Source organism: Helianthus annuus, chromosome 8 (assembly GCF_002127325.2).
Source record: "Helianthus annuus cultivar XRQ/B chromosome 8, HanXRQr2.0-SUNRISE, whole genome shotgun sequence".
NCBI classification, from domain to species: Eukaryota; Viridiplantae; Streptophyta; class Magnoliopsida; order Asterales; family Asteraceae; genus Helianthus; species Helianthus annuus.
The window spans coordinates 22,879,419-22,951,507 of record NC_035440.2 but is presented as its reverse complement, the minus strand read 5'-3'; the positions used below and the strand labels follow the sequence as shown (position 1 = coordinate 22,951,507).

Genomic DNA, 72,089 nt, shown 5'->3' with positions numbered 1-72,089 from the left:
GTTCTTTTGTCATGTAATCGTTGCGCTATTGCGCTAGTTTAATATAATCTTTATGTTTGCTTTTCCTTTGTCCGGTTACAATTATTGCACTGTTGTTAGAAACTTTGGTTAAGTTAGCGCGAATAAATGTAAGTGTGGCTCTTGTGCGAGTGTAACTGCCCGGTCTCGTGCTATGTTCGCGGAGGACCTTGGAGGCATAACTCAAGAGCTCGTAATTTACTGAAGTGTTTCCATGCTAATCAAAAGTTTAACATGCATTTGTAACTTAGAAGTCATCATGATAAAAGAAAACATAAGGCATATGCTTCCATTAATTACGAAACTGGCGCTTAGGCCAATATACAACGCATTTAAGTAACATAAAGGGCGTTTAGCGAACATAGGAAATTAAAAAGGCACATGGCCAACATGAGTGAGTAAAGGCGCAAGGCCGAGAGTAGTTACATATAGCACTTGCGCAGTTGTTGCGCGTTCCACGTGCGCGGGATGATGTATCCATCCAGGGTGCGCAACTTGTATGCCCCTTTCCCTAGCACCTCGTGTATTAAGTATGGGCCCTCCCATTTAGGTGCTAGCTTTCCTGGGCGCTCAGCATTTGAAGCTTCATTATCTCTGAAGACATACTCTCCTGGGGTGAAGGTACAAATGCGCACTCTTGCATTGTAATACCTTTCCAGCTGTGTCTTGTACTTGGCTTCTTTAATTCGCGCAATTTCGCGTCTTTCTTCCAGTAAGTCCAAGTCGAGACGGCGCTCTGCCTCGTTATCAACCGTGCTGACTGCTGTCAAGCGCGGCGAGGGGAGTCTAACTTCAGCTGGGATAACTGCCTCCGAGCCATAGACTAGGCTAAAAGGAGTTTTGCCAGTACTTGTTTTCGGCATGGTTCGATGAGCCCATAGGATGCTTGGGAGCTCATCTACCCAACCTCTTCTCTTCGTGCCCAGTCGGGCTTTTATGCCGTCGACAATACTTTTGTTTCCACTTTCAACCTACCCGTTGCCTTGAGGGTGCGCAACGGAGGAGAAAGTGTGTTCGATTTTCATCTCTTTCATCCATTTCTGGAGGTCATCAGACGCAAAGTAGGTGCCATTGTCGGTTACAATCTTGAGTGGGAGGCCAAACCTGCAGATGATGTGTTCCCAAATGAACTTGCGCACCATCATTGCAGTAGTTGAGGCGAGTGCTTTGGCCTCCACCCACTTGGTGAAATAATCGACGGCCACCATTATGAACTTCACAGCTCCCGGAGCTTCAGGGAAAGGTCCCACCATATCAATTCCCCACTGCTGGAAAGGCCATGCAGTGAACACAAGAATGAGATCATTTTTCGGGCGCAGGGTTTTCGGGGCGTGTCTTTGACAGGAGTCGCATTTGCGCAGTTCCTTTAGAGCGTCAACGTGCATCCCTGGCCAGTAGTATCCAGCGTTCATAATCTTCGTAACAACCATGCGCAGGCATGTATGGATGCCGCAGATTCCTTCGTGAATCTCCCTAATCAAGTAATTCGCATCTTGGGGGTCCACGCAGTGCAATAGTGGCCCCAAGAAGGATTTTCAGTACAGGATACCGCCATTCATCTCATAATGCAAGGCCTTGTTCTGAATCTTCCTTGCCTCTGCTTTGCTCTCAGGGAGTATTCCTTCTTGAAAATACTGGATTATAGGGGTCATCCAAGATGGCTGCCCTATCTCGATCACATTTACTTGACGCAGCAGAACCGACGGGTTACTTCGATTCTTACATCTTTGGCGAGATGCTGAAAAGAAGTTGACGCGAGCTTGCTCAAGGCGTCTGCTGGTTTGTTCTCTGAGCGATTAATATGCACTACCTTGTAGGACTTGAATTGTTGAAGCAACTCTTTTGCTTGATCTAAGTACAAAGCCATAACTTCGCCCTTCGCATCGTATAGTCCGTTGATTTGGCTGGCGATCAAGAGTGAATAACATGCACTCACAGATTTTGAGCTCCCATTTTTATGGCGAGGCGTAAGCCTGCCAAGAATGCCTCGTATTCCGCCTCGTTGTTGGTATTCTTGAAATCCAACTTGATGGCGTATGTAAATACATACTTCTCAAGGCTCACAAGGCGCAATCCAGCTCCTGCGCCATCTTCGTTTGAGGCCCCATCAGTGTACAGCAGCCAAAACTCATTGGACGTGTCTTTCACGGGAGTCTCAACAATCTCACAATCCTTGATTTTATCCGTTGGGACTTCTGTGACGAAATCCGCTAGAACTTGACCCTTGATGGCTGGACGCGGCCTGTACAAGATGTTGTGGCCCCCTAGCTCGATCGCCCACTTTGCTAACCGCCCAGACGTCTCTGGTTTTTGCAATATCGTGCCGATGTGAAAGTTGGTTAGTAATGTGATCACGTGCCCTGTAAAGTATCTGCGCAGCCTTCTAGAGGCGTGTAGCAGTGCAAGTACCAATTTTTCCATTGTGGAATATCTCGTTTCTGGATCAGTAAGCACCCTACTGACGTAATAAATTGGAGTCTGCACTCCGTTTCTCTCCACAAGCAATACCGACCCTACTGCCTTATCCGAAGAAGATAAGTACAGGATGAGTGGTTCTTTTTCAAACGGCGCGGTCAGAGTAGGGAGCTTTATCAAACATTCTTTCATCTGCTGAAATGCGGTTTCTACCTCTGGCGTCCATTTGAATTCTTGCTTTTTTACGCAATTGCGCAGAGTGCTAATAAAAGGGTATGATTTTGCCGCATGGTTTGATAGAAATCGATTAAGCGCGGCTAGACGGCCGGCCAATCGTTGTATTTCTTTAATTGTTCGAGGTGACGACATTCGCTCTATGGCTTGAACTTTTTCTAGGTTAACTTTAAAGCCGCCATTTGTGACCACGAAACCCAAGAACTTTCCCTCTTCCATACCAAAAGAACATTTGGCTGGATTTGATTTCATATTCACGCTTCGTTGGGAGTGAAAAGTCTTTTCTATATCCTTTAACATCTGATCTTCCTCAGGACTTTTGATTACAAGATCATCAATGTAAACCTCGATGTGTTTCCCAATATCTTCGGCAAAGATTTTATCCATCAGACGCTGGTATGTTGCGCTAGCGTTTTTTAGGCCGAACGGCATCTTTGTATAACAGAAAATCCCGAGATCGGTCCGAAAAGCTATCTTGTCTTCGTCCTCAAGCTTCATTTGAACCTGATGATACCCCTTGTAACAATCTAAGAAGCATTTCCATCTGTATGGTGCGAGAGAGTCTATCTTTTTGTCGATCTCAGGCAAAGAGTAGCAGTCTTTAGGGCATGCCTTGTTGAGATCGGTATAATGGACGCACATTCTCCATCCTCCGTTTGACTTCTCCACCATTATGGGGTTTGCCACCCAACTCTGATAGCGCACCTCTCTTAAGATTCCTGCTTTTAACAGCTCACAGACTTGCTCGTTCATTGCTTTGTTCTTATCCGCCCCTAAGCTGCGCCTTCTTTGTACTTTTGGTTCAACGGAGGGATAAGCGTTCAGACAGTGCTCAGTAACGTCGCGCGAGACACCGGTCATGTCTGCCGGAGTCCAGGCGAAAATGTCCATATTCCTGAACAAAAGCTGTTTGAGATGCGTTCTGATGTTCGGTGAGATCGCGTGGCCTGTCGTCACCGTTTGCTCTGGGTATTTGCGATTTAAAACCCACTTTTCTGGCTCAGTCGCTGAAACCTTTGCCGCTTTGGTCGGCGCACATCATCTGCTGACATTACTTCCTTCTTTGCATATATAATTGCCACCCCCGTCTCGGTTGGGAACCCGATCGCTGAGTGGGGCGTGGAATTTGCCATGCTTAGCTCTCCTTAGGTTTCTCTCCCGATCAAAACATCATGCCTGGATTTGACAGGCATCACCATGAAGTTGATAGTTGTGGTTCTTGAATGCTTCCCGTCAGATAGCGTAATGGGGAAGCTGATTTGGCCTAGTGGGAAGACCATTTCGTTGCAGAATCTTGACAGAGGGTAATCGACTGGCTCGAGCCTTGCTTCATCTTCATCGTCAAATTGATTAAAGAATTGCTCATAGATGATGTCCGTTGTACTTCCCGGATCAATGAATACGTATTCTGTTTCGTAATGACCAATAATACCGGTAATGACGACGGAGCGTGTGGCGCACGGACCCCCTCGCACTACTGGGAAGATGACTTGTTGCTCTTGCCATGCCGGTTCAAAAGGTCGCTTGCCTTTATCTCTTGCGCTATATCTTGGTCCGTTGACCATGTGTGTTTCCAAGCGTCTAACCTTTTTCACCCTTCCATCATTGTTGCGCTGAATCTGACACGTCTCTTTGCGCACGTTCTTTACTAGATGGCTTAGGTTTTTGCTTTTCAATGCTTTTTCGATTTCTTGCCTTAAGCTGATACAATCATCTGTCAGGTGACCTGTATCCTTGTGGAAGTCACAGTACAGGTTGGGGTCCTGCCTCTTCTTGTTCGTCATAGGCCTAGGAGCCTTAAAATCATGGCTCTCCGTCATGAGCACCTCTTTTGGTGTCTTTATGAGCGGAGTCCAGTGTTTTTCCCGATTCTCGTTCCTGACTGCCTTCCGATAACCAATGCGATCAATGGTGTCTCTCACGTCTTCTCTGTATCGAGGTCGTTCGTCATAACCGCTGGAATGGCTGGCTTTCCATCCAGGGTTTTTGCCTTTGTTGCGCCTGTTGTTATCGCGCGAGGTTCCTTTGGAAAATCTGTCTTCAGTGTTAGAGTTCTTGTGACCGGCCAATGACTCTTCAGTTTGCGCGACTATCTTCGTAGCTTCCATAAGCTTATCCCATTCCTTGGGCATTCCATCTTTTCCCGTGATAGTCCTGATGAGGCTATCACAGCGAATAGCTTTCTTGAAGTGAGCGTGCATGAGTTATTCGCTTACACCACCGATTTCCAAACACTCCTTATTAAAGCGAGTGATGAAATCCTCTAAACCTTCGTTCTCTCTTCGCCAAATGTCTGTTACTTCAGCTGTGTCGCGCAGGTAACGTCTTTACTGACTGAAGTGGTTTACAAACTGTGTTCTAAAATCAACCCACGACTTGATCTTTCCTGGTGGGAGGCTGTCAAACCAGGCGCGAGCAGCCCCTGTGAAAGTTTGGATAAACAAATGGCACCACATAGGCATATTCCATCCTCCCATGCAACCAACGCTTGTGAATACTCTAACGTGATCATCAGGATCGGTCAGCCCGTTAAACTTTCCAACTATTGGAGGTAATTTTTCTCTTGATAAAGGCGCTAAAGCAATCTTTTGGATGAACTTTGAGTGTTCTGCAGCTTTAGCTGGTCGATAGGCGAGGCGAAAGTCTCACTCTGCCTCTTCGCTGTATCCGACGTGCTGCCTTGGTTTGTAAAATTCATGGTTCCTCTGTAAGCGGTTGAAGACTGAAGACCCTTCGTCATCTTGCCAAGTTGGGTCGTTTGGGTCTGTGTCATCCCATTCATTGTTCAAATTGCGTGACCCAAGCCGGGTCTGAACTGAGCCTCTTTGGACATTTGACGGATAGTCATAATAGCTTCCTGTCTCTCCCCGTGTGTCGCGCGTGTCATGCACGCTCGGCCTTCTCGTGGGGGGAGGTCTGTTAGTTCTTCCTTGGAGGTTTTGTTGTGGGGGTATCTGGCGCGCCCCCTGACTCTGGCCCTGAGGTGTAACCAAGGAAGGTTCTGCTTGTAGAATTGCTTGCTGTGCGCTCAAAGATTGATACGCAGCATTAATGGTGGCAATTTGCTTGGCATACCAAGAGGCTGGAGTTTCGCCTTCGGGTAGCCCTAATAGCGCCGAAATGTTCTGAGGTGGAGCCGAAATGTTCTGAAGAAACACGGAACTAATTTCTGGTTAATTAGTTTGGTTTATGTTTCTACCATAAGGGTTAATCTTCTTATCACTTCCTGAGCTTCTCAATGATCTGTTAATCCTGCAAAACAGAACACCGTAAGCTCGTTAAGAGGGGAATATGGGGGTTTCCCTCTTAACCAGACTCCGGCGTGAGAATAAGCGACTGTTTTTAGGAGATAAATGTGTATTTAGAGTAAAGAGTAGAGAGAATAGAATGTTTAACCTGTGAACTAAGGTCTCTATTTATAGCCGGGGAGGTGTAAAGAGGATGTGGGCTGATGGGCCTTCGGCCGGAAGGTGACAACATAGCGAATATGCTCCTTGTCTTACTGGTGTCGACCGTTAGTGGCTTCTAGAAGTTGTTCCGGTGCTGGTGCACCGTGATTGGAGCCATGTGTCATTTTTGTCGGCCTTGTTGTCCCTCTGCCATCAACAGGTAAGTGGAGATTGTGGGTCAGGTGTCTCTGCCCTGTGATTGGTGCCACGTAGGCGTCCTTAAGTACTTTCTGTCTCCTGCACGTCAGGCGATCGTGGAGCACGATTGAGCAGAGCATGGAGGACGCGGATTGGCTCTTTTCTTCTGCCACTTGTACCTTTCGTACCTTCTGAAGTGGCCCTGCGCCATAGACCCTGCGCGACCCTTGCTGAGCACGTAACTAGCCCGCGCAGGATCATAGGTGCTGAAGGCTCTTATTCAGAATGCTAAGTGTCAAATTTGATGCTCTTTCTTGTTCAGAGCTTGCGCGATGTCAATCCTTGTTGAAGCAACCCACGTGGGGCTGAGATTGGACATCTTGCTGAATAAGGAGTATGGTCCCGCGCGCGCCCTGAAGGAAGGTCTGCGCGGTTTTTTGGGACCATACCCCTTCAAGCATTGATACTGGTATGATAGCTGTTGTTGCAGGAAAATTCTATTAATGGTAAGTGATCGTCCCAATTTCCTCTGAAATCAACTACACAAGCTCTAAGTATATCTTCCATTGTCTGAATTATCCTTTCGCTTTGTCCATCCATTTGAGGATGATAAGTTGTGCTTAGATTCAACTTGGTTCCCATTGCCTTTTAGAAACTTGTCCAAAAAATGGGAAGTAAAACGGCTATCTCTATCAGAAATAATTGATAAAGGAACTTCATTAATGAAACTATTTCATTTACATACAGCTTAGCTAATTGTTCCATACTGAAAGTTTCCTTCATTGGCAAGAAATGAGCTGACTTAGTTAGCCTGTCTACAATCACCCAGATTGTATCATTACCTTTCCTTGTTTTGGGTAATTCGGTAACAAAATCCATTGTTATCAATTCCCATTTCCAAACTGGCATTTCTAACTGCTGCAATAAACATGAGGGTTTCTGATGTTCAGCTTTAACTTGTAAACAGGTTAGACACTTGGCAACATAAGCTGCTATACCCTTTTTCATTCCTATCCACCAAAAAATCTTTCTAAAGTCCTGATACATCTTATCATTTCCAGGATGCATCGTATAGTTAGACTTATGGGCTTCCTCTAATATACAGTTGCGTAGGTTTCCTAGTTTGGGTGTCCACATCCTTTTCTTATGGAATCTCCAAATTCCATCTGTTCCTTGATCTAATTCCTTAATCATTCCTTTCAATTTTTCAGTATCCTCCTTGATTACTGATTCTTGTGCTTTTCTAACCTGGTCATTTAAATCTACTTGTAGATTTAATATAAGAGAACGTACTCTTTTTGGCTTTTCGTGATACTTTCGACTTAAAGCATCGGCTACTACATTTGCCTTTCATGCATGATACTGGATATTACAATCATAATCACTAAGAATTTCCATCCAGCGTCTTTGTCTCATGTTTAACTCCTTTTGCCCGAAAACATATCTTAAACTCTTATGATCAGTGAAAATGGTAAACTTACTACCGTAAAGGTAATGTCTCCAAATTTTCAGGGCAAAAATTATAGCTCCTAATTCTAAATCATGGGTTGAATAATTTTCTTCATGATTCTTAAGTTGTCTAGACGCATAGGCTATAACCTTTTGACGTTGCATCAACATGCATCCATAACCTAACTTAGAAGCGTCACAATAGACTACAAAGTCTTCAGTTCCTTCTGGTAACGCTAATATGGGAGCGTTGGTTAATCTTTGCTTAAGAATTCTAAAGGCTTCTTCTTGTTTGGTCCCTATTCAAACTTAATAGATTTACAGGTTAGCTTAGTTAAGGGAATGGCTATTCTAGAAAAATCTCGGATAAATCTTCTATAATAACCGGCCAATCCTACGAAACTTCTAACCTCGGTTGGCAACTCAGGGGTTTTCCATTTAGTAATTGTCTCAATCTTTGTGGGATCCACATGGATTCCTTCATGATTGACTAAATGTCCAAGAAACTGTACTTTTTCTAACCAAAATTCACACTTCAAAAATTTGGCATAAAGCTTTTCTTTTCCTAATAAACTTAGGAGTGCACGTAGGTGCGCTGCATGTTCCTCTTTACTCTTAGAGTAAATGAGAATGTCATCTATAAAAACAATTATGAATTTATCCAAATATGGCTTACATATTCGGTTCATCATGTCCATAAATACGACTGGGCATTGGTTAAACTAAATGGCTTACATAACGGCCATACCTTTCTCTAAAAGCGGTCTTAGGAATGTCTTCTTCCTGTACTTTTAATTGATGATATCTTGAGCGTAAATTGATTTTTGAGAAAAATCGAGCTCCTTGCAATTGATCAAACAAATCATCGATTCTCAGTAATGGGTACCGATTTTTAATCGTGACTTTATTCAATTCATGGTAATCAATGCACATACGCATCGACCCGACTTTCTTCTTAACAAATAAGATTGGTGCTCCCAATGGTGATGAACTTGGCTGTATGAATCCTTTTTCTAAAAGTTCATCCAATTGTTTCTTTAGCTCTTGCATTTCTGCTGGTGCCAAACGGTAGGGTGCTTTGGCAATTGGTGTTGTCCCTGGTAGCAGATGAATTCTGAATTCAACTTCTCTGTCCGGCGGTAATCCTGGTAATTTTTCTGGAAACACATCTGAAAACTGAGATACTACCAAAATATCTTTCAATTCCTTTCCTTTAGTGTTAATGATTATGGAAATCATATGAACTAATGACCCTTTTCTTGCACAACTTGTTGTTTTCATCACGGAAATGAATTTTGTGGATCTAAACGGCTTATCTCCTTTAATTGTGATCTTTTCACCTTTTGGTAAATTTACTTGGATTGACTTTTGATCACATAAAATACTGGCTTTATTGGCTACTAACCAATCCATTCCTAATACAATATCAAATCCTGCCAGATTCATTGGATAAAGGTTTGCAATAAACTTTTGATTTAAAAATTCTATTCTCGCTCCCTGCAAGATTTCAGTAATCTTAATGGTTTCCCCATTTGCTATTTCTACTAGACATTCTTGTGGGAGTTTAGTTAATGGTTGATTGAGAAATTTGCAAAATGAAGTATTAATAAAACTTTGGTTTGCACCAGAGTCAAATAATACTTTAGCAAAAACATCATTAACTAAAAACGTACCGACAATCACGTCTGGGATCATCTTGGCTTCTTCTGCAGTCAGAACAAATGCTCTAGCATTCTTAGTAGTCTTGTTGTTCATGACTGGGGCTAGTTTCGGACAGTTCGGCTTGATATGCCCTTTTTCTCCACAGTTGAAGCACACTTGTAACACCTCGAATTTTCGTGTCCAATGATGTGTTAACACGTGTCATTTGTTTACACGTGGCATCTATAATAAATAAAGGACTAATTTTGACAAACCTTGAAAGTATATAAATTCGAGGGTTATAAGTGTCAACAAGGGTAAATATACTGTATAGTATCCCTAAATAATGCTTAAACCTTCAAACGAATAAATTATAGATCGTACATAAACAAAACGCGGAAGAAAGTGAGAGATTACAAACTACAGGGGTTAACTGTGTCAACATGTTTAATAATACCTCTGAGTGACCCTTTAACGTTCCAAAGACTTTGTAACGGTATTATACCCTCACTAAAATAATATATATGAATTCCGCGAAGTTTCGATATGAAACGAGAAAGTTACGATCAAATTCGTAGAAGAAGGGTTAAGAGCGTCAACAGTGAAAGTTAAGGCTTTCCAATATAATTAATAAATAAACCGGGGACTTAATAATGCGGGTAATTAACACGAGGCCCCTATCGGTAAATAACCGAGGGCCAAACCGCAAAGTTACCCCTTCAAACCCGAAAGGTCAGGTAAATCATTACGAAAGATTTCGTTATTAATGGCCAGATTCAGTAATCATTACAAAAAGATTTAAAAATCCTGAAATCTTAACCTTAGGCGACCCGCGTGAAGGTTAAGGATTAGTTGAGGCGGGCCGCGAGCCTCCTCACTAATTCGCCTGATTTCTTAACCTTTAGGCGACCCGCATTAAAATGCATGGGAACTCCCATGCGGGCCGCGTAAAGTGCCCAGATGCAGAATGGTTGTAACTACTTGGCTTTTGGAGCTTTTGAACGATCAAACAACCATTTAATTGAGCATGGGTGCCCCCTACACGACCCATACCACTTAGGGACACCTGCCCATGATCCATGATCAATTGTAGCTTGTTGTGTAATGATCTTGAAGGCTCTTAAGCACTATAAATAAGCTACATTGGCTCATATCATTCACAACATCAAAACACACAACTACTGATCATTCTAAGTGCTCCCAAGCATTCTCTTCTGCTCCATAAACAAGAACACACTTCTGTAAGTCGTTCACAATCAATTTGGTCTTGCATTTCCATAGTTATAGCTCATAAACGCAACCGTCGTAACTAACGGTTGTCATTGCAATATCTTGCAAATGGTTCAGTCTTATGACGAATCAAAAATGGTTATGAGTTGGTATTTATGTGGGTATTAAACCTCTAAAATGGTTCCCCCTGATCACCACTCTAACTATGTCAATTATCGAGTCAAACGTGCGGTTAAAAAGTCAACAGAAAGCTATGTTAGCGATTTATGCATAATCTGTAATATATATGTTATGGAACCTGTTTTGATAATCATAAAACATGATAATAAGTATATAAACATGTTTGCGCTCGTTTGAATCGATCATTTGCTATATAGAACCGGTTCGGAGCCGAAAGTCGCAAAAGTTTGACTTTTGCTTTGACTTCAGTTCTGACCCGTTTTAGTGAGGTATAAATATACCTTAGGACTCTCTTAGGACCAGGTCACATGTTGGTATACGCCTCTGTGGTCGGTTCATGAGTTATCCGAGTCTTTTACGTATTTCCGTCATTCGCCTAAAAGTTGACCGTAACGGCCTTTTAAAATTAAAACGAGTATTTCGGACACGTGAACGGACCAAAACCTTGCTTATTAAATTATAAGCATGTCCCTAAAGTTTCACGTCAATCCGAGGTCTAGAATGAGAGTTATGCTAAAAGGCGCACTTTTAAGAAAGTTTTGTAATTAACGGCGCAATTAGCATAACGCCCATCTAACCCAAGTTTTCGTCACCAAAACTTTTACCCACTGTGGTAAAATAATATTTTGAGAATTATAAAGATTTTTAATAATTTTTACCTTGCTCATAACCTGCGGTTATGGCTACGGTTCGGTAAATACCGAATATGCCCTTTTTGGCCAAAACGAGAGTTCTACAAGGTCTTTTGACCCGATTCCAATTGCCACTGGTTTTAAATAATAAATAAAGTATTTTAAGCTTTATAAGTTGTTCGGGAAACTCAGATTTCCTGTAGAACTCGAAAATCCCTTTTTAAAAGTCTTTAAAATGACCGAAAAGCCCTACGGGGCATAATATAAACTTAAACTCGTTACGGGCATTACGGAAGGTATCCTACTGATACCAAAATACTTTTAAGGCATATTGACTTCGGAAATAAGCGTAGGACACTTATGGTTAACCGTTTCGCCTATTTGCGCACACGGTACGGCCCACGGAACTAGTTTTCGTGCAATAGCCGATATGGGTCAAATTATATTATTTGAACCCCAAAATCCAGAGTATGAACTATAAACCCATATAAAACAAGTCACTGAACTTGTTGGGTCCAAATCATACTCCATTCTCGGTTTTCGCCTTTTCGTGCGAATTAACCATATCTATATATCGGAATCAACCGGTTTAAGCTACGGCTAATACAAGGACCGTTAGGATTCTAAGAGGTTAATTAAAACCTTCGTTCCAGATTAGGAGCCCCAGTAAAAGCTATCGGTGACTTGATCTAAATTAAGGATTAATACTTACAAAGGTAAATACTTTTGACTTATTTCCCCTATATGGGCTTGGGTTACGGTATATTAATACCGCTTGATTGAGCATTATATAATTCCATCGCTTAGCTGGTTAATTGATTAAATATGATCGGCTCATTTAAACAGTTTTGTTGCTTATAAGCCTTTGGGGGGTTTAATGACCGTTGTCCCGGATATCCTCGGCATCATTTTACGAAATGGCCACGACCATCGACATCCCGGTGTAGGCGTACACCCGGTATAAAGTGTCGACATTAAAACTAAAAGACGTAGCCGTTGGTTTCTGTACTACGGTTTTACGCAAACGTGGTGTGTCTATAAATCTTTAACCCGGCACGACCCGGGCTACTGAACGCATAAAAGAACATGTAAAACGTTCACAAGATCATTATGAATTTTCCCAAGTTATAAAAGAGTTTGTGCCTTGTGCATTCAAATCAATTTTAATAAACATTTTTAAATGTGTCAGTTGAATGTATTTACCAGTGTAAACTGACGTATTTTCCCCAAAAAGATTAAGTGCAGGTACCTAAACGTAATTGGCTGGTATTAGCTCCCTAGCGTCGGGATAAGCCTCGCAAGCTTGATTGCAGTATCTAATGGAACCATACTTTACTTTTATTTACGATCCACTGTGGATATTCAACTTCTGTAATACATTTTGATATTACGATCAGAGGTTGAAATTTATATATTATCTTATGCTTCCGCTGTGCATTATATAATTGTGTGGTTTGACTATATTGTTGCCAACATCGTCACGGTAATCCCCCACCGGGCCCACCGGTGAGACACGTGGAAATCGGGGTGTGACAGGTTGGTATCAGAGCCAACATTGAGTGAATTAAACACTATCCTAATGTGTTTAATCTCAGTGACACAATTGCACATACTTGAGTCTAGACAAGAACTTAGGACAAATTCGGATTTTACTCCTTTTTGTCTTTATTTTCGATTTGATTTTTAATAAGTTTTGGAGCAGGAAAATGCCACCTGTTATATTCCGAGGAAGAGGAAGGGGACGAAGAGGCCGAGGAGAAATCGTGACACATCACGACCAAGAAGCTGGACCATCTGGTACAAGACATCCTTCGATGACACGGAGCGAAGAGCCACAACGACGAAGAGATCTTTACGAACCCGCGAGGCATTCCACTTCGCACAGCTCGACGCCATCCTACCGGCACTCCTTTGGGCCAGATTCAGAAAATAATCCCAACAACCCACAACCTTCCTTCATACCTCTACAACGTTCGGTATCGCACCGAAACTACGACGACCCTAGTCCATACTACGTAGCTCAGTTTAATCCGGCTGACTACATACAGGAACCTTTAGGTTTTGTTCCACTAGGGCCACAAGACCATTTTTCTGAAGATCCCATGGAGGAAGATGAGGATCCAACTGAACCAGCTCGTGGTACGCCCACGCATCCGATAGAAGTATCTGATGGATCTTCATATCATGGTCCGCAGTATCAAGGCCCAGACAGCTTTATGGCCTTGTTTGACCGACATGAGTGGTACAACACACCATCTCATCAGACATCGCAACCGAGACATCCACAGGATCCCTCTGAGGATTCACGCTTTGAGGCAGTTACGCCACCACCTCCGCCACCGGCACAACCAGTTATACCTGACCCGCCGAGGCGTAGGAGGACCAATGCTCGTATGTCTACACGAGGAGGAGGGGGTATCCACTTCAGCACTCCTCGACATTCTAGTAGTAGCCACTATCCGCCACTACAAGAAGAAGGACCTTCAAGTCCTATACAAGAAGCGAACTCCGCACCTACTGCACGAAATTCGCCACCATTTGGGTATGACCAACCCATACCAGCTTACACAGGTCCAACGGCTTACAACCCGTTTGAACCATCACAAGCACAATACAACTATGGCTATGAACACGACCCATATGTGGTGTCGGCTAGATATAATGCGCGCTACCCTGACGGAGCACATGGAAACATGGGACCACCGGATTACTCAGCTCATGGGTATCCAATACCTCCCAGACCTCCAGTTCCGCATCAAGCGCCACAACCACGATTCTCTCCTCCTGAACAGGAAGAAATACTCCATCGACTAGATCGTGTGGAGAGAGAGTTCGAGGAAGAAAAGAAAAGCCACCGAGGATTTCTCAAAGGCTTGGCGAACCTACTAAAGGGCAAAAAGAAGAAACGTGACCACTAGCCCTTAATAGTTGTACTACTGTAATTTCTACTTTAAAATAAGTCCCTGTGTGGACAACTTATCGTATTTCAGTCCCTACGTGGACTTACCTTTAGTCCTTGCATGGACACCTATCTTATATTAGTCCCTGCGTGGACTTGTCACTTATTTTAAAACCTCTATGGAGGTATGTATTATTTGAAAGACCCGTTTAGGGCAATATGTAATTGTGTTTGAGATTTTGGAATGTATGTTATGAGTTTTGTTTTAATATATATAAAATAAATCAAAACCATTCCTTTTTATCGATCTGCCTAAATAAAGAGTCTTAAAAGGTGAAACCTAGCTTGGGGTCTTTTAAGATCTAGTCAAGATGGTACGACCTAATTGAAAAGATTCTGATTCCCTGTTAACCTCTGTACGCATGTTAACATTCATGGCAGATGTGATTCGTTAAAAATCACGCACGTCATTCTTATACAATAATCCTTTAAGGATTTCAAAACCCAACTAAATGATATATAAATCGTGGGTTAAATCACCAATGAAGGTGATCAGTATTATAAAGACATCCATTAGTGATGCAATGCCTACGGGCCAGTATTATAAAGACATCCATTAGTGATGCAATGCCTACGGGCCAGTATTATTAAAACATCCATTAGCGATGCAGTGCCTACGGGCCAGAACTATTAAAACATCCATTAGCGATGCAGTGCCTACGGGCCAGAACTATTAAAACATCCATTAGTGATGCAGTGCCTACGGGCCAGAATTATTAAAACATCCATTAGTGATGCAGTGCCTACGGGCCAGAATTATTAAAACATCCATTAGTGATGTAGTGCCTACGGGCCAACCATATTAAGACATCCATTAGAGGTGTAGTGCCTATGGGCCATAATAATTGTCTTATAAAGACAAAAGGCAGTGGTAGTCTATGACTCTCTGTCAGGAAGAGATAAAAGAACTACGGTTCAATTCTCTATGCTTTTGATTCTCTGGAATCTCAGCTAATATTATAAAACATCATCATGATTAGGCTTTATGCCGCCAATACTATTTATATAGTTGAAGTAGGATATATTCAGATCCTAATATGTAATGAACTAATAAGTTAACCGAATATGGTCTCTATACCATGGTTGACAAATTGTCATAAAAGACAATCATATAATAATCTCCTAAATTAAAATTTTGTTATCTTCTGTAACAGATTCAAGTTACAATGGCGGATCCCAATGGAGAGAACAGCCACACAAACGAAGATGACTATGACAATGCGTCAGTACATTTGACAGGCGCACAGCTAAAGGCTCTGATCAACAATGCTGTCCAGGCAGCGATTGATCGTCAAAATACTGAGTCTCAAGGCAGAACTGTGTCAAAACCACCCTCTAAACCTAAGACACACTCCAAACCACCCTCTGAACCCAAGAAAGATGACGACAAGCATTCGTCTACTGAGCACAGCGTTCATCGCGATAGAGAATATACTGATGCGTCAAGTGCTAAGGGTTGCACCTACAAATACTTTGTATCATGTAAGCCCCGTGAATTTACAGGGGAGAAAGGTGCGGTTGACTGTATCACCTGGCTAGACGAGATGGACACGATAGTGGACATCAGCGGGTGCGCTGAGAGGGACGTGGTTAAGTTTGTGTCCCAGTCATTCAAGGGCGAGGCCCTGGCGTGGTGGAGAGCTCTGGTGCAGGCTTCAGGTAAGTCTGCCTTGTACAAAATGTCATGGGGGGAGTTTATTACCCTCATAAAAGAAAACTACTGCCCTCAGCACGAGGTTGAGAAGATTGAGGCTGATTTTGTCTCACTAGTGATGACAAACCTGGATTGTTAAGCTTATCTGACAAGCTTTAACACTATGTCACGCCTAGTGCCATATCTTGTGACACCAGAACCTAGAAGGATTGCCCGTTTCATTGGGGGCTTGGAGCCGGCAATCAAGGCCAGCGTAAAGGCCTCTAGGCCAACGACCTTCAGGTCAGTTACTGACCTCTCCTTGTCTCTTACACTTGATGCTGTCCGTCTGAGGGCACAAAGGAGCAAGGAGGCTGAAAAGCGAAAACGTGAGGATGATACCTCACGAAAGTCTGGGAAAAAGCACCGTGGAAACGGTGAAGGAAAGAAAGGGTCGGAGGCAAGGAAGGAGGGGCAAGCTGATGGAAGACCTCACTGCAAGGTCTGCAAGAAACCTCACTCCGGGAAGTGTAGGTTTGCGTCTGGTTCGCAGTCGCAACAAAGGACTCCACCCTGTGGGCTATGCAAGTCCAAGGATCACAAGACAGTGGAGTGCAAAAAGATAAAGGACGCAACCTGCTTTAATTGTAATGAAAAGGGGCACATAAAGAGTAATTGCCCGAAGTATGCCAAGAAGGCAGAAGAGACTAAGAAGACAAATGCGAGAGTTTTTCGCTTGGATGCAAAGGAAGCGGTCAAGGACGACAATGTGCTTACAGGTACTTTTCTCGTAAATAATATATTTGCAAGAGTACTGTTCGATTCTGGCGCTGACAAGTCCTTTGTAGACCAGAAATTTTGCCAACTACTAAATATGCCAATCAAAACCCTAGACGTAAAATACGAAGTAGAGTTGGCAGACGGCACGATAGAAACCGTCTCTACCGTTCTAGAAGGATGTGAAATATCCATTAGGAACCATTCTTTTCCTTTATCTCTACTTCCTTTCAAACTTGCGGGTTTTGACATCGTGCTAGGCATGGACTGGTTATCCCATAACCAGGCCCAAATCATTTGCGGCAAGAGGCAAATAGTTTTAAAGACTCCGAGTGGTGAATCTCTTACCATTCGAGGGGATACGCATTACGGATTGCCCGAAGACGTATCTATGCTGAAAGCTTCAAGGTGTTTGAACAGAGGCTGTGTAATTTACATGGCTCAGGTGATAATTGAAGAACCAAAGCCGAAGATCGAGGATCTTCCAGTCATTTCTGAATACCCCGAGGTTTTTCCAGAAGAACTACCTGGTTTGCCACCAGATAGACAAGTGGAGTTCAGAATTGACATCATTCCTAGAGCAGCTCCGATAGCCAGAGCACCTTACAGATTGGCTCCGACGGAAATGAAAGAACTGAGGACCCAGTTGGATGAACTGCTGGCGAAAGGTTTTATCAGACCTAGTTCATCTCCCTGGGGAGCTCCTGTCCTATTTGTAAAGAAGAAGGACGGATCGATGCGGTTGTGTATCGACTATAGAGAGCTGAATAAAGTTACCATAAAGAACAGATATCCTTTACCAAGGATCGATGATCTGTTCGACCAGCTGCAAGGAGCAAGCTACTTCTCCAAGATCGACTTAAGGTCGGGTTATCATCAACTAAGGGTCAGAGATGAAGATGTACACAAGACTGCATTTAGGACTCGCTATGGTCATTACGAGTTCCTAGTGATGCCTTTTGGGCTCACAAATGCGCCGGCTGCGTTTATGGATCTCATGAATCGCGTATGCAAGCCGTATCTAGATAAATTCGTCATAGTCTTCATAGACGATATCCTTATCTATTCCAAGAATCAAGCTGACCACGAGAAGCATCTCCGTTGCATTCTCGAATTACTACAGCGTGAGAAACTCTACGCCAAATTCTCGAAATGTGAATTCTGGCTACGAGAGGTTCAGTTTTTAGGACACGTTGTGAGTGAGCGTGGTATCCAAGTGGATCCCGCTAAGGTAGAGGCAGTCATGAACTGGCAAGAGCCAAAGACGCCTACCGAAATCCGTAGCTTCCTGGGGTTAGCAGGATACTACCGGAGATTTATTGAAAACTTTTCAAGGATTGCTGCGCCTTTGACTTCCTTGACCAAGAAGAAAGAAAAGTACATTTGGGGCCCGAAGCAGCAAGAGTCCTTTGAAATACTGAAGCAGAAGCTAAGCAACGCACCTGTGTTGACATTACCGGAAGGTACAGATGAATTCGTAGTTTACTGCGATGCATCACATACAGGCATGGGGTGTGTGCTTATGCAGAAGGGCAAGGTGATTGCCTATGCTTCAAGGCAATTAAAGGTGCATGAAAAGAATTACACCACCCATGATTTGGAGTTGGGTGCCGTTGTATTTGCACTGAAGTTATGGAGGCACTACCTTTATGGTATTAAATTTGTGATTTATTCTGATCACAAAAGTCTCCAGCACTTGTTCAACCAGAAGGAGTTGAACATGAGGCAACGCCTTTGGATGGAAACCCTGAATGATTATGACTGTGAAATCAGGTACCATCCTGGCAAGGCGAATGTGGTCGCCGATGCATTGAGCAGGAAAGAAAGGGTAAAACCCATTCGAATCAATGCCAAGAGCATTGAAGTTAAAAATAATTTGATTGAAAGGATTTTGGCTGCACAGCGAGAGGCTGTGTTGGAAGCTAATTATCCTAATGAAAAGCTGGGAGTAACTGAGGAGCAGTTGACTCTTAGCAAGGATGGAATTCTTAGGCTGAATGGACGTATATGGGTTCCGATTTATGGGGGACTACGAGATGTTGTTCTCCAGGAAGCCCATAGTTCCAAATACTCAGTCCATCCTGGTGCTGATAAAATGTACCAAGACTTAAAGGCAAATTATTGGTGGATAGGCTTGAAAAAGTCTGTAGCCGCCCATGTAGCAAAGTGTTTGACTTGTGCTCAAGTCAAAGCCGAGCACCAAAAGCCGTCTGGTTTGCTACAACAGCCTGAACTTCCCGAGTGGAAGTGGGAATGCGTAACTATGGACTTCATAACCAAGTTACCCAAAACCAGGAAAGGAAACGATACAATATGGGTCATAGTGGATAGGCTGACTAAATCAGCTCATTTTCTACCCATCAAGGAGACGTATAGCTCCGATATGTTAGCCCAACTTTATGTTGATAAGATTGTAGCCTTACACGGCATACCTGTGTCTATTATCTCCGACAGGGATACTAGATACACATCTCACTTCTGGAAGAGTTTCCAGCAATCTTTGGGCACGCGTTTAAACTTTAGTACGGCTTACCATCCACAGACGGACGGTCAAAGTGAGCGTACTATCCAAACGCTAGAAGACATGCTTCGCGCATGTGCGATCGATTTAGGTGGTAACTGGGATAAAAACCTACCCCTGATCGAATTCTCCTACAATAATAGCTACCACACCAGCATAAAGGCTGCGCCTTTTGAGGCATTATATGGTAGGAAATGCAGATCGCCTGTTTGTTGGGCGGAAGTAGGAGAGGTCCAACTATCGGGACCAGAGATTTTTTTCCAGACAACGGACAAGATCGTCCAGATCCGGGAACGTCTCAAGGCTGCCCGCGATAGGCAGAAGAGCTACGCTGATCCAAAGCGTAAGGATTTTCACTTCGAAGTGGGTGAAAAGGTATTACTTAAGGTGTCACCCTGGAAGGGGGTGATGCGTTTCGGCAAGAAAGGCAAGCTGAGTCCGAGATACATAGGGCCTTTTGAGGTCATTGAACGAGTCGGATCAGTTGCCTATAAACTAAACTTGCCTGAAGAGCTCAATGGAATTCACAATGTGTTCCACATCTGCAATCTCAAAAAGTGCTTCGCCGACGAGTCGTTGGTGATTCCACACACAGATGTGCATATAGATGAGAGCTTAAAGTTTATAGAAAAACCCTTGTCGATTGAAGATCGACAGGTGAAGAAGCTTCGCAGAAAGCACGTACCGATTGTAAAAGTCAAATGGGATGCTCGTAGAGGTCCTGAATATACGTGGGAAGTCGAAGCTACAATGAAAGAAAAATACCCCTATTTATTTGAGTAAATCTCGGGTCGAGATTTATTTTAAGGGGGTGAGGATGTAACACCTCGAATTTTCGTGTCCAATGATGTGTTAACACGTGTCATTTGTTTACACGTGGCATCTATAATAAATAAAGGACTAATTTTGACAAACCTTGAAAGTATATAAATTCGAGGGTTATAAGTGTCAACAAGGGTAAATATACTGTATAGTATCCCTAAATAATGCTTAAACCTTCAAACGAATAAATTATAGATCGTACATAAACAAAACGCGGAAGAAAGTGAGAGATTACAAACTACAGGGGTTAACTGTGTCAACATGTTTAATAATACCTCTGAGTGACCCTTTAACGTTCCAAAGACTTTGTAACGGTATTATACCCTCACTAAAATAATATATATGAATTCCGCGAAGTTTCGATATGAAACGAGAAAGTTACGATCAAATTCGTAGAAGAAGGGTTAAGAGCGTCAACAGTGAAAGTTAAGGCTTTCCAATATAATTAATAAATAAACCGGGGACTTAATAATGCGGGTAATTAACACGAGGCCCCTATCGGTAAATAACCGAGGGCCAAACCGCAAAGTTACCCCTTCAAACCCGAAAGGTCAGGTAAATCATTACGAAAGATTTCGTTATTAATGGCCAGATTCAGTAATCATTACAAAAAGATTTAAAAATCCTGAAATCTTAACCTTAGGCGACCCGCGTGAAGGTTAAGGATTAGTTGAGGCGGGCCGCGAGCCTCCTCACTAATTCGCCTGATTTCTTAACCTTTAGGCGACCCGCATTAAAATGCATGGGAACTCCCATGCGGGCCGCGTAAAGTGCCCAGATGCAGAATGGTTGTAACTACTTGGCTTTTGGAGCTTTTGAACGATCAAACAACCATTTAATTGAGCATGGGTGCCCCCTACACGACCCATACCACTTAGGGACACCTGCCCATGATCCATGATCAATTGTAGCTTGTTGTGTAATGATCTTGAAGGCTCTTAAGCACTATAAATAAGCTACATTGGCTCATATCATTCACAACATCAAAACACACAACTACTGATCATTCTAAGTGCTCCCAAGCATTCTCTTCTGCTCCATAAACAAGAACACACTTCTGTAAGTCGTTCACAATCAATTTGGTCTTGCATTTCCATAGTTATAGCTCATAAACGCAACCGTCGTAACTAACGGTTGTCATTGCAATATCTTGCAAATGGTTCAGTCTTATGACGAATCAAAAATGGTTATGAGTTGGTATTTATGTGGGTATTAAACCTCTAAAATGGTTCCCCCTGATCACCACTCTAACTATGTCAATTATCGAGTCAAACGTGCGGTTAAAAAGTCAACAGAAAGCTATGTTAGCGATTTATGCATAATCTGTAATATATATGTTATGGAACCTGTTTTGATAATCATAAAACATGATAATAAGTATATAAACATGTTTGCGCTCGTTTGAATCGATCATTTGCTATATAGAACCGGTTCGGAGCCGAAAGTCGCAAAAGTTTGACTTTTGCTTTGACTTCAGTTCTGACCCGTTTTAGTGAGGTATAAATATACCTTAGGACTCTCTTAGGACCAGGTCACATGTTGGTATACGCCTCTGTGGTCGGTTCATGAGTTATCCGAGTCTTTTACGTATTTCCGTCATTCGCCTAAAAGTTGACCGTAACGGCCTTTTAAAATTAAAACGAGTATTTCGGACACGTGAACGGACCAAAACCTTGCTTATTAAATTATAAGCATGTCCCTAAAGTTTCACGTCAATCCGAGGTCTAGAATGAGAGTTATGCTAAAAGGCGCACTTTTAAGAAAGTTTTGTAATTAACGGCGCAATTAGCATAACGCCCATCTAACCCAAGTTTTCGTCACCAAAACTTTTACCCACTGTGGTAAAATAATATTTTGAGAATTATAAAGATTTTTAATAATTTTTACCTTGCTCATAACCTGCGGTTATGGCTACGGTTCGGTAAATACCGAATATGCCCTTTTTGGCCAAAACGAGAGTTCTACAAGGTCTTTTGACCCGATTCCAATTGCCACTGGTTTTAAATAATAAATAAAGTATTTTAAGCTTTATAAGTTGTTCGGGAAACTCAGATTTCCTGTAGAACTCGAAAATCCCTTTTTAAAAGTCTTTAAAATGACCGAAAAGCCCTACGGGGCATAATATAAACTTAAACTCGTTACGGGCATTACGGAAGGTATCCTACTGATACCAAAATACTTTTAAGGCATATTGACTTCGGAAATAAGCGTAGGACACTTATGGTTAACCGTTTCGCCTATTTGCGCACACGGTACGGCCCACGGAACTAGTTTTCGTGCAATAGCCGATATGGGTCAAATTATATTATTTGAACCCCAAAATCCAGAGTATGAACTATAAACCCATATAAAACAAGTCACTGAACTTGTTGGGTCCAAATCATACTCCATTCTCGGTTTTCGCCTTTTCGTGCGAATTAACCATATCTATATATCGGAATCAACCGGTTTAAGCTACGGCTAATACAAGGACCGTTAGGATTCTAAGAGGTTAATTAAAACCTTCGTTCCAGATTAGGAGCCCCAGTAAAAGCTATCGGTGACTTGATCTAAATTAAGGATTAATACTTACAAAGGTAAATACTTTTGACTTATTTCCCCTATATGGGCTTGGGTTACGGTATATTAATACCGCTTGATTGAGCATTATATAATTCCATCGCTTAGCTGGTTAATTGATTAAATATGATCGGCTCATTTAAACAGTTTTGTTGCTTATAAGCCTTTGGGGGGTTTAATGACCGTTGTCCCGGATATCCTCGGCATCATTTTACGAAATGGCCACGACCATCGACATCCCGGTGTAGGCGTACACCCGGTATAAAGTGTCGACATTAAAACTAAAAGACGTAGCCGTTGGTTTCTGTACTACGGTTTTACGCAAACGTGGTGTGTCTATAAATCTTTAACCCGGCACGACCCGGGCTACTGAACGCATAAAAGAACATGTAAAACGTTCACAAGATCATTATGAATTTTCCCAAGTTATAAAAGAGTTTGTGCCTTGTGCATTCAAATCAATTTTAATAAACATTTTTAAATGTGTCAGTTGAATGTATTTACCAGTGTAAACTGACGTATTTTCCCCAAAAAGATTAAGTGCAGGTACCTAAACGTAATTGGCTGGTATTAGCTCCCTAGCGTCGGGATAAGCCTCGCAAGCTTGATTGCAGTATCTAATGGAACCATACTTTACTTTTATTTACGATCCACTGTGGATATTCAACTTCTGTAATACATTTTGATATTACGATCAGAGGTTGAAATTTATATATTTATCTTATGCTTCCGCTGTGCATTATATAATTGTGTGGTTTGACTATATTGTTGCCAACATCGTCACGGTAATCCCCCACCGGGCCCACCGGTGAGACACGTGGAAATCGGGGTGTGACAACATTCCATTACTAGGTTTCTTCCTACAATCTTCTTCTTTGTGTCCTGGTATCTTGCAGAAGTTGCAGTAGGTGGAGCATTTTCCTGAATGCTTCTTCTTGTAGGCCTTATAGTAAGGTGCGGAGGTAGAACCTACGTTTTTCCCACTGTTGGAATTTCCATAGCGAAATTCTTGGGTAAGCTTTTGAGCTAGGTTTCTCCTCTAGTTCTCTTCTTGTGTACGCACTAATTCATCAGTCAAGGTATTTGCTAGTTCTACAGCTTCTTCTATAGTTTGTGGTCTAGCTGCCTTGACTACATGTCTAATTTCACTGATTAATCCCAAGATGTAACGGGAGATTAATACTGGTTCTGGTGAAGCAAGGGTTGGCACTATTCGGGCATATTCGAAAAATGTAGTAGTGTAACCCTTACTATCCACTCCAGTCATTCTAAGGTTTAAGAACTTATTAGTTAGCTGTTCCTTTTCATTAGGAGGACAGAATTTCCTTTCAACCATGTTCTTAAACTCATTCCATTCCATATTATAGACCCTGTCACTTCCCCTAGATTGGAGGATGGTGTTCCACCATTCTAATGCTGAGTTCTTAAATAGGTTGGAGGCAAACATTATCTTATCCTCTTTTGCGCACTTGCTTATTTTCAAGACTGCCTCAGTCTTTTCTATCCAGCGTAGAGCTGCAATGGCTCCTTCATTGCCCGAGAATTCTATTGGTTTACAAAACCAGAATTCTTTGTAAGAACAACCATAAGACATGGTTCTTCTTCTTTTTGGAATGGGTACTTGAAGTATTGGTCCATTGTTTACGCTGTGTTCTGGTTCAGTAGGTGGTCGTTTACTGCCATTATTACTTTTATTATTATCCGCTTCCTTAACCGTTTTGATAATATATGGCATTGCGTCTATAATCCCTTGTGCCACTATGTGTTGGATGGCACTGTTATCTACTTGGTTTCCATTATTATCGTAATTCTGGTTTCCTTGATTCACTTCGTTGTCCATCTGAATTTTAAACATTTACCACATATTAATATCATAAGATAATACTTAATGCAAACAATCATACAACAAGCATATTGATCAAAATCGTCGTCATTGCGACCTTTACTAGTATATTTTTTTTCAAACTTACACACATACATACATACATACATACATACATATATATATATATATATATATTATCATTATTACTATTACTGATAGGGGTTCATCCAGTATTGCATGTTGCGCTCGTCATATTTCCAGACGAGTCCTCCCCTATCTGTCTCATCTCTCACTTCCTTCTAATATCTCCTCACCAAAGGTGCGGAGTTCTTGCACATTCTCAGTGCTCATGGGTGATGCAGGTGCTGGTATCGGGTCAGGGAACTGGGGCATGGGTTCTTCGTAAGGGTACGGGTTCTCTAGGATCTCCCTGATATATTGGTCATTGCCCTAGTATGGATCTAAAGGGTCAAGGTCTGGGTAGGGTGCTACTGGGTTTTGCATGGGTTCATCTTCTAGTGGATAGCGTTGTTGATAATCCCTATGGTTGTAAAACCATGGGTCATAGTCTGGGGGATGGGGTGCTGGTACTCTAGGGATTTCAGCTGGGTCAAAGGCAGGCATTGGAATTTGGTCTACTAGGTTTGGCTCAATTTCCATAGGTTGTGTGGGAAATAGTGGTAATGGCTGGGGTGCTATGAGTTGTTCTAGATTCGGGTCTGCAGCTGTGGTAGCAAGTATGTGGAAATTGGCTAGTCTCCTATTGATCATGTCCTGAGTTTGAGAATTCATTTCTCTATTCGCGGCTGCTAAAGCTCGCTGCTGCTGTAGTTTTCTCATCCTTTTTCTACGTTCATGAGCTCCTCAGCTGAACCATCCCCTCTTCTTGGGAGGGAATGGCTCTTCAGATTGTGCTTTGAATACAAAAATCCCTTATTCGGTGTCAGCCGAATATCCCGAGGTGGTAGGCTGGGAAGAGGTTCCTTCGTCCCTAGGAGAGTTGGACAACTGACGATAAGCGTCTGAAAGTCCTTGATCCCTCATACTGTAAACTAACAAATTGTCAAATAACATAAAACAATAATATATGCATGTAATCCCGTAGATAATTTCCTAACATAACATATAAAATTTTGGTGTCAGCAGAACACTTTTGTGGCTGAAATTAGTGGCTGTAGCTCTGATACCATCTTCTGTCACAACCCCCGACCCCTGCCTCGGGAGGCGGGCGGCCGCGGTCTACTCAGAGATGGTGGTATCGGTATTTATCAATTTTGGCAGCGGAATTTACATCAGGACTGTAGTTAGGAAATATTTTATCAGAGTATAATACCACATTTTTATAATATTAAACGCATGGGAAATTCCCAAGTTTCCATTAAAAATCTTCAATAGGGATAAACCCTATTTTATTAAATAAAAACATCTTCTTTATTTTGGTAACTTTTATAGCCACTTTTCCAAGCCTTCAGTGCTGTCCAACTGGCTTCTATTTGGCTTTCACATTTTGTTACCTGAAACACGTTTAAAAACATTTTGTCAGTGGGAAATGCTGGTGAGTGAATCCCAATTTAATCAAGACAGGTTTTATCCGTTTACAGTTATTGAGGGCGATCTCGCAATTACATTTGTTTATTTTTCTACTTTAATTACCACCCACGGTAGTAACAAATTTTGTATACAAAACCCCAACATACCGACGATAATTGTAGAATTACAAATACTCAATCACTATTAATTATCATGTAAAACAATTGAGGTTTTGTAAAAACAGTTTGCAAAAAGGAGGATTACTCACATTGCTATCTTAGATTATTTCCTGTGGCTTCCTGACTATAATCTATAAATTTTAAATAATGCACACGTGTATAACCCAAATTTACATTTGTTATACCCTCCCCGAGACAGAACTCAAACGACTACGTCGGGCAGTGCCTCAACAGCCGTTACGGAGCGCTAGATCAATCGGGCAGCGTTCTAATACGTAACCGGGGGTTAAAATACTTACAACGAGGCAGAGCTTCATTAATTAGGGGGGTATAATGCCCGGGTATAGTGTCTACTATTCAGAAATTAAAGAGAGAGAATTCGTATGTGAGCGATTTGTGAACTAAGGCCGATCGAAGCTATTTATAGGGCTGGAAATCGAGTTTGTCGCGCCCCGCGTAAGCCGAAGGCAAAGCCTTTGCGGCCCGCGACGTAGGGTGTGTAGGCCCTAGCTTGGTCCGGTCACAAGTATAGAGTTGACACGATGCTGCCACGTGGCAACTCAGGGTGTCGCCCTGATCTAGAGATGTTGCGCCCCGCGTAAGAGACCTTAAGGGTCTTCGCGGCCCGCGAGCGCCACCAGAATTTCATTTTTATTTTATTTTTATGAAATTAAAGGTATATATGGTCAAATCTCGTATACGGGGTGTATTTTAGGACGTACAGGGACATTCTAAATAATTTAGGAGTGTCGGAAATAATTTAGGAAGGTTGTTATACCACACCCCTTGAAAATATGGTTGAACACCTCATCCACACCCCTAACAAATAATTCAATTGTCCGCCACTGGTGTCTATAAAAGGTCGACACGATAAACCTGTTTAATTTCATATTGTGTTCATGTTTACCTATTTAGTTTTCGTGTCTTATCGTGTCTTAACAGGTCGTGTTCGTATCTTAACAGGTCATACCAAACACGATATGACATGTTAAGACCTGTTAAGACTTAAGACCATTATACAATACATGTTAAGATCTATTAATGGCTAAATATCAAACATGTAGTAACAGGTTGTGTTCATGTCTTAACATGTCTTGTTCGTGTCTTAACATGTCGTTTCGTGTAAATTATTTATTATCAGGTCCGTGTTCCTGTTTGAAAATTTGACACGATAAGATTTTATGTCGTGTTCGTGTTTACCTATTTTGGTTTGTGTTTTATCGTATTCGTGTCTTAACGGGTCGGGTTAACATGATATGCCAGCCCGAATTCTAACAACATTACGCTCGACATGTAGTTGTCCACGTCTTAGGCTATATTAAGAACATATAAATGATGTTATGTCATTAATAATTTATTGGTTGGTGTTAACACTATAAACAATGGTTGCTCAACAATATCTGCTTGGTTGTAAGACATGATTTTCCAAAAGAGATATTTTGGTGGAAAAGAGTCATACTAAACACTTTACTAGGTGTGCGTATCAGTATGTTTTTACTAGGTTGAACCCCTACTAAAGTGTTTATACATAAGTCTCTTCTACCAAAATTTCTCATTTAGAAAAATATGTAGTATAACTACGCTTAATGTTATGCCAATGTTGAATGAATTATATTATTAACTTACTTAAAGACAAGAATGTTTGAACACCAAAAAGATGTTCAATGTAATGTCAAAAAGGTACATGCCATTAGAAGGGTATTAGGTATAGATTTGACGCATATGTGTGTTGTTTGGTAAGTTAATAAAGTTTTGACAAAAGAAATGCAGGTATCAAACAATACGAATGCAAATCCCATATTTCGGTAAGTCAAAAATGTTGAATGCAAACACTATACAACTTGTAAGTCATTTATCATAGTCAAACAATATAACTCTCTTAACAAGAAATTTACTAACATATATTAAAAACCTTGACATGTCTTGGGATGAACATTATCTATCAAAACTATAGTGTAGCATGTGAACAATAAACTTCTATTAATCCTACACCAACAACCGCTAACTTCTGATCATTATCAAGCATAACCTATTTCTTCACATGTCTTGGTATGAAATCAAACATTTCGTTGTCATCCACATGCGTAATTGATACAAAACATTATAAACCAAAGGCTTCATGTTTGGATTAACATACTCATTAAAAAACTTATTGGGCATTACTCTCTAACTCTCACTCTAGAGTGACATACATATGTATCTATGTGTGTGTTTCATTAAATGACTTCATGTATTTAAATAAAAAAATAGGTTTTTAAGACACATGACATCATGTGTTTAACTACCTATAATATTTTTAACATCACAAAATATTTTGTTGTCGTTTTAGACTTTGATATGCAAATAAATTGTTGATATGCGAGTCCAACCAACATACATATTGCTTGTTTGTCTGCTAAATACCATGCACTGAATGAAAGGTTTCATAATGACCCAAAGAAAAAACTGATACGTGACTCATATGCATTTAAGTATGAACGGGCTTCCACTATTCTCCCATCCTTACATCTTATTCTCACACCTTTTTTCACTCTATCTCTATTTTTATATTTATTTATGTATGTATAGAGAGATATAGAGAGGATGGGTGTGTGAATATTAAATCTTCACACGAGCAAAAGTAGATACACAACTTTGTAGATCACATATCCAATTAGTTTTATAATTTCTCTAGTTACAAGGTTATAAAATACTTATAACAGTTCCAAAAAAGTAGTAGTAATCCTTTAATACTTATTCAATGGTATGGTCAACAATCAACATCCAAAGTGTCAAAATCAAGGGGGAACCATGTGCAATATTTTATGCCTTTATAGATCATTCTACACATAATCGACAAATGTTTGAAAAATAATATCACAACACATCAAAACAGTCATGGACCCAATATATCAAATGTTTGATAAATCAAAACATATATGAAGAATGGTTTTCTTTAATATATTCTAGTCGGTGGCGGTGGTTGAAAACGTTAATTAATAAGCAACAACTAAACTAACATACCGTGGATGAATCCAGCAGATGCCAACAAAATCGGTCGTGTGGTAGTAGATTATATATGTGACCAGTTAAACGGTGATGTATTATCATTTTACTCCTTTACTTTTCTTCAAATCCGCGGTTCTCATTTAACTAATCAAAGAAACCAGAAAGGAGGACACGTGGCGTGAGCAACTGAACTAACCACATATACTTGAATATTCTGGCTTCTTTACGCTAATTACCAAATTAGCCTTCAGTACGTAGGTCCTAGAGTTCGAGTCTTATGTAGCAAGTAGCATGTGTAATAATTTATTGAAAACCATTGTTACTTTTATAATATTCCTTTCCAAATGATCGAGGATTCTAGTCATATGCTTTGAAGGGTCTATTTTCCGTATTACTAGAATACTTTCTGAATCACATGATCTTGTTTTTAAATTAAAGTATTTTATGGGTGTACGTAATTCTTAATCAAGTATTTGAAGATCAGGGTTGATGAGAGAGTTGCACGGTTGATGCGACTACTAACATTGTGCGAAGGATGTCGTCAAGTCGCAACAGTTGTTTTTTATCTGGTGTCCGGCGCGTGAAGCCCACGCGCGCGTGACAACCCTTGTCCCGTATTTGCCGAGTGACGTGTCGTTTGTTGATTGGGCATGCGCCTCAACTTGCAGGCACGGTTATCCACCGCATTAAATGCGATGGGTATATAAGGGCATCTAGGGTTGCCATATCGCATTACCCTCTTCATCTTCTTCTTATACTTTCCAGTTCTGCAGAAGATTAATCGTCGATGATCAGAACTGCACTCTATCTCTCCTTTTCCGTTTAAACTTCAAGACCTTTTTTTCCGGTGATCAGCGACGATGTCGACGTCCTCACACCACGAAGAGTCTCAACATGTAGTGGGGGAAATAACGGTGGTTTACAACTGTTAAAATGGAGCGAAGTAGTGTTCGATCAAATCCGACGACCTGGGGTGCTACTTATCCAGTGTCGGGTCAAACGGTAGTCGATGCACCGCCGGGATTCATTATGTTATTTGCAATTTTTTTCACGACGGGAACTTTCTCTTTCCGATCACTTCTTTTTTTGCTCACATCTTATCTCATTATTAGTTTCACTTTTCGCAAATGAACGCGATGGGAATGGTGAGGGTCAGACATTTTGCGTTTTGTCTCCGATCTTAAGGGATATAACCAACGGTGGACCGATTTCGAGTGTTTTACCAACTGACCTGTAGTTTGGGCTTCTACTCCTTTCAGCAGCGCAGCCAGGCAAAGAAGCTATTGTTGTTTCCACCCAAGAGCTATCAAGACTGGAAGCAAAGGTTTTTCTTTATCAAGAATGCAGGGGTGCCATTATATTTTTTATTAACAAAGTCACTACAAACTTTGTTTTTTTTTTCTTTCTCAATTAACTTGTTATAATCTTATCATATTTCATGTTGTAAATTTGTTTGGTTCTTCTAGTTTTTATTTTACATGGATTATTTAAATCAGAAGACGCACATGAAACATACTTGAATGAACTGAATCTAATTCGAATAACAGATTTGAATCCATGTCTTAATCAAATTCTTGTGGTATTGTTAAATAAACTATTTTACAACCTTGTCGTTTCGGCGACAATGGTATGCACAATCGCGGTACGCTATGGTTTGACTTATAGTTATCACATGCTAGTATGATAACAAACAATGTATGCAATTTACCACTTGGATATCAGACATCTTTTATTCACAATTATGCTATGTAATTAAACTTGTATACTCGTCAACTTTTGTTGATCTTTATTTTAATACATGTTGCAGGAAACTAGTTGACGATGATGAAGAATATTACGTAGGGTGGATTAGAAACACACCTAGATATAAACTTTTGTATTTTGCTTCATGACACGTTATTTGCCAAAGTTGTTGTACTTTCTGTTTCAGACAATGTATTTCCATGTTAGTATCAATGAAATTTGAATTATCTAAATACTGTCATAATTAGTCATTATGAAGTCTCTCGCAATCTCGTTTTCGTCTAACTCCGATGTTTCCGCCATCGGTTGGGGTGTGACACCCCGTGCTCACTATTCACCACTCACCGAAAATAGAAAGGGGGCGTCTCCCCGATCGGCAAACATATTCACCGAAGGGGTCAACGAATGGCGCCCCTTCCACCCTTAAATTTGAGTATAGTATTGCTATTTTTTTTTTAAATTTTAAAAAATGATGTGTACAGTGATTAACAATATACACGGGTGAGCAAGAGTAAATTACAAAAATCGTCCTTTATGTATGCTACTTATTACAAATTGTGTCCTTTGTCTTTAATAAGTACATTAACCGTACTCGATGTTTGCAAAACCTTGCACGTTATGTCATTTAGCCCTAACTTAGTTAGTTTTTATGGTTAAATATGACCAAATGGACCCCATATGAGGGTGTTTTGGTCATTTTACCCTAAATACTAAAATAAATAATAAAAAATTATATATATACCTATACAAACACACACCAGCTCTCTCTTTCATAACACACACCAGCTCTCTCTTTTCTCGCATCTCTCTCATCCATCACCACCGCCCCCCACCATTCCCCACCACTATGTACCACCACTGCCACCATCGTGCATCACCACAACCATCGCCATTCACCACAACCACTCACCACCATAACCCCACCTTTTTCACTCTCTTCATGTGAAACCCTAAAATCGACATTTAAATCTGTTGGTGTCTATGGAGATCTACTGAAACCCTTTCACTCCTCTACCCAAAAGACGATGACCCGGATCTTAAAACCTAAAACGAACACAACAGTGACCACCATCACCATGACTCGCTGGAAAACGGATTCACAGATGAGTTCGCAAATTGGTTTAAACACCACCTTAATCGCTGACGATTCTTCTAACCAGTTGATGAAATGGAAGAAACAGCTGACTCTTGATATTGATCTCAATTTTCCTCTGCCGGAGGTTGTTGACTCCAAGGTTTTTGTTTTGTTTCTAAAACAGATTTACCGTTTAAAATGGATGTAAAGTTGGTATTTGTTATTGGAATGAAAGCGGCCTGATAAGTTTTTGATGTGCTTATAATGTTGAATTTTCATGTTCATTTTGTACATCTTGATGTTGTTAATCTAATTTTCGAATTGGTTGTTGTACTTTATGCTTAAGATGTTGTTCTTGCTGCCAAACTCATAAATGGTGGTGGTGTTATGGCGGTGGTGGAGGTGGTGGTCCGGTGGGGTGTGTGGAGGTGGTGGCAGTGGTCCGGTGGTGGCCCAACTAGTGTGTGTTTGAATAGGTATATATATAATTTTTTTGATTATTTATTTTAGTATTTAGGGTAAAATGACCAAAACACCCTCATGTGGGGTCTATTTGGTCATATTTAACTATAAAAACTAACTGAGTTAGGGCTAAAGGACATAATGTGCAAGGTTTTGCAAACATCGAGTACGGTTACTGTATTTATTAAAGACAAGGGACACAATTTGTAATAAGTAACATACATAAAGGACGATTTTTGTAATTTAGTCGATGAGCAATAACATAACTGAAGCGTTAACCGAAATCAAACAAAAACAGACGGAACTGAACTGAAATCAATCAAAAACCGAATTAACTTAAAACCAGTTAGCGGTTTTTTTTGTATCCTTAGTTAACCGAAATTAACCAAATTAAAACTGAACCATTCATAAATTCATATATATATTTAGCTTTTATACCTCCGTTTTATTTATTTATACCACTAATTTATGTGTACAAATTTTAGCCAAAGTTTTGATTTTGGTTATTAATCAAAATTAACTGAACCGAACTGAAAACCGACAATCTAACCAAATAAACCGAACCAGTTAACCGATAGGTTAATAAGATCAATTAATTGATGATTTCAATTTCGGTTTCAGTTGAGACTAATGACCGAACTGAACAGAACCATGCGCACTTTTAAAAGTGTTCGTATTCCTCACAGCATCACGCATACACCCTTCTACTTTTTATTGAACTACGTAACATTCTAACTATGCCACTTTCTCCTTCTCTCTATCTTAGTCACTTCTTTTAACTATACACAAGTGAATTAAATTACATGATTCTCGTGGTTATGAATATGTTGGCATGCATGAAATAAAGGAGTCCCTGTATGGATTTGTTACTCATGGTGATGTTTAATAATAATAAAAAAAGGTCTTTAAGAGAACGGTTGTCAATTAAGTCTGCAGGAAGATAAAACATACGTACTTAGAAAAAGAAAAGTAAGTTAATGACGTTAATCACGTTAAGTGTCGGTACACGTGTGTGGTTGAAAGGTTGGTCGTCGACATACGCAATCCATTTGCTTATCATGGGCCCAAGTCAAATTTAGGAAAAAAAAAGATCCATTATCCATTGAGGATATGATTGTTTATGTCTATAGATTTGTAACATAAATAAAACTAGTAATAAGTCTCGCGCGCGTTGCGGCGCGGGTACATCACAAGCATCAAATGGATTAGTCCAAACATTATGTGATGCGTTAATCATATGAAAACACGCGTTTCGACGTGACCAACTGAACTCAAAGTAACATATATAAGCATTGCGATTGGATCAAAATGTAATGTAATTTATACCGCACAAACATAACTTATTAAAAGAAAAATTGACACGTGTAATCAAATGAGATTAATTAGAGCTTAAAAAAAGAAAAACCACAATTTGACTTCATTCGGCATAGAACAAAATTTAGGAAACGTACATGAAAAAGTAATATATTTGACTTGACTTGTTTCCAAAAACGTTTACGAACACAGACCAATTAGAACTTATACCGACACGTACATAAAAATATGTCGTAAAAATGCTTTATTTTTAATGAAAACTAGAATTACGACCCCCCCGCAATGTGGCGGGGATTCTTTAGTTATAACTAAGTCGATTTAGGACACGCACGTTATGTTAAATCTATCAAACGGGAAACAAAATAGATGATGTAAAAACGTTCACTCACACAAGCGCATTGCGTCGTGTTAACTCGCAAAATTTAGAACGAAACGTAAGAACGTTAAACCAAAGACGCACGTTGCAATGTGTTAAGTCACAAAATTTAGAATGAAGCATAAATCGAAAAAATTTCGGAAAATAAAAACTATAAATGACCAAAATTGAAAGTAAAAAAAGTTGTGAGGATAGATTGTAAAAGATAAAAAGTTTTGTGTTAAAAGTAAAAAAAACAAATAGTTTTGGTTTAAAAGTAATTTATGAAATATTTTGGGTGAAAAGTAAAAAAAACAATCATTTTTTTTTAAAACCCCCAAAGCGAAGGTTACAACAACCATATCCATAACCATTTTTTGTTTGAAAAACCCTCAAAGGCAAGATTACAACACATAAGTAAAAAAATCAAAGTGGTTAAATCGCAAAAAATGGAAACTTTTGAATTAGATGTGAAAAATCAAGTTAATCAAATGGGTTAAATTGTATAAGATGGAAACTTTTGAATTAGAAGTGAAAAATCAAATTAATCAAAGGGGCTAAATTACCAAAGATTAAAATTTTAAACTTAAATTGTCAAAGATTAAAACTTTAGGGTTAAAAAGAAAACAAAAATTAAAACTTTAAACTTATATTGTGAAAAATTAAAACTTTAGGGTTAAAAAAGAAAATTCTATTTTTTTTTTTTTTGAAAAACTCCCTAAGCAAAGGTTACAATACATATATGCATATAGTTCTTGCTTCTTTATAGGACTAGTGGGAGACCCGCGCGTTGCAGCGGAGTCGACAATACGGGGCGGAAACATAATTCAAACCTTAAAACGATAAATAAATCATATATAAGTTGTGTGTCTATATTACCGACCTGATAGCTCTATCGTTTGATAACCATAAAGACTTATGTCAATACTGTAAAGAACAACACCAATTTTGATCAAATACGGTACCATTAGCAAAACAAAAGAGAAAACAAAAAAAAATAGTGTTTCTAAGCACCATACACTTTGAAAACCTTCCATCAATGCTAAGATATCTGTGGATGTCATTCTTTCTATACATCTATTCTCTATATTTGGATGACGACATAATCAATATCTACAACCAAGGCCATTGCTGCCATCGTCAAAGCATAGAATACCTACAAGAACATATTGGTCCCAACAATATCAAATGTGACCCGATAATCAAACCATCAACAAACAGGTTGTGGCTTCAAGTTCAAACATCACTCACCCGAAAAACTTTAGGGAATGTAGTTGTTCCCGCCTCAACAAGCCAAGCTCCGGCGTAAAAGCTGGCTGCATACACACAAAAAGTAAGAAACACGATACTCCAAACCCAGCCCCCGCGATCAAACCTTGTTTTATCCCCATTCTTTCAGGACCTGCACATTTATCTCTATAAACACGCATCACTTTCTCAACAGAAGATAAATCTTGAATGAGCTGAGCGAGTGCATCACCAACCAAACCATGAACCCTGGCTGCATCCGCAGACAGCCGTGCACAACAGAAGAAAAGGCAAACAATGAATACGCACATATCAGGTTTTTTAAGACAGAGTTAGTGGGCATCATATGTTTCTATAATAAAACACAAAATGCACTCATATATCAGATAGCCAACAACCAGACCCACAGAGACTCCAAAGATTACCAAATCAACTTTATGAACCATTTTTTTTTTCTCTTTTTTCACTATCACTGCCTAAAATCGAGTTGTTTAAAGGAAACAGTATGCCAATTTTTTGTGTTCTAGTACTTAACTTATATAAAAAACAAACATGAATCAATATGCAAACGAACTATTGTAACTCCCCATGGCCTTTGTCTTACGCCTAGGGATGATCATTTGGTATCGGGTACCGGTACCAGGTATATTCGTACCGGTACCAATTTTCCCTGTATTTCGGTACCGGTACTTTCGGTACCATTACCAGTTCGGTCCCAAACGAGTACCGTGCTCATCCCTACTTACGCCTCTGTAATGTCTCTTCTCAGTTGTTTCTGTTCAAATCATGCACATATAATAAGTTATAAAATCTTTAAAAATCACAGCCTTTTAGACTCTAATTTTCAGCTAAGAAAGGATTAAGTTTGATTCTGAATTCCAAACCTATGAAAAAACCCGCCCTTTAAACCCTAGTTTTCATTTCAGAAACAGGGATGACAGGGATGATCATGTTCTGAAAGCTCTTTACACATGCTTAGGCATTTTATGACACTTCAATTTTGTAAATTGAAAAATTATTTAAACCACCTGTGATGCAGGATTGCAGGCCAGAGGCTTATCTAATTTCTATCAAACAAATCCCTCCCAAATAAATTGGAGATAACTATAAACAATCATAAAAAGGTTTGGTTCATAGTGAATCAACTGTTAATTAATTACTTAAGATCACACTATCTAAACAGCTATATAGATCGCTTATCTATTTAAAAAGCGACTAAATCGATTTTAAAAAAATGCTTCAATAAAAAAACAACTATAAAACATTCATAATTGCATAGTTGTTAAAAGCCATCGCCTCTCTCGCCTACGCCCATTTTTCAGGCGAGGTGAGGAAGTTGCGCTTTAAGTCGAGGAAATTGCGCTTTAATTCTCCAGATGATGGTTTAGGTGCACATTCCGGCGAGATTCCTAGATCCCGGAGAGCATCCGGCCAAATTTTCTAAATTCCGGCAAGATTCTAGTCAGATCCGTACTTTTATCCAAGGAAAACTACGTTTCTACACTAATTCACTAATATTTTAGAACTTTTGGTACTAAATAAATGATATATAGTGTTATATAATAGATTTTGTTTATTTTATTTAAAGAATAGTATTCTTTTTCTAATACATAATATACTTTTAATTTTTTTCCTTATGCGCTTTATTTTTCTCAGGCACTTGCTTTTTTTTGGCTTTGCGCCTAGGCCCCAGGCAAGGCCTATGCGCCTTGAGTGCGCCTAGCGCCTTTAATAACTATGCATAATTGTTTATCCGATAATTTGTTTTAACACCATACCGTTTAAAATCTACAGATGAACTGACATTTAAGTTGGCCTTCAATTGAATGATGGTACCAAAACTTACTTGTTTTCTCCTATTACATCATGAGAGAGCATAAGAGAAAGCAATGTGAACCCATCAACACAATGCAAGAGAAAGAATATAATATGTAAAATATCAAAAATAGTTTAGAAAAAGTGTGAAAGAGAAGCACCTTAGCACCGTGAAGAAACTGTGCCTCGTCCACCTTTCTCCGGCGGCACTCCTGGCAGCGTCTGTGGAGTCATCCACTGCTATACCGATGTCTGCTCGCTTGAGTGCTGGTGCATCGTTCACACCATCTCCCGTCAACACTTATATCCTAAGAAATGAAGTTGAGTATTTTTCTGATCAATAATATATATCAATAAACATATATTAGTCATTAGTAATTAAAAAGGGTCAAAGAGTTTATCACTAACTTACTTACTTATCACGGCCTAAAACAGATAGAAAATGAGTAAAAGGTCCTCCCCAATGTCCTCACTTTCTTAAAAAAACGTCATTATTGTCTCCACCACCACAGTAACAATTTCAGTATGCTCGTGTACGAAAACAAAACAAATCAGTCTGTTATATATCCCACTTATCATTCTATACTTTATTAAAGTTAAAAAAACTTAACCAGGCAACATTGAAAACAGTTTTAAATATTTCATTCACTACATCATCACACTCGAGATCCAACGTCACAGCAAATGATATGTACTTTTCAACGGTCTCTGGTATGTTAACTATCCTTCCAAAAGATGGGTCTTTAGTATCTTTTAACCCTAAAAAGTACTTACAAACAAATGAATGATGTCCTCAAAGCAAATGAAAAAAAACACAGTTAGTACCATAAAGAAAAAAGAAGACCATAATTGTGTAAATTTGAGCACTTATTATCAAACATATAGTCACGTAAAGGAAAAAAAATACCTTCATTTTCATATGGAGCTTCAGGGGCAGCAATTCTTGGTATCTCACAAGTGCAACAAGAAGCTTAACTTGTTCGTCTTGATGCTTTAGATACTCTGGCTTGACAATAGCATTCATAAGAGCCTCCATATAAACTCCAAAAATGCCTTTGAATGTGACCCTCCTGTATTACCAAACTGACTCCCACCACCCCCAAAAAAGTTTGAAAATTTAGCCTAGAAAATGTAGGAATTCTTGTACAAAAAAAGAAGATAGGGGTTGATATGTTTCGATTTGATTACGGATCTAGGGTTTAGCTAACCAAACTGGATCAATCAAGAAGTACTAAACAACACGAAGTTGAAGCCGCTTACCGGTGCATATCTTCTCTCATCCGGCGTTTACAAAATCAATCGGCTAGTCCAATCCAATAACTCGGCCGTCATACTCCAACCCCAATAACCAGAACCTGTTCAGACCGTCTGCGTTGCTCTCATCCACAATCTTCACCGCACGAGCGATTGAAGGTTCATGAAAAGGGGATGGACCGATCATCTGGTTCTTTAGAGATTTAGGAGGTAGATGAAAGGACATACGGTGGTGAGATTGATTAGTGACATGAATGTAGTATGAAATCACTATATTATCCCCGAGACGTCTTAAAAGTTTTGGAAATGTGCCAGTTTGCCCCCTATAAATTGGCTTGTTCTTTCTTGTACATGATGCTTTGAAATTTATACGCGTAGTAAAATTACAATATTGTACATGGGAAATACTTATATATAGTATATAGATAATAATGTATAATAACAATTCAACTAAATTAAACAAATTAACTATGTATTAAAACTAGTATAAAAGTAATTGAAGTGTGCTTTATGACATTTAAATCGATATGACATAACATATTTTTTTGAATGGCTAATTTTACTCTCTCAAACTCTTATATTTACAAATAAATCACCCTTACTTGGATTGAACTTAAGATCTCTCACTAAAAGGCAAGAGCCTCTACCAAATGAGCTAGTCCCACTTAACCATAAACATATCAACTAGTAAAAATACTGTTATTTAATCATGTCATATGTGACCTAGATGTTTCTAAAGGTTTTTTCTTTTACTAATGGATCAAGTGTTAAGATGCTAAAACTAAGGCTAAAACTTCAAATTGTGGTTTCGAAATTTCATAAAATTTAAAGTCACATTTATCATTTGAAATGTTTTTAATTTACTTTTTAGTCATTGTTATATATGGCATATGATACTTTTAATATATGATTGACCTTAATGAAATTGAATACATACACATCCATGTATATTATCTAATACGATAATAAAAAATACTACTACCTCCGTTCCAAAAAAAGTGTCATATTTTGAATTTTCAAAGTCTTTATTTATAAACTTTGACCTTAAATAATTTTGTTTGTGTTAGATAATACTTGATGAAAGTTATATGACTTGAGTGTGTTTTACAAGTGTTTTTATTGGGTTAATTTTCATCAAGTTTTATATAACACAAAAAATATATAATTAAAGTCAAAGTTTATAAATAAAGACTTTGAAAATTCAAAATATGACACTTTTAGTGGAACGGATGGAGTATCTGGTAACTGATCAATCTCGTCAATTACAAGTTTGAATTGAATTATATGCAACAAAACAATCACAGATTGCAAGAAGTTTCACATAATAATAATATGGACGTAGAAAAAGAGCACTAACAATGTTTTTTACGTGAGATTAAACTAACTTGACTAAATAAATTTTCACTTAATTTATATATATTTTGTGGTAAAAACATATAATTTTAATAGTAGTTGACGGAATTGCATCCTCATTACATGTGGAAAGTTAGATCTAATCCTACTCTATATGTGAGACATCTAGAATTGAATTTGAAGAAGAAAATCGGGTCTATCTTATGGATTGGAGAATTAATCTTGTGCAAGTCTCGCTGTTCGAAGTCTCATTGTGATGTAACACACACTCTCTTCTACACTAGGGGAAGGAGGGCTTGTATAGGCGTATCTGAGAATTTATGTATCTTGTTTGAGCTTGAAAAATGCGCACTTTCTCGTAGTGTTTTATTATTAATATAGTTTAAAGACAGATAAGTACTGGACTCACTAAACCTAATGTCAATGGACCAATTACTTATTAACCAAAAAAATGTTCTATAAATGACCGCTCCCTCAAAAACACGGGCCCCGTATAGTGATCCTTCCCACACACCCTCATCACCGCCCCTGTATATGAGTCTTGATGGTCTTGTCCTCTCGTAGTTGTGTGTACTATACATGACTCAGAAACACAAACGTCGAATCAAAGAAAAAGTCGACCTTTGTTTATACCAAATCTCCTAAACACTTGCACTTGTTTTTATTAATGTTTCAAATTAGGAGTTGATGAGTCCAACCTAATTTCAAAACAAGTTAGCTTAAGAAGCAAGGCAAGAAATAATAATAAACAAGACTTGGTCGGTTGAGTATTAGTTTGAAATTACTAAAGAGAAACCGGGACGTGGCCGTTTTCAACAAATAGGCAACGTACCAAAAACCGACCGACCTTGAAGTCTTAAAGACTTAAACTATCTTTTCACCAAATCACTTGAAAGGGATATAGTTTATTTGTAGAAAAGTTAGTATATCTACTTTTTATTTGTAATTGACAATACAATAAAAGGTAATAAAGTCTATAATTATTTGTCTCTTCACTAAAATCACAAATAAACCGAGTTGAGATAGACAGTGACGAATCTATCCATAACAAAAAAACTCGAATAACCTGAAACCAGATTAAAGAACCCAAAGAACACCCCTACTGGGGGGAGCATAAGAAGCTTCACAGGCCGTATAAAATTGCTGTTGAGGCCTAGGCCCAAGTATACCTGTCTGGAAGGTACATGAGGCTGTTGTAATTGTTCTGGGCCATGACTGGGCCTAAGTGGGGTGGTAGCCGGTAGGATATGACCATGTGGGCATGGAGGGTAAGCCCATTGTAACTGATTGTGGCCAACAACTCAACAAGCCTGATTAGGCCCATAAGTTTACTTGTGCCCATAGAAGCCGACCACTTGATGATTAAGCCCTTGGTATTCATTGCTTAATGATATCACTAAATTTTATAACACGAACTATTTCTTTATTTTCTCACCAAACAATTATAATACACGAGACAAAGGTGATATGGAATTGAAGGGGTATGGTTGTAGATCTCGCGCCAGCTGACCGCAAGTGATCATTACCCTTATCAAAAACCTCCACCAGTAAAGAACTTATCTGCGTCCGTGCGGGCATGCGCGAACGCATCCTTCTGATCCAATCTGTCCAGTGATAAGAAGAAGCCTTACCTTGTGTATGAAAACGGATGTACATAGAGATGCGGCTGGCATCGCATCCTATGAACATTTTCATCACTACAAGGGATCTAGGGAACAGCAACAGTCACCACGGGCGGCGGTGCGGCTTGGCACCGCATCCCGCAAATGTCTTCATCAGAGCATGAGACGCGGGAACATTAAAGGTTACCGCAGGCAGCGATGCGGCCTGCACCGCATCCTACCCACAAGGCAAATGGGACTGACATCACAGAGCAAGTGGCACCACTGGCAGTCGCCTGTCAGGCCATACGTAAGCGACGGACTGACACTGCAGTAGGACGTGGCTTCACCTCCACAACCGAAAAGCCTGACACACCTGCATCAGTCCGTCCATTCAACTCCTCCTTCACTCCTCGGCTATAAATACCAACCCCAAACCAGGTTTGAGGTATCTCTTCACAACTCTCTCACTACTACTACTATCGCACTTTGCCAAGCAAATTACTGATTCTCACGCCGGAGAGTGGTAACAAGGAGCACCCCCCACCCCATCCTCCTTGTTACGAGTCAAGCTTTGTTTCCTTGTGCAGGAGATCATCCGGTGGACGATTTAGCCAACGATCCTCGAGAGGAAGGGATTAACCCTTCTTGACGAGACCAGTGAGTTAACGCCGTCCGGTTAACCATTGTTTCATCAGGAATTGTGATTGCTCGTACGAGTTATCAAATGTGTTTCAAAATTCATCCCCAAAAAATTATGTGACATATAGATAAATTGAACAAATCCCCCAAAAAATTATTTGACATGTAAATAAATTGAACAAAATATTTCTCTAATTTCTAATATTTATTTTAGTGAAAAGAAGTTATATTTAAAATAAAGTATTTTTGATATCATAAGCTATACCGAGTACTGACACTATAAGAATACCAATATTGGTATTTATTCTATTGGTTTCCGATAGGTATGGTAACAAACCAACACTGACCAAGGTATTGGTATTATTGAGACCAATATCTGTATTCGTTTTATGACATCCGATCAGTTCAAAACACATATCAACATCCTTCTGTTGGTAACAAACCAAATCAATACCGCTTATTCGCTTAACATCAATATGCTAGTTTTTATTTTGTTATTTTGAATTTGGGTGTTGAATACACTTTTTTTAAACGTGTGAATTATTCGCTAATATCGTAAAGTCTAGCATACGTTATGTTAACCGGGTCGCGAATACTTGAATCCGATCCGATTGTGTAGGGAAGGCCACCACACAAGACAAATAATAAAACGTCAAACAGAGTACACTCTTCAACCTCCTCCATCTACTACTCTCTAATGGCGGCACTCGCCTCCACCTACTCCACCACAATTCACAGTCGAAAACCACCGTCTTCCTCCAATCTACTGTCATCATTCAAACCTCTAGATGGCACACCAACCGTTTTCTCTCCAACTCTCTCTTCAAATCCCAAAAAATCTCATCTCAAAACACTCTCTGTGCAAGCAACCAGCGGGTCCGTTTCTACCGCCGTTGATTCGACTACATCCATGCCCCGGTCTAAGTGAGTTTCTTCGGTTACATTTGAAGCGTTAGTTTTTATGATTTTGTTGTTAATTATGTTAAATTGCGTGACGGTTGTTTGTGTAAATGATTTTAGGTTAAATTGTTAAAATGATGAGGGTTCAGGATTACATTTGCATGTTCGATTTGTTTAATTTTGTATTTGTTTGTGAGTCATCATGTTGAAATTGCCATTTGATATTAATCAGTTATTGTTTTAGGTTAGGTGTTAGCATTGGATTTATACATTGTTTTAGGTAAGGTGGTGTTAGCATTGAGTTATACATTGTTTTAGATTAGGTTTTAACAATGAGTTATACACTTATACATTGTTTTAGGTTAGGTGCAATCTGAATCCTGCTCAGGCCTAGCTGTAGTAATTAATTTTTAATCGACCGACTCACCGATGTAACAATTATCATGAAATGTTGTAGTAGTTATTTTTTAATCGACTGACTCACCGATAGTAGTTATTTTTTAATTGACCGACTCACCGATAGTTTATGTTGTTATTCAGGGTGAGGCGCCACACGATTTCAGTGTTTGTTGGTGACGAAAGTGGAATGATAAATCGGATTGCAGGAGTCTTTGCAAGGAGAGGGTATAATATCGAGTCACTTGCTGTTGGTTTAAACAAGGACAAAGCTCTGTTTACTATAGTTGTATCTGGGACTGAAAGAGTGTTGGAGCAAGTTATGAAACAACTTCTAAAGCTTGTTAATGTTTTAAAGGTTTAGATTTACATTCTGACCATTGATTGATTCATCATATCGTCTATTTGTTTTTCAAAGCTTTAACTGTCAAATTGACTGTTTTAATAGGTTGAAGATATCTCAAAGGAGCCACAAGTAGAACGTGAGTTGATGCTCATCAAGATAAATGCAGATCCAAGATACCGTTTAGAGGTGTTTAACTAATTATGCCATGCTCTTCATGTTTCGGTTAATAACTGTTATATATGTTATACTGAAGTACTGAACTGTTCTGATAAGTTGCAATGAACATATGCACTCAAATCTATCTTACCGTGTTCTTTTGTGATTCTTACTTATCAGGTCAAGTGGTTAGTGGACATATTTAGAGCTAAAATTGTTGATATCTCAGAGAAAGCTATAACCATTGAGGTGATGGGAGTCAAAAAACTTTAACCCTTTTGCTATATCTTCATGCAACATATATGGAGTGAGTTTTGAGTCTTGATGAATTGGATTATTGATGCTGTTAGTGGGCCTATGTTAATTTGAATATGTACCAAGACCTTATTTATTAGATATGAAATCTGTATACTTACTGACTATTTGGAACGATTACAATACTTAAGGAAAAGTGGTCTTATTTCAAGTCATCTAAAGGGATAATATATACAACGTGTATGCTATGTTGTCAAAGACGCAAGGCGCAGGCGAGGCGCATCGGCCTCGCCCGGAGCCTAGGCGCAAGGCGCAAAAAAGGCGTGGGCTTTTTTAAGAAAAGCGCACACAGAGAAAAAAAATATAAAAAATATGTTATGCTTTGAAAATAAATAGGATTCCACATATATAATTAAAAAAACTATTATACATGCCATTTAAGATCATGGAGCTAATAGTTAGTAGCAAAAGTTTAGTTGAACTCATGTGAGCTGGAATTTGGTTGAACTCATGTGTGCCCGCACCTGCGGACACGAATGCAGCTCCGAAAAGCCCGGGCCCGCGTGAGGCAGTTTTTATTCGTACTCAGTTCAGTTTCGTTTTTTTCCCTGCGCTGCGCCTCAGGCTGTTTTTGTGCGCCTTTTTTGCGCCTCAGGCCGTTTTTTTCAAAAAAACCCATTTTTGCGCCTAGGCTGCCACCAGGCGCTATTGGTGCGCCCGGGCGCCTAGGCGCGCGCTTTTTGCGCTTTTGACAACATAGCGTGTATGTTTGTTCTCATATCTTGAAATAAGCTTTAAGCTTTATTTCTGACTTCATATTATGCTTTGGAATCTAGGTAACCGGTGACCCTGGGAAAATGGTTGCGGTGCAAAGAAATTTAAGCAAGTTCGGGATCCAAGAAGTTGCTAGGACTGGGAAGGTAAGTAATTAGTGCATTCAAACACATAAAACCTAATTTAAAATTTTAATTAGTAATGTAATGATAAAGTTATTTTAATCATATTTATATTTGGGGCATGCGGAGGGGTGTAAACAAGCCCAAAGGCTCGAGAGCTACTCAGGATCGGCTCGGTTAAAAGCTCGAACAAGTCGAGCCTTAACGAGCTCGGGCCTGAATTACAACTCGTTTAGTTATCGAGCCTGAGCTTGAGCTTAAAATACAAAGCTCGTTTGGGCTCGCGAGCCTAAACGAGCCCAAACAAAATTTTAGTTTTATATATATATATATAGGGGAAGGTTCAAATGAAAACCACTAGTTATTGTGAAAACTAGAAAACTAACTAAAACTCACTAAAAAGGAGGGGGGGAAGACTTTTAATGAAGGAGGGGTAAAATTGGAACAAAAAATATATAACTTTTCAAACATTTCCCATTTCTCCATACGTTATCATTTTAAAACAAAAATGGCACCATAAGATCACAAATTTTCTTATCTTTCATTCAAGTATATTCGAGCATATTTTTTATGACATAAAAAAAGATTTATGGTGTCGTCTTGTTTTCAATACTATTATTATAGTAGTGCACATGTGCAATATAACATGTACTACAATGTGCATTACATGCTTAAAATTAGCTTTTTGAGTCTAGTTTAGCTTTTAGGGTTAGTTTTTTTGGAGGTTTAGGATTAGGATTAGGTTTTTGGGTGTGGGGGGGAGGGGGGTTTAGGTTTTTGGGGGGTGGGGGTGGGGGGGGGGGGGTTAGGTTTTTTTCGGGTTTATGTTTAGGGTTTAGTTTTAGGTTTTCGGGAGGGTGGGGGGTGGGGGGGTTTAGGTTTTTTTTTTTTTGGGGGGGGGGGGGGGGGGTGGGGGGTTTAGGTTTTTGGGGGGTGTCGGTGGGGGGTGGGTTAAGTGGTTTAGGCTTTCCGTATTAGTGCACATGTGCAGTACAACCAAATTTTTTTTTTTCTTTTTTTGAAATTTTTTTTCCATATATAAAAAGTAGCGATTTTTCTAAAAAAAATTGTAAAAGAAAAAAAAAAAATTTTTGTATGTTTTTTAGGTTTTTTTAGGCTTTTTTAGTTAGTTTTCGAGTTTTCACAATAAAAGTGGTTTTCATTTGAACCATCCCCTATATATATATACTATAATGATAACGACGATTATAACCCAATCCTAAAAAAGTAAAAAGCCCAAGTCGGTTTCATCTTAGGCCCATATGATTTAAACTAATAACATTGGTGAGCCAAGCTCGAGCCGAGCTTTGGCTTATTTAAGCTATATCGAAGTGAGCTCGAGCCGAGATTTTAGTTTGTTTGAGATTGTTCTCAAAGTAGCTTGAGTGGAGCTCGAGCTTTAGGTTTTACTCGCGAGCCGAGCTCGAGCTCGAGCTCAAATAAGTAGACTCGACGAGCCGAGCCTGTGCTCGAGCTTCATAAAAACATGATGAGCCAAGCTCGAGCCTACTTGGGCTCAGGCTCGTTTACACCCCCGCATGCCCATTGCGAGCTGACTTGGGACATATGATTACCTGGCTGACCCGTTACCCAACCCTTGTTTAATGCCTTAGATTGCGTTAAGAAGAGAAAGAATGGGTGAAGATGCTCCTTTCTGGAGGTTTTCAGCAGCTTCGTATCCTGACCTTGAAGAAATGAACAAAAGAACTCCTCTTCAAGCCAAAAAGAGAACAGAGTATCAGGAATCTGATAAGTCTGCTGGGGTAAGATATACATACATATATATATATATATAGAGGAAGGTTAACATACATTACGGCTTAACGTACATCACGTATGACAGGTAATTACGCACGTTCAGTTTAAAATCACGCACGTTATAACTCAAAAATCCAAAATCACGCATATTGAAACACAATAATCACGCATATTGAAAACATTAATCACGCATGTTATAGAACAAATCACGCACGTTGTCGTACGTGAAGTACGTTAAGCCGTAATGTACGATATACTTTTTCTCTCTCTCTCTCTCTATATATATATATATTTGCTGAATATGTATTACTTTTAATTAATTGTAAACATCATTTGTTTGTGAAGGGAGATGTTTATCCAGTAGAGTCATCTGATAACCATTCGTTCAATCAAATTCTTGATGCACATTGGGGTGTTCTTAATGAAGAAGATGTAAGACCTTATTGTCAATTCTTAATTTCCACAAACATCATCAAAAGTTAAAAACATGGTAAGCATTTTAACACTTTTGGTTTAATGTTTTTAGACAAGCGGCCTTCGATCCCACACTTTATCGATCGTTGTAAATGACGCTCCTGGAGTTCTCAATATAGTAACAGGAGTTTTTGCTCGTAGAGGCTACAATATTCAGGTATACTTTCTTGTATTGTTAATGTTAAATGTTGATTTTTCCATTTATTTTTGTAATCATTATAACCTTTGTAATTTTTAATATCAGAGTCTAGCAGTTGGTCATGCAGAAGTAGAGGGGCGTTCCCGCATCACAACTGTTGTCGCTGGTACAGATGAGTCAATTGGAAAGCTGGTTCAACAGCTATACAAGCTGATTGATGTTCACGATGTGAGTATAATTAACTGTTGGAAAATGGTTCATTTATTTGATTCATGTTTTGCTTTTCTAAATTCATTTAACTGACTGACCAACAATTACGTTTTTTTTTTTTTTTTTTTTTGTTCAGGTTGTGGATTTAACATTGATGCCATTTGCTGAACGAGAGTTGATGCTGATTAAGGTTGCTGTGAATTCCACAGCCCGACGCAATGTTCTTGATATTGCAAGCATATTTAGGGCTAAAGCTGTAGATGTGTCGGATCATACAATTACACTTGAGGTGAATTTTATTCTCTTTCAAATTATTTTGTGTCCGTCTTGTTTGGATTCTTTACAAGAACCAATACATCACAACCTTTGTAACATAAACACCATCGACACATTATAAAGCTTCATTGAAACATCAATCATTGTATGCTCTTTCTGATTCCGTATTTGTTTTTCTTGTATTTTCTAGGTTACTGGAGATGTGAATAAGATGGTTGCACTGCAGAGGTTGTTGGAGCCTTGTGGAATTTGTGAGGTCTGTTTCAGAAATCTATTTTCTCCAATCATATTTTTATTAAACCTATTGTCTTTCAAGGTTTAGACTTACACCCACCCTTGCTCGATCGGTTATTTGTAGGTGGCAAGAACGGGGCGCGTGGCACTTACCCGTGAATCAGGCGTTGATTCCTCTTACCTTCGTGGATATTCCTATCCTGTTTGATTTCTATCTTTTAAAGCTTCTTGTTTCGGTAGAACTCGTCAATAATTTGCGTGTTCTTTTTATATCTGGTACCTAGTCTGAACTGTATGTTTTCAATAATAAATTTTGTTTTTATATGGCTTTTAAGATCTGGTTTTAACTTTAAATAATGTTACATGCCTACGTGTGGCCAAGGCTAGAATTGGCGAGATAGGTTTCTGTTCTAACCGTTTTCGAAGGGGGAGTTAGAACAAGTATATAGAGAATGGACAACCGCGTGCTTACTAATACACATGGTTGTAAAATCTCATAGCAGCAATACCATATGAGCCGATGATTGTTCGAGCTTTTAGTGACCCAAACTGAAGACCGATTTCTTCGAAACTTGCTAGAGAGACTTTATGTTGGAGAGACCTTTGATTTTTACAATTTTAGAAATTGGGTGGATTGCAGTCCTACGAAAAAAAAGAGAGATTTTAGGTGGTGATTTATATTACCCACATAGAATATGTGGTTTTCGACTCGCCACTTTCAACCCCTATTTTTAAGCTATATTCCAAACATCATCCACCAATTCAATTCTCTAGGGAGTCAAAATCCATTGACAAAATTAGAAAACAAAAATTGAAAAGAACTAGAAAGACAAAACTGAAAATAGAGAGAGAATGAAACATCATCTTACCACCCTATGTTGAGGAATTAAGAGACAGACAATGTGGCTTCCGAAGAGCAAAAGTGGTGTCCAAGGCAGAGACCCGTTGCAGCGGAAGGGAGCCTCCTTGGTCGGGGTGGCGATAGACAAAGACAAATACAGCCCGCACGCTCTCAAATGGTCCATTGAACATCTTCTTACCCGCGGCCAAACCGTTGTCCTCATTCATGTCATTCGAAAAACCTCTTCTACAGGCAATCCATTTGTTTATAAAGGAGGGGTTGGCTGAACGTGCCCCACCCCTAAAGTTTTTTATCCGAAAAAGCTAAATCAATGGGATGTTTTTTGTCTTTTAGTGTGTGAAAGGAGCAAATATTAGCGGTTTGACAACTTGGGATTCCCGGCAAGTAAAAACGGAGGGGTGGGGGTACATTTAGCACAACCTAATGACAATTTTATAGGATGGAAAACAAACCGTTACATCTCTAAACCGTTGAGATTTCATGTGCCATTATGGATGCAGGTGGTGGGATTGATGCTTCTGATCCAAGCAAGCAAATAAGTGAGAAGCAAACAAGAGACTTGTTCCTCAACTTTCATTGCTTCTGTACCCGTAAAGAAGTACGCGATATGATATACATCGTATGTTTTCATGTGTGTTCAATATCGTTTAATTTTCTTGCGCGTCTGTCTTGCTAGATACAATGCTACGATGTTGTACTTGAAGATACAAATATAGCGAAAGCACTCACCGAATACGTTTCTTATGCTGCGATAGAGGTTTTAGTAGTTGGAGCCTCATCGCGCCATGGTTTCATCAGGTCATAATCTTTATCCACCTTTAGAGAATTCGAACCATAATCAGTCACTAAAACATGAACGCATAAGACTAATAATTGAAACATTTGTGAGGTTAGATTTCGGAGTTCTGATGTTCCAAGCCACGTGATGAAATCGATACCAGATTTCTGCACGGTTTATGTCATCTCGAAAGGTAAGATATCATCAACAAAGAAAGCTTCAAAAGCAGTCTCATTTCCATCCCCTTTACGCGAGAAAATCGAAGAGCAATCTAGCATTAACTTAGAAGCAAGTGTACAACGCAAGAACAGTTTTAGCATTAAAGGTATGTTTTTCGTTTCCTACTAAATGACCACTCGTATTCCCAAAAGTATTTTTCTTTTTACATGACGTTAGGAACTTTTAAACAGTACCAGAAATAACTCCTAAGAAGCCACTTCCGGTGCTAGAAGACCCCGAAACAATCAGGTAAGTTCAAAGAGTTCATCACGAGTCTTTTATGTTATAAGGCCACCTCTATCGGAACACCATCGACACACTATACAGACGTCACTTACGTGTCATGCGTGCCATATGATGTCATATGGGTTGTGACAAGCGAAATATGGTCAAGTGGGTTGCATGAGGGCCTGTATGACGGTGTTTGCCTATTATAGCCCATATGATATGTTTGACTGACACAAAAATGACTGATGCGACCACTGACAAAGTCATACGGCCTGTGTCGCCCTGTTAATATGACATCATGTGGCCTGTATGATATGACATCACCCTAAATTAATACCTAGTGACAGATGTATCATATATACAGGTCACCCTTTAATAAAGGGAGAGGGTTAAATGTGAAGTTGTTGGGTGGGGAGCTTTCTGAACCAGATACGGATCTATCGTTTCTAAGCCCAGCTGCAAGACAAAGTTGTGCTCGGATGTCTGCAGCTTCTGCAATGAATTATGACATGTCTTGTGTAGATTTGACCCCACGGGTTTCGGGTGCTAACGACTGGAGCTTTGAGTCACCTTATGGTGGAAACAACATGGGTTCAATGTTTCCTTCAACCTCAAACAATCCGACTTCAGCACGGACAGCGGTAAACTTCACTATTGTAACACAAGAAATTGTCATTAAAAAGGTGAAACGACATAAAAAAAGTTTTATTTATTTAGTTAAACGAACGAACATGGACATGTCCTGTTTGTTCATTTATGTTCACGAACGCTCTTGTTCATGTGCGTTTGCGTATTTTTAGGTTTGTTCGTTTATGTGGTTTGTTTACACTTTTATTTATTAATGTGGGATACTAATTGACTCGTAATGTATCAACCCATTAGCCCAATCAAAATTTGAATCAATCCTTGAGTAATCGACTACCAAACGAACGAGCAAGAATTACGTTCATTTTCTCGTTTTGTTCATTAATTTATCACTCAATCGTGTTCGTTCCTTTACATACATTCCCATGTAGAATATTAACGAATTAATGAATATAAATAAACACCATCAGTTTATAACAAATGGACGAAAGACAAGAAAATCTATTCATTTGTTCAGTTAAAGTTAAATGAACAAACACGAACAAGCCCAGTTTTGCGTTGTTTGGGTTCATTTACATGCCTAGTTACAAAGTCAGTCAAAAGGGTCGCATACTCGCATTCGCATATACACACTTTGTGATGATTTTTTCTTTCATATGTTATCATAAAACACGATTTGAAATCTAGTTACATGACCCTTGTTTCCGTCAGTAATCTTTCGTCACTATCTGTTCACAAATTATTTGAAACAGGAAGATGTGGACAACGAAATGAGAAGACTAAAGATGGAACTCCAGAAAACAATGGAGATGTATAGTTCAGCCTGCAAAGATGCACTTACAGCAAAACAAAAGGCCGGAGAACTCGAACGATCTCGAGTGGAAGAATCGAGTAGACCATCCGAAGCTAAAACTGGAGAAGATGAAGCAGCAGAACTTTTAGAGAAAGAAAAAGAACGATACCAAGCATTAATAGCGAAGGCACACGCGTCAAAGAAAATCGCGGAGTTAGAATCCCAGACTCGAGCACTCGAACACCCGGAGGAAGAACAGCAGGAATTGAATAGTAAACAGTATAGATACAGAAGATACACGATAGACGATATCGAAAGGGCAACAAGTAACTTCTCAGTGTCCAAAAAGGTTGGCGAAGGAGGTTATGGTCCAGTGTTTAAGTGTGTGCTTGATGATACATCTGTTGCGATTAAAATTTTACGACCCGGTGCTGCGCAAGGAAGATCACAGTTTCAGAAAGAGGTACGAAATCGCACAATAGTGACATATTAACCACACACAACTGACACGTCATGCAAGCCGTATGAGAGGTTATATGGGTCATATGGGTCCTGATGTTTATACGGGCCGTATGATGTGTTGACTGACATAGAAATGACCAATGTCCACGGTGCACACCACTAACAAAGGCCATACGGCTAGTGAGACTTTTTTTTGCCGTTTATATGACCCAAATGACAATTCAGGGTGGTGTACGTATAGTAGCACCAGGTAAAATCATAAGAAATGATTACCAGGGTAAGCATCCGGTACAAAACAATCTTTAGCTAAGAAGTGTAGGAAATCGGGTCAAACAAACTCTGATTGAGCTCATTCCAACGCCGTTGAAACCAACTCTTCCTAACTAGAAACCCTAACCCTAAACCCTAAAGCTAGCCCCTATGCTAAACCCTAAAATCTATACTATAAACCCTAAAGGCTAAAACCTAAGCTAAACCCTAACTACTAATGTTAAACACTAAAAGTAAGCCCTAAAGCTAAAATCTAAAGCTAAACCCTGAAAGTTAACCTCTAAAACCCTAAAAGCTAAATCATATATATATATATATATATATATATATATATATATATATGTATGTATGTATTTGAATAAGGTTTGACGAGCCGGTTCCAACGCCACTAAAATGAGGTCAGTCGGAGTTCGTTTGACCCGGTTTCCTACACTTCCTAGGTTAAGATTGTTTTGTATTTGATCCTTCCCCATGATTACCGTTACAAGAGAATTGTACCAATTTATATATTTGTGGTTGTTTGATCATACAGGTGGAAGTGTTAAGTTGCATTCGACATCCGAATATGGTTTTACTCCTTGGAGCATGCCCGGAATACGGTTGTTTGGTCTACGAGTTCATGGATAACGGTAGCTTAGAAGATCGTTTACTAAGAAGAGGAAACACCCCACCATTATCATGGCAAGTTAGGTTCAAAATCGCAGCGGAAATAGTTACCGGAATCTTGTTTCTCCACCAGACCAAACCGGAACCAATAGTCCACCGTGACTTAAAGCCTGGAAACATTCTTCTAGACCAAAACTTTGCGAGCAAGATAAGTGACGTGGGACTCGCGAGGCTACTCCCTGCTTCGTCACTAAACGAAGATGTCAGTCAGTATAAAATGACATCAGCGGCTGGGACGATGTGTTACATCGACCCAGAGTATCAGCAAACCGGGATGCTTGGTGTCAAATCAGATGTTTATTCTTTAGGAATCATGTTGTTACAGTTAATTACAGCCAAACCCGCTATGGGTTTGGCTCATCAAATTCGAAGGTCCATTGACAAAGGGACCCTTGCCGATATGTTGGACCCAACTGTGACTGATTGGCCGGTTGACGAAGCACTAGGGTTCGCGAAACTATCGATTCAATGCGCTGAGTTGCGGCGCAAAGATAGACCGGATCTTGACAAGGTTGTGTTGCCTGAGCTTAATAGGTTGAGAGCTCTTGGTGAACAAAATATGACATCTCCTGCCCTGGTCAGTATGTTTAAGCTAAGTTTTTTTCGTTTTACGACATAATAACTGTAAATAAACACGTGCATAATGCAACTCCAGATCTAACAAGTAGAATTGCTGTATGCAGGATACAAGCGACCCTTAAAGCAGTTCAAGTTCGATGACACTCGAGTAGAGGCAGTCTAGTTTGTAGGTGACTGACCGTAACAAGCAAAAATGTTGATTTCTGTGTAGATTACAGAACTACTTCATATTTTGTAGAATTGGCAGCTGGACAACAGGGCAAATCACAAGAAAATACAATATAATTTTTAATTTTTACTTTGTTCACGGGAAAAGTTAAAGCTAATATGCGCGCAACAGCGCTCAGTCGCTCACAATAGCTTGCAGTTTGCAGGCTTAAACGACAGATTATTGTTGTAAAGATCGTAAATGACCATCATGTTCTGTTGTTGCATGTTTCCAAAAATAAACTGTTTATCGTCGGCTACGAAGGCCAAACACGCCATGTCATTACCGTGCTGTTGATAGATGTAGTTCTCTTTTGGCAACTCCCAATCTGCACCCTCAAAATGAAAAACCAGGTTCGGGATTTGAACGTTGCCTGGAGCGTTGAAGCAGTGTTCAAGCCCAGTGTAATATGGCTTATCAGAACCCGTATACTTTTCCAGCTTTGTTTGATTAACGAACTCATTGCTAATCATTTCAATGATACGTGCGTCTAAGTACATGAAGGTCGTACCTGAGTCGACTACCATCCCTCCATCACTGGTGACGAAATCATTTTTTGTGACTGCAAGTTTCGTTTCGCCTACTGAGATACCTTCAAGAGTGATGATGTAATTTGACGCGTCGGTCACCAAAGGCGTAGTTTGGACATCAGAATCATAATAATTACTTGCTTCAGACCCGGTTAGCAAAACGCTGCTTGTTTCTGTGTCAAATCTAGAGCCCAGACAATATGAGAAGATGGTCTGGTTTGACAGCGTAACCAACGACAAAACCCCACGCCCCATTCCCACGACTCCATCATACATAAAATTTTCATCGTCTGGTATCCCACAGCCAAATATACCACCATGCATATTCTGGCCGGTCCCAGGTACGGTTAAGGCATCCGCCGCCAAAGTTACACTTACCGAATGACCATCTGCGTATTTCTGTATGCAATCGGCACTAAGCCCTAACATCTCGCAAGTTTCGTTAATTTCAACGAAAGATATGGACTTGCTAGGGTCAAACGAGCCTGGATCATGACTGCTTTTGCATTTTGTCCATATGAGGTCGCTTCCGGTATCCATGATGGCCGAAAATGGCTTAGGTGGAGTCCCGACGGCTAGGCTCAGTAAGTACTCATCTTTGGAAGCTGTCATTCGAGATGTTACAAGTGAAGCTTCCAGTGGGTTTTTAACACGAGTTAGAGGGGCTCGAAAGCCGGTTTGTTTTCTTCGAGTTGGAGTTCGAGCAGAAGACGTGGGGGCGGTTGCTAGAAGTAAGTGGAACAGGATCAACAAGAGGATGTGAAAGATGGATGGAGCCATGAATGAAAGTTGAGATGGTGTGAGGATGAAAGATGCATGCATGCAATTATATAGAATAGTTTTTGAAGTGTAACGTGGGCAGGCAAGTCATGTTTACTTTTTGTGTTGACTTGTGGTCAATAAGTCTTCTGTAGGCATTGTAGTTATGTTAAAAAATGGGACCAGACTAGAAAATTGCTACATAACAGTTCCAAAATCTCATTTTTCAGAATCCATATTTTGATTATTTAAGTCATTGAAACACATAACGACAGATAAAGTAGTTTCATATTTTGTCCTAAATTTGCGGACCAAGTCATTAAAGTCTAAAATGCTTCTTGTTTTTTTTTTTGAACGGCGTAAAATGCTTCTTGTTAGGATGCTTTCCCCGAGCCCCACAAGTCTAAAACTTGAATGGGTCAAAAAATATTAATATTAAAGTTTTTGAATATTTTTTTGAACGGCCAACAAAAGTATATATATATAAATATATCTAGCAAGGCGCTAGCACCAAAATTACATCCACCAAGAGATAAGAGAGTACGCCAGACAATAAATCGACATACAGTAACCAAAAACTCAGCCAAAATGATACAGACCCCATGAAGACCCAATATTATTCATGTTCTCTAAAAATATCAAACCTGGTCCAGTCTTCCCACGTGATCGATTGTGCTTTTGCCCGGGTCTTAATCCAAAGGAAGGTCATACTCTTGACCTCTTCAACGATCTTCGCCATCGACGCTTGATGTCCTCTAAAAACCGCTTCATTCCTGGACTTCCATAAGCTCCAAATCACTGTTAAGATAATGGCATGAAAGGACTTCTGTTTTTTTACCGAACCGCCAATGGATGAGTAAGAGTTTAATAGGTCTTGAAGGCTAAAAATAATTTGGGGAGGAGCCTTGCACCACTGCAACACAGCTGCCCAAACAACTTGGGCCAAACCACATGAGGTGAAGATGTGGTCACTTGTTTCCTAGTAGTCACCACAGAACACACAGTCCAAGCACTGAACCGGAACACCTCGTTTTGACAATGCCACCCTCGTTGGAAGTCTTTCGCCCACCGCTCTCCACGTCACAACCCCAACCTTTTTGGGGATCCAACTATTCCATCGGACGACATAATTTGGCATTACCCGGTTGTGTACCTCTATGATACCCTTGATGCTGCTAACAGAGAAATTGCCCGAGGGGTGCAAACTCCACGACCATTTATCATGACTTGCAGAAAGCGTGACACCCTGCAACATCGCGACTAACTGATGCAGTTCATTGACCTCTTCCGGGCTCCCAATCGGCCTCCTCCAGTCCCATACCAAAGCAGCCCCTCCCACCTCTGATCCGATACGCTGAGAAACCGTGCAAAGTTTATCCATTTCAACAGAAAACAAATTGGGGAACAAAATGAAAAGGGGAATTGTCCCCAGCCAAACGTCCACCCAGAATGCTACATCCAACCCATTTCCTACATGTTCTTTTATGGTTTTTGAGATGATAACACCTCTTTCACTCAGAGCATTCGAAATCTTAAAAATTTGCTTCCAAGGGCCTGCCAGAGAAAGCCTTGCAGGGATGTAATTCCAAGTTCTTGAAGTGTGATGTAAAGCCCAAATGACCTTCCTCCAAAGACCTTGTTTTTCTACCTTAAACCTCCACCACCACTTTGCTAACATTGAAAGATTTGCATCTCGAAGTGATCCAAAACCCAACCCCCCGTATTCTATCGGACCAATCACGTGTTCCCATGCCATCCAATTCATCTTTGCATCTTCTTCCGATCCACCCCAAAAAAACGTTCTTCTAAGTCGTTCAAGGTCATTCAACACTTGCACCGGAGCTTTATACAAGGAGAAGAAATATGTGGGAAGTGCACTAAGGACCGATTTAATCAAGGTTATTCTTCCCCCATAGGACAGTTTCTCAGCTTTCCATATCGATAGGCGAGTCTTAAATAAATCCACAATAGGCTTCCAATTTTTCACCAAATTCATGTTCGCGCCTACTTGTAAACCAAGGTATTTAAATGGGAAAGAACCCACTTTGCAGCATAACACGCTTGCCATATGAATGATTTCCTGCTCTCCCACGCCCACACCATATAGACTGCATTTTGAAAGGTTTACTCTCAACCCAGAAGCCAAATAAAAACACCTTAAAATTCTAGACAAATTTAAAGCATTAATATTTGACCATTCCCCAAGGAAAATCACATCATCCGCATATAAGAAATGCGAAAGATTCGGTCCCATATTGTTGCACCTAATACCATGATATAACCCGGTTGAAGATGCCTTTTTCATGATTCCGGTCAAGGCTTCCATCGCGATGACAAAGAGAAAGGGAGACAAAGGATCTCCTTGTCTAAGTCCCCGTGAGCACTCAAACTCCATAGTTGGGGACCCGTTCACCAACACAGATTGTCTAGCCGAGCGAAGTATTGCCATAATCCATCGACGCCACCTGATTGGAAAATTCATTTGCTCCATAATGGAGTCAACGAAGCCCCAATTCAGTGAGTCATACGCCTTTTGGATATCCACCTTAAAAATCATTGCCGTCTTTTTCCCATATTTCATCCATGCCAGTAATTCGTTGAGGATCAGTGGGCCATCAGTAATGCTTCTCCCAGCAATGAATGCCGATTGTTCTTCGGATATTAGCTTCCCAATGACGCTTTTAAGCCGGTTCACAAGAACTTTTGAGATGACTTTATTAATGCATCCAACGAGACTAATGGGGCGGTAGTCGGATGGCATTAGTGGATCCTTCACCTTCGGAATTAAGGCAATGAAAGATGAAGTGCAACACCTGTTAACCTGCATGCTTTCAAAGAACTCATCAAAAATTTTAATAAAATCAGCCTGGACTCCGTTCCAACATCTCTTTAGAAACTTGAAGTTGAACCCATCCGGACCTGGGGCCCGGTCACCATCACAGTCCCAAACTGCATCCTTAATTTCTCTTGCCGAGAAAGGTCTGACTAAGACTTCCGCTTCTTCCTCCGTGAGCACCGAAAGGTTAGGGCACTCGATGGGTGGCCTCATGAGCATCGGCTCCTTGAATAAACTCTCATAAAAGTCAAAAAAATGTTGCTTAACTACTGTCGGGTTTGTCTCCCACACACCATCCTTGAATACACCGTTGATCCGATTAGAGCTAGTATTTGCATTGACAATACTATGAAAAAAACATGAATTCTCGTCTCCATCTAAAGCCCATCTGATTCGAGATTTTTGACGGGTATCTAGCATTTTCCCATGATCAATCTCTAATATATATTGTTTAAATTCAGCTCTTTGGTCCAATTCCACCTGATTCAGAGCCCTTTCTTCCGCCAGTTCTTCAAGAGCCTCAATCCGTTTCTTCCTAGACAAATATAACTCGTCATTTCTGTTCTTTTCCACCTTAACCCATTCTTTTATTCTGTTCTTTAGCCACCTGAGTTTTGTTGCCAAGGCTAGATCAGCAGGCCCGTTGAACATGAACTGAGAACATCTTTCAATAACAAATTCAACAAAGCCATGCATATCCAACCAAGAGTTATAAAGTCTAAATGGTATATGGCCATAGTCTGACGGGACCATGTTTAACAACAGTGGTCTATGATCTGAGTAACCTCTGTCAAGTGCAAGAACTGATGCAGTAGGCCAGTTTTCAAGGAACCCGATACACACCAAGACACGGTCGAGTTTACTCAATTTGTCCCCTCTATCATTCATATAAGTAAATTTTGCCCCACCCATAACTAGCTCGTGCAAAGCCGCGGATAATATAAAATCATTAAAAGCCTCAGCGTGCGATGCAACAAACTCTGAATTAAATCTTTCAACTGGGCTACGTACTTCATTAAAATCACCCATAAAAACCCACAGCCCTTGTACGGAATTCCTTAACCCCACCAATTCGCCCCACAATCTTTTCCGAACCCCCGCATCATTAGACGCATACACGTTCACAATATTCAGACGAGTACCGGTTGGTATAACGTTACCACAAACACAAAGAAAATACCTGCCTTTGAAGACTTGATTGCACGAGAAGACTGAAGGGTCCCAGAGTGACGCCAATCCCCCCGACAAGCCCTCCGAATTAACAGTTTCGACATTAAATCTAGATCGGCCCCATATCAAATTAAATGCAAAATTACGCGAATCCCTGAGCTTGGTCTCTTGAACACCCAGGAAATTGACTCCGTTGCTAGTCTTCACCCCACGAATCCATTCTAATTTTTGGTCACTCCCGACACCACGTAAATTTATTGATAAGATATTCATTGATAACCATTTTCTTCACCTTCACCAATAATCAGTTCCCGTGTTTCCTCTACAAAATCATCCAGACAAATTCCCACAATCCCACCTACCTGGATCGTTGCATCTGTTTCCCGAGCCAGAGGTGAACCCACACAGGTATCGCGAAAAAACGAGTCAGCGTTCCCCGATGGTCGACGTAAGACAGTGACCTCACCATATTTTGGAGGAATGATTGGAATCGACGAAACGTTCTCTGGAGGTCCTCTGTCTTGACCTGGGATATTAACTTCAGGAGAATTATCCTGTAGTGGGTTGTTATCATGGCAGGCCCTCACCTGTGGACCCTGAACAGATCCAACAGATGGTGGGCTCCTCTGGTCTCTAGCCCATTTCCCCAAGGATGGAGGGATAAAAGGCCCATTGGTTTTATTCATGATATCAGACCCACATCCACTATCCTGGTTAAGATTTTCATGGGACCCGCCTCTAACCTCCACGTCATCCGACAAAACCTCTCTCCCACCATTATTGCAGTTGTAGTTGCGTGTGCATGCTGGTGTTTGAAACTCTCCATGCATCTGTTGGGATTCCCCATGCATATCATTATTCCCCATATTCACGTTCAAACCAGGGGACTCTACGACTACATGTGACCCTTGAGCTACCGGAGACTTTCCAATTCCTACCGGAGGAGAGTCGGAGTCCCCCATCGGAATGTCAACACCAACCTCCGGCACCGGAACATGGTCCTCAACCTGATTAACCTTTTTGGCGTCTACAATTGGCCGGACTTCACCCTCCTCGAAAACCTCTTCCTCTGCCGGTTCTTCCTCAGAATCCGATTCCGATTCATCTTCCGAATCATCATTCTCCATATTAAGCTCGTCATCCTCATTATTAGGATATTGCCTAGAGTCTTCCGACACCCACGCAACTATGCTTTTATTATTCCACTTGATGACCACATCTTCATCAACTCTGGATTTTTGTTCAGTAATCACCGTGACCGATCCCGACGAGTTGTCCTCGTTTTGCCAAGAGAAGGATGACTGTTTAATCACCTCTCCAAACATTCCTCCAATTCTATCAAATAATGAGTTATCCCGAATAATAAACGGCACCCCCACAACGTTTATCTTGGCCACTCGGTTAAACGGAATATCCTCACCATTCCAAAGGAAAAAATTAGAAAATATTTCATGGAATAGGACAGAGAGCGAGTTCATGTACTCCCTGGCAGATGACTTGTCTTTGAAGGTTAACATGAAAGTAACACCACCCACATATGATAAACCAACATCTGACAAATCATGTTTTTCCATGAACATCCGAACATTACGAACAGTCATGACCTCCTTAGTGTATCCAATGATTGATCTTCCAATGCAGTGGAGAGGATACAGAGAACCTTTCCCCTCCACATTCACCACTTTTGCCCCATCCACCATAGTACCTTTATTACCTTTTAGTAAATCAGCATAAGATTTTCCTTCTTGAACAAAAGACGGGCCAGACGCGGAATTACCCGATACATGCTTCTCCACTTGAGGCTGCTCACCATATCTAGCATCATGTGTCTGCTTTCCATTATCACGGGCGTCTTCTTTTGGTCTCCAAAACTTCCGTCCTAACGACTCCGGGGCATAGTTAAATCTATTGTGGTCTTTGTCATACTTAGCCAAGGATACGGAAACCTTCATATCAAACATCTTGATATTGTTTAGTTTTGCGAGAGTGTCTTTCATATTCTCTACACCAACGTACCGAACAAACCCGAAGCACTTACCCCTAGCATCCCGTTTTCTCGCTACATACACATCAGAGACGAAACCGAAAGGTTGGAACGACCTCCATAATACGTTTCTTGAAACACGATCTGACAAGTTTTGCACCAGGAAAGTCCATTCGATACCATCACCTTTACTCTTTCGATTTTTCCGATACTGCACGTTAGACCATGGACCACCATCACCGGAGTCTCCCTCTCTACCATACCGAGAAGCCATTAAGAAAACCACAAGAAACCGAAGCGGCGAATGGATGATACAGGAGACCAAATAGAGAGACCGGTTAGATCAAGATGACCCCAGAGAGTCGATCGATTAAACCCCTCACGCTATAAGGAATCAAGTAGTCGTCGTCGAGCCAAACTTCACGAATTCCGGGCGGCGAGACAGGAAGGAGAGAGAGAGAGCATTTTTTTAGTGAAGATTTTTTTCCGATTATTATTAATAGCCATGTCTTTGGAGCCTTTCATTTTATTTAGGGTTATTGGATTTTATTACCCTTAAATATTGGCTATTAGCCGTTGCAACCCCCAACTATCACTTTGACGCCCGCCACTCCCAACTTAACACTTAGTGTGTTCTGTCACCATACCGTTAACTGATCACTAACTTTTGATCCTGTTACTATACTTTTGGGGGTGTCCTAAGATCCCTAAAACCTTCCTAAGATCCCTATGACACCCCCAAAAGTATATAACATGATTAAAAGTTAGTGATCAGTTAACGACGTGGTGACAGAACACACTAAGTGTTAAGTTGGGGGTGACGGGCGTCAAAGTAATAGTTGGGGGTGGCATTGGCCAATAGCCAATAGTTAGGGATGATAAAATCCAATATTCCTTTTATTTGTTGTTACTTTAATTTTTTTTTTTTTATAATGGTGAATTCGAATTCATGTTCAAAAATGTCAAAACCAATATGAACAACCCACATAACTTGAAAACTGACTTAATTAACACTACAAGAAAAAAGCTCTTTTTGGCGACAACAATAATCGTCGGTGATGAAATAGTGGTTAACCGGGAGGTTAATTCACTGGTCTCGTCAAGTAGGGTTAATCCCTTTTCTTTCTGAGGATCAGTGGCTGGATCGTCCGCTAACCTGTCTCCTGCACAAGGAAACACACCGTGACTCGTAACAAGAAGGATGGGGTGGGGGGTGCTCCCTGTTACCACTCTCCAGCGTGAGAATCAGTACTTGCTTGAGAGCAAAGTGTGTGTTTGTAGTAAGTGTGAGAGAGAGCAGATAAGTGATACCTCAAACCTGGTCCGAGATGGGTATTTATAGCCAAAGAGTGAAGGAGGATAATTGAGTGGCTGGACTGACAACGCACAGCCCTTTGCAGGCGTGTCAGGAGCATAGGTCACGGAAGTGATGCCACGTCCTACTGTGGCTGTCAGTCTGTTCGCCAGCATTGCATACATGTGGGCTGGACAGGTGACTGTTGTCAGTGCCACTTGCTGTTTTGGACACTTAAGTCAAAGTGTCATTCCCACTTGTGTCGTCAATAGGATGCGGTGCTGGGCCACATCGCTATATGCGGTAACTGCGGTTGTTACCACATCCCTTGTTATGACGAAAATATCAATAGGGTGCGGTGCTGAGCCGCATCGCTATGTGCGGTAACCGCGGTTGTTACCGCATTCCTTGTCGTGACGAAAATAACCGTTTTCATACACAAGGTAAGTCTTCTCATCACTAGACCGAGTTGGAACAATTGGCTGGGTTCACGCTTGCCCGCACAAACGCAGATAAGTCCTTTTTATGGAGGTATTTGATATGGGTGATGGTCACTCGCGTCCGTCCTGGTGCGAGATTTAAGACCATACCCCTTCAGTCGACATAGCCCCAACTACAGCGCGACGACTTGTGGTCACCTTAGGCTTTTTTCAGAAACCCTCCATAGATCACGGCTTGAATTGGTTAATCAAAAAACATACAAAATTATGGAATACGTCCTTTCAATTTTGTTGACCAAAGAATCTAACTCAAAACTTTAATCAATCTCTCGTAACCACAAAACCATAACTCGGTTGGTTATATATGGTTATTTATAGATGACCTAACTTGGTCAACAAGATAACATAAATTAGAGATGATTACTAATTCCTAAGACCGAAGGGTGTGGGAGTCATGGTTGAGACATGATTCGCCACGTAGGGACATGAATGGAAGGCCACACTATCCCATTGCCTGATCCATCATGGTTCACATGAATTAAACCATGACAACCATGGTCATCTTTTCCATTTTCCAAGATTTTCTTTCCTTTTTATTTAGACAAAAATAAATTAAAACAAATAAGGGGATAGTGGTTTAGGTTATGGCCACACTCTTAGGGTAATGATTTTGGATGGTGGATTAGAGGTGTGTGACATGGCGCCGACATAGAGGGTTGGAGGGTCATGGTGATCATGAGGGTCATAACCACACCCTATAGCCTAATTAAACGAGATAACACCCATAATTATCTAACTAGGAATCACCCATAATTATCTATCTCCAATGCTAAGGATGCCCTTAGGCGCCCTTAGCTGCCTATTCAGCTGCCACATCATATCCTTACATATCCTTAAAAATCATAATTTTATATCCAACCATACAAATATCCTTACATATCCTTACATTTTCCACATCATTGCCTATTTTTTTATTTAAACTTAATTATCTAAATTATTAAAATGTAAATGTATTATAATTAAATGATTATACACTCAATATATGTAAATAAATAATATTTAAAATAAAAAGTAAACAATATTTAAGAAAACATATATATATATATATATATATATATATACACACATAAAAAAAAGATATATTTTTACATATCCTTACATTTTCTACATCATCATCCATTTTTTCTTTAAATTTACTTACTTAAATTATTGAAATGGATTTAAATAATTAAATGATTAGATAATTAATGTAAGTCATATCAAAAGTAAAAAGTAAATAAAAACATAAAATACATGAATTAATTTAATGGTCATTGAATATGAAATCCGTTCAAAAAAAAATCTCTTGTTTTAGGCTAGAGGGTATGGTGTTCCGCCACGTAGGCGCTACATCATAGTCCTTCCAAGGATGGTCCACCCCACAAAACTAGTGGAAATGGGAGGATGGTCTTAGATGATCCTACCCCACCACTTTTTTATTTTTTATTTTTTTAATGTTTCACTTTTTTTAGCTTTTAACAAATAAATTAATAAAAATATTTTCATTAATATTAAAAACCATTAGATAAACTAAAAAAAAACATAAACTTAGAAAAAACATAGAATTAAATAATTTGATACTTCTTCATGATGTCGGTTTGTAGTTTTTTCAACATCGAACGTTTCGGTTCGGGATAATTATCGACATCCATCGTTATTATAAAAGTGGAAGATGTTTTATAAAAAATAAAGGGGTTAAAATGGTGAATGGAGGTGAGAAAAGGTTTGAAATTTATATATTTGGGGGAAATGACCGTTGCATTTTGAAATAAATTTGGTAAATTAATTTTTTTTTTATTTAACGGTAACAATTGAAGGGGGGGGGGGGCACCATTGGAGGATCGTCTCCAAGTCAAGACCCCGACGGAGAGGACGGGGACGTGGGGGGGGGGGGATGGTGTTTCGGCGTCGCCGGTCCTCGGGGATGGGGACGGACCCCATCACCAGCCTTAGAAGTTTAAGTTTTAAAGGTTGGTAAACTCTTAATGGTAAATAAATGTATGCCTTTATATGAGAAGTTAGTAAAATAATTTAATTCTTCTTGAATAAATGTTGGAAAGAAAAAGTATAAAATAAAGAAATTAGCACACTAACCAAAACAAATGAAGCCGTTGCAGAAGGATTTTTCTTTTGGATATACCAAAATCAGATGTTCTCTAATGGGTCCTTAAACAAGGATTTATTCCAAGTCATCTTGGATGGGATTATGGATCTCCCAATGGAGATAGTCTAACTGGTTTAAACCACTTGAGTCCAAAATCAAAATGTTTAATGCCCTAATTACCTACAACACCTTTCTTAACTCTTTGAGTCCAAAATCCTGACGGTTGTTAAATGCTCTGTTAACCCCCCCCCCCACACACCACGTGCAATCCACGTGAGAGGTATTTTCGTCCACCCAGTCTTATTAAGGGCATGTTTGGCTAAACTTTTCATACCAACTTATTGGCTCATTGACTTATCAAAAAGCCAATAAGTAGTTTTTAGTGTTTGGCAAATGAAAAAGTGTTTTTGAAAATGACTTTTTGATATGAAGGAAAAAGAGTTTTTGAAAAGTTAAGAGATTGTGACTTCTTAATCAGCTTATAGCTTTTCAAACATCAAATTACCAATATACCCCTTATTTTTTAACACCCCCTTATTTTTTGACTTATGAAAGAATGTCCATTTTAGTCATTTTACATTAATAATCTAAGCCAAACACTTTTTAAAAAATAACTTATTGACTTATTGGCTTTTCCCACCCCATAAGCTAATCCAAACAATTTTTTTAAAAACTCATTTTCAAAAAGTCCTTTTCCCAAAAGTCATTTTCACAAAAATCCTTTTTAACTCTAATAAGCTTAGCCAAACATGCCCTAAATGCCTTATTTAATTCTACAACTAACCTAAACCCTCTCATTCAATTGTACCCCCAAATTTTACACTTGCAAGCCACTTGAAACAAAAAACGATCCTTCTGATCATCTTCTTCACACGAACAAACCTTAAAATCCATCGAAGAATGAATTTGCACGAAATCACAACTTGGTGTAGTCGTGGTGCTGCACAACATTTTGATCCCTACGAGGAGTATGCTAAGCAAATGATAACATATACTTCATCTAATAACATGAAAAATTTGAGCCTAATTCCACCTCTGTTTTTGTTGATTTCAGTTGGTAAGCCTACAATGTTTAGCATTCGCGTGTTCCATGGTGGGGAGTTCATTGATATACCTATCTTGAAGTATATGCAAAAGGTAAAAGTAACTACTTTGTTTACATAGATGTTGTTGAATTCTCAGTTATGGAGTTTAATGCGATGTTTAAGATGCTGCATTATCTAGAATATGAAGTTGTGTATTACCATTTTAGGGTTCCGGATAAGAGTTTGGCTGAAGGAATTAGGGCTCTATGGACTGATCAGGATGCGATAGATATGTGTCAATATGTTGGTAGGATTAGGTAGATAGAGGTGTATGTTGAACATTGGGTAACAAAAATTGACACATATTTTGTGTTACCTAAACCTACTTCAAATGTTGTAATTGAGGAGATTGATGAAGGTGGCCCATCCGTAGGGAATGGTCGTCAAAGAGCTAAACCTAGAGCGTGTTCTAGTATTAGAAGACTTGCACTGCAGTGGATGGATGAAGGTGGCCGATCTGATGTTGCCCAAAGAAACGAAGGGCATTATGGCCATCACCAAGTGATGTTACCAAATGGTGATTCAAGTCTCAAGATTTCAAGAAATCAATGATACTAAACTTAGGAGGGAGATTGTTAGATTGATTATATTTAAGTTTAGTATAAAATCTTATTTACATATTTATGTATGTGACAATATTAGACTTAGGATTATGATTATTGGCGGATGATTAAATCGGTATGTAACTCACCGATTAGATAGGCAGTTATGGAGGGAAACCAGCCAGTGTATCGGTTGAATGCCGCTAGTTCAAAGGGTATGTAGAGACCCCCATCATGTAATCATTTGGAAATAATAGAATTCTAATATTTATCCCCTATTCCCCCGCTCTCAAACTCTCTGCATATGCCTATTCTCTTTGTTTATCAAGTTCAAGTTTAAATCATTCTACAAAAATATCATCCTCAAGATTTTATATCATGTCTTAAATTATAGCCTTACATCAATAGGAAGAGGCTTTAAGATCAAAAGATAAGAGGAATATAAATGTAATATTGTCTTTAAAATCCAAAAAACAACACATGGGCTAGATTAGAATTTGGGTCTCTTGCTTAAGGGGAAAACTGTTGGAAATTTTAGTGAAAATGAGTTTTTCACTAAATATTTTGGACATCAATAATATTTATATATGTGTTGTATAAATAATTATTTATGGTTTGTGTTCAAACTATGTCCAAATAGAGCTAAGATGAATGAGATATCGAAGCTTGAAGTTGTATGTTTGGAACAAACAAAGATGATTAAAATGGATTAGTTTTGTCAACTTGTCCCACATGGGTGGGATGACAAAACTTAAAGTGGTATATAAGGAGGAGCACTCCTTGTAATTGTTTCCTTAATGACAATCACTAATGGGGACCAAAAGGTGCGCCGCACCCGCACATATGCGCGCCAATATGGATGGCGCATGACCAGGTGGCGTCCTGGTATGCGCAGTGGCATCCGTGTGGCGCGCGACTCCACATCACATATGCGCGCAAAACATGGGCTATAGGCCAATGTGGTGCACTTTGAACTTCGCACACCGCCTTTGTATTTTGTCCATGAGCGCATGGTCAGATACATGGCGGGTCCGCTTATGGCGCACACTTGGGTGGGCTAGGCGGATATCATGACATAGCGCATGGCGCAAGACATTGGCCATGGCGAATAATGCAAGTGGCGCACGAGTATGGATGGCACATGACCGGGTAGCGTCCTGGTATATGTAGTGGCATCAGTGTGATGCGCGACTCCATATGGCGTGATGCATGGACTAGCAACTCAGTTCAGGCGCGCGCGCAGGTTTGCAGCGAAAACAAAACAGCTTGTTGGACTTGGTCAAACTAGCTGTTTCAACTCGTTTCATTCTAGTCATTAAGAGAAATGACAGTTTTTGATCGAACCACTAAAGTCCATTTATGTAGAGATTTAAACCCATTTATTACAAGATTAATGATCTTGATTAATTGTCTAATTCATGACAATAATAATGGGGTTTAATGGTTTCTTTATGTGTGTGAGTATAAGAAGAGGATGATGTTTCATTCTAGAGATGATCGGAAAAGATGAGCAATACACACACATAAAGGAATTTTGTTCCATAGAAATTTAGAGAAGAGTATTCTCTAAATTGTCTTTTTCTTCGACTTCATATTTCCTAATTATATGTACACCAAATTATACCCGATGTAATCTCGGGCGTGAGTGCCATCTCCGGCAGTACACATACTGTTCCGGTTGTTGTACCCTGGGAGACAGACCGTCTGAGAGGAGGCGCGAAATCTGTTTTAAGGGAAGCGTGTTGAACATGTGCCTCAACCAAAAACCGTCAACAATTTTGCTTGTCTTGCAGCGGAGTTTCGATCTCGTAGATGAGGTTTCAAAGACTCTGGCTTTGAATCAAGATTGGTACAATTTAGTTGTATTTTATATTCATTTATTTAGTTTTGTAACCGGTATTGTACTAGTCGAATTTCCCACAAATAACGAGAGTCTCATTATTATTTATTATATATTTTGTAATATATTTTATTAAAAAGTGAACCTAGTTCCTACAATCTTAAAACAGACTTTCGTGAAGATTGTTGCTACAATCTTAAATCCCTTCTCTACGAGGATTTAGGTTTGCGAAAGTTAAAATATTTAATGAGATTTTGTTAAAATCTTGAAAATATTTTTTGGGAAATATTTATTTAGTACAATGAGTCGGATTAATTTTATGATTGGAGTACAATCTTTAATCCGAATACCGGGTTGCAAAACGTCTTTTTGATTCAAGTTTTGGAGTTCATGGGTATTGTTAGTGTTTAGATAAACCGAACCATATACAAAATAATATGTATTTCAATATGTTTTGAAATACTAAATTTTCTAATGAGCGTATTAGAAAAAAATTATTTTGTAACCCTTTTCAAATTAAATGTTTGTAACGTTTAATTTTTTAATAAGCTTTTAATAACCATAATTGTGAGATTAATGTTGGTTTTTAAAGTCTTGAAATATATTTTTTTCTAATAAGCATATTAGAAAGTAATTATTTATTAAACAAATTTTAATATTTTCTAACGAGCGTGTTAGAAACATTGTTGGTGGAAGTACAACAAGATTAAACTTTTTATATATCTAACGAGCGTGTTAGAATTTTACAGAATAATAAGTTTAATATCATCTTTATATCTAATGAGCGTTTTAGATACGATGATTTTACAGAACTAACTTATTATAAAACGATTAGATTTTCTAACGAGCGTGCTAGAAAATATACGTTTAGATTTTCTAACAAGCGTGTTAGAAAATATTATTATTTCAAATAATTACCGACGCGCGTGTTGGAGACAATTATTTTGGATAATAAACCTTGTAACGGTTTCGTCTAAACTATTAAATTTCTAACGAGCGAGTTAGAAACGGATCTTTTCCACATATGTTTAAACGATTTTATTTGTTTATTTCTAATGAGCGTATTAGAAATAGTTTATATATATTTTTGATAAACTCCGAAACAAATTTGGTAATCGATTATTTCTAGCGAGCGTGTTAGAAACGATTTAAAGAGTTTGATAGTTGTTTATTTTCTAACGAGCGTGTTAGAAACGATTTAACGACTTTGTCAATTGTTTATTTCTAACAAGCGGGTTAAAAAACGTTTATTTATATAAACCAAAAATGACTTATGGCAATAAATAATCGTCTAATTTTCTAATGGGCGTATTAGAATTAGTTTATCTTATAACCAACTATTTTAACGTTTTGCAATCGTTAATTTCTAACGAGCGGGTTAGAACCGGGTTAACTATGATAAACTATTTAAGATGATTTGTAATCGTTTTATATATTTTCTAACGAGCGTGTTAGAAAAGATATGTGTTCATTTCTAACGAGCGTGTTAGAAAACGTTCATTTAAGTAAACCAAAAGTGAATAAATGTATTCGTTTTATTTCTAACGAGCGCATTAGAAGCGGTTTACTTTATAAAACCGAATATTTTGAATGTTTGTTAAACATTTAAATTCTAATTAGCATATTAGAATTGGTTTTCATACAAACCACTCATTTTAACGATTGATAATCGTTATTATCTAACAACGGTTAGAAATGGTTTGAATATGATAAACCATTTATTAAAACGATGTGTATTCGTTTTATTTTCAAATGAGCGGGTTTGAAATTGTTTTATTTATTAAACTATTATAAGGTTTATTGTCTTGATTTGTAATCAAAACATAAATATATAGTTTAATATTAAAAGATTTGCAAAAACGAGAAATGTTTTGAACGAATAAAACATGTCTTTGCGAACTACAAGTAATTCGTTACTTCCACGAGAAGTATAACGTCTTGAACCCTATAATAGTCTTGGAGAGACTATTTTGTGAAAAACAACTCGATGTTGTTATATACATAATAAGTTGGTTAACTACTTGCGAGTAGTTAATTGTAAACAACTTTATACTTTGGACAACTTGTGATTATTCAAGTTTAGAGTTCCAAGATGAGGAAGTACCTCAAAACATGACACCGAACGAAATAATTGCGTTTATTTCGGTAAAAAGCGTTGAAGATAATAACACTTTGGCTTTTGATGTTTAGATATCATTGGTGTATCCGTTATTTTGGACTACTAATAAGTTGTCAAAAGGATACACATTTTGATACAAAGTGTAAAATGTAATTTACACAAACACAACGAGCGGGTTGTGATCATGACTTATGTAATAAGTCACAAATCAAACATCAAATGCATAACGGCGTCATGAGAAACGTGGTGTATGGTTTGAGATGGAATACACGAAAACGAGATATGTCATCTAATGTTGAGAGCATCAACATGGAAATGCACATGTAAGTTTTCAAAGAATATAACATATGAAAGAAATATATGTTATTATTGTAAATGTTTTAATAAATTTAGAAAATTTATTAATGGAAATTTACAATAGTGATGGACTTGTAGATGCTTCTACCACCATCAATGTTGTTTAAACTATGTGGAGGCTTGGTCCTCAATTTGGGAGAGTATCCCAATACATGGTAGTAATGAAACAACAACGTAAATGTATATATCACTATAGGCATACATGAATCCGTTGGTTGAGAGTCAATCTAATTGACTATATCTCAAGACTCAAGTGAGTTTATACAAAGTTTTCATCAAAGTGACTTGGATTAAGACTTATTAAGTCTTTAGGAAGTCAATGATGAAGCCTTGGAGATAAAAGGCAAACGAGTTATGATCCTAATGGATGGAGTTAACTATGGTTTTGAGGCTTTCCTAAAAACCGATGGTTTGGAATGGCGAAATAAAATTTCATTATTGTGTCTAAACTAAGAAACGAATGTTCGAAAGAGATAGTGTGTTATCTCTTAAGGCTGTGAAGAATCAGAATGATGCATCTTCTGTTCGCATGCTACAGTATTGTGGTCTAAAGCATGCTAGACTAATACTTGTTAATTTATATGCTCGACGGAGATTAAATTAACGTTAAACATTCAAAATATGTGATGACACAAGATCGAATTTTGTGCTAAACAAAACTATATAACTTCATTAAAATGCAAGCAATGTGGGGGGGGGGGGGGGGAGGAACCATTTAAGAAACAAACCCTTTAGGGTATGAAGAAATGGTAGTTGAGAAGTTTTCTCAAACTCGAAATGAAAGGGAGAACCTTTCATCATCCCATTTGGATGTTATCCAATTACACTTAAATGTTGGGGTGACTTGCATTTGAATGTGGAAATGGTAGTTGAGAAGTTTTCTCAAACTCGAAATGAAAGGGAGAACCTTTCATCACCCCATTTGGATGCTATCCAATTACACTTAAATGTGGGGGTGACTTGCATATATTGCAAACGCATGACCAAGTGGAGTACACAATGGTTATATGGAGTCAATCAAGTAGATTGGACTCGAATGCCAATTGGTTAGATTCAAAATCTAGTAAGATGTCAGTCATGACACATCAAAGGCATGGTGAAAACGTGTCCAGCCAAGAATTGAATTTCATGTCATTCTAAAGACATGTTACATAACTGGATCCAGGTTGAGATCACGAGTTATAAGTCTTATGAATCGACTAAAAGGCAAAAGTGACTAGCGAGTCAAGAACACGTTAGAACAACTGATCGAAATTTAA

General features: G+C 39.4%; 3 protein-coding genes and 1 long non-coding RNA gene across 9 annotated transcripts; 2 read left to right on the top strand and 2 right to left on the bottom strand.

Moving 5' to 3' along the window:
* Nucleotides 1-35,053: 35,053 nt before the first annotated feature.
* Nucleotides 35,054-38,812, bottom strand: LOC110872395. 5 transcript variants are annotated; one of them, XR_004864838.1, is made up of 5 exons: nucleotides 38,452-38,812; nucleotides 37,604-38,274; nucleotides 37,353-37,499; nucleotides 35,380-37,232; nucleotides 35,054-35,284 (listed from the first exon to the last, which is right to left on the bottom strand). It is a non-coding gene; the product is annotated as an uncharacterized LOC110872395 (long non-coding RNA). The 5 variants fall into 5 exon arrangements; XR_004864840.1 differs by having other exon boundaries at nucleotides 35,380-37,524; XR_004864837.1 differs by having other exon boundaries at nucleotides 35,380-37,499.
* Nucleotides 38,813-42,673: 3,861 nt separating this feature from the next.
* Nucleotides 42,674-48,415, top strand: LOC110872393 (acetolactate synthase small subunit 2, chloroplastic). Of its 2 annotated transcripts, XM_022121177.2 has the most exons (12): nucleotides 42,674-42,965; nucleotides 43,482-43,695; nucleotides 43,786-43,869; nucleotides 44,020-44,088; nucleotides 44,931-45,014; nucleotides 46,604-46,753; nucleotides 47,094-47,180; nucleotides 47,275-47,379; nucleotides 47,467-47,589; nucleotides 47,708-47,860; nucleotides 48,038-48,103; nucleotides 48,206-48,415. In XM_022121177.2, exons 1-12 carry the CDS (start codon nucleotides 42,739-42,741, stop codon nucleotides 48,287-48,289), a joined length of 1,446 nt encoding a protein of 481 aa, XP_021976869.1. In that variant the 5' UTR covers nucleotides 42,674-42,738; the 3' UTR covers nucleotides 48,290-48,415. The 2 variants fall into 2 exon arrangements, with proteins under 2 accessions (XP_021976869.1, XP_021976870.1); XM_022121178.2 differs by lacking the exon at nucleotides 44,020-44,088 and having other exon boundaries at nucleotides 42,677-42,965.
* An 809-nt stretch (nucleotides 48,416-49,224) lies between these two features.
* Nucleotides 49,225-53,817, top strand: LOC110872392 (U-box domain-containing protein 35). Its single transcript, XM_022121176.2, has 8 exons — nucleotides 49,225-49,541; nucleotides 49,620-49,741; nucleotides 49,838-50,046; nucleotides 50,132-50,189; nucleotides 50,533-50,809; nucleotides 51,506-52,009; nucleotides 52,811-53,521; nucleotides 53,628-53,817. Exons 1-8 carry the CDS (start codon nucleotides 49,434-49,436, stop codon nucleotides 53,643-53,645), a joined length of 2,007 nt encoding a protein of 668 aa, XP_021976868.1. The 5' UTR covers nucleotides 49,225-49,433; the 3' UTR covers nucleotides 53,646-53,817.
* On the bottom strand, nucleotides 53,786-55,082 carry LOC110872394 (aspartic proteinase nepenthesin-1-like). The gene has a single exon (XM_022121179.2). It carries the CDS (start codon nucleotides 55,039-55,041, stop codon nucleotides 53,875-53,877), a length of 1,167 nt encoding a protein of 388 aa, XP_021976871.2. The 5' UTR covers nucleotides 55,042-55,082; the 3' UTR covers nucleotides 53,786-53,874.
* Between the last annotated feature and the right edge of the window lie 17,007 nt (nucleotides 55,083-72,089).

Excerpts from the sequence above, each read along its gene's own strand:
- LOC110872393 (XM_022121177.2), top strand. The coding sequence starts at position 42,739 with ATGGCGGCACTCGCCTCCACCTACTCCACCACAATTCACAGTCGAAAA. Across the intron at positions 43,696-43,785 it reads AGCTTGTTAATGTTTTAAAG|GTTGAAGATATCTCAAAGGA; the intron begins GTTTAGATTTAC and ends CTGTTTTAATAG. Across the intron at positions 47,590-47,707 it reads AGCTGATTGATGTTCACGAT|GTTGTGGATTTAACATTGAT; the intron begins GTGAGTATAATT and ends TTTTTTGTTCAG.
- LOC110872392 (XM_022121176.2), top strand. The coding sequence starts at position 49,434 with ATGGATGCAGGTGGTGGGATTGATGCTTCTGATCCAAGCAAGCAAATA. Across the intron at positions 49,542-49,619 it reads GCTTCTGTACCCGTAAAGAA|ATACAATGCTACGATGTTGT; the intron begins GTACGCGATATG and ends CTGTCTTGCTAG. Across the intron at positions 49,742-49,837 it reads TCGCGCCATGGTTTCATCAG|ATTTCGGAGTTCTGATGTTC; the intron begins GTCATAATCTTT and ends TTGTGAGGTTAG.
- LOC110872394 (XM_022121179.2), bottom strand. The coding sequence starts at position 55,041 with ATGGCTCCATCCATCTTTCACATCCTCTTGTTGATCCTGTTCCACTTA.